This window comes from Lampris incognitus, chromosome 1, assembly GCF_029633865.1.
Source record: "Lampris incognitus isolate fLamInc1 chromosome 1, fLamInc1.hap2, whole genome shotgun sequence".
NCBI lineage: Eukaryota > Metazoa > Chordata > Actinopteri > Lampriformes > Lampridae > Lampris > Lampris incognitus.
This window is the reverse complement of record NC_079211.1, coordinates 60,025,622-60,087,222: the sequence shown is the minus strand read 5'-3', so window position 1 is coordinate 60,087,222 and position 61,601 is coordinate 60,025,622. Positions and strand designations below refer to the sequence as shown.

Here is a 61,601-nt window from a genome sequence, read left to right as displayed (position 1 = left end):
CGTGGTGGAGAGGTTTGAGTGACCCCATGAATCCCGTGAGCTAGGATGACTAAATGAATGCTGGGGTTCATGTGGTTAAGACCATTCTTCTAATATTACATGTTTCCAAACATTTTGGACAAAATAGAACATTTTACATCAAGGTGCCCAGAGATTTCCTGGTGCCCAGCTGACCTGTATCCAACGTGGCCTATAACGTTAATAAGAAACAGATCGTAGCACACATGGTAGCCCTAAAATGGCTGTGATCTTACATGTAAGTCTATATTTCATTAATTCCTAATACGTATTTTAAATTCATTAAACCTTTACAGCGTTACAGTATGTACGATCATAGCCATTCTGGAGCTAGACACATGAAAAGCTAGCCTTGGATCCAAGAGCGTCAGTTATTTTAACAAGTCAAACGTCGGAAAACAATTATCTACCGACAAAATAAAGCACTGGCAGTCTTTATCCAAGGCTTATGAATCGCCAGTAAACGTGGGATATAACATCAGAAGCCAGAATACCCAACATTACCAAGCTAACGCTAGCTAACCCTGTTAGCTCACTCACCTCAACCTGATAAACTTTCTGTTTCATGGAAGCCTGTACCTTGCCTTTTATAATGACCCCTGAAACATTTACGTTCACAACTCTATCTGAATTGAAAGCATTGAGACCCTTTTTCACCCTGAGAGGTTCGTCTTTAAAAAAAGACGTTAATGTAAATATATTTACGGGTTCAGACATATTGTTTTGAGTGGAAAATAATGCAGTGAGATTCCCCAAGGCACCGGAAGTATAACTCCGCCCACACGTGATGTCGCGTCGTGACGTCGTGCTTAAGAGCCGAATAATCATAGTCCGTGAAACAGAGTCCATGGTCAAAACCATTTAAAAAAGGCATGGGAAAAGAGGTGGCCTGGTTAGGAAAAAACTTTGGTGAACAGATGGGTTTTGAGGTGTTGTTTGAAGGTTTCCATAGACTGTGGTGCGTTGAGGTGGTCTGGGAGGGCATTCCACAGCCTGGGGGCAGCTGAGGAGAAAGCCCGCTTCCCCATGGTTATCAGCTTCCACTTTGCTTCTTGGAGGAAGTTGGCATCAGAAGAGCGAAGGGTACGTGTGCAGGTCTTTGGTGCAAGGAGCTCCTTGAGGTAGGAGGGGGCATTTCCATATATGCATTGGTGGGTGAGGAGGGAGATCTTGTACTCAACTCTGAAAGATATGGGGAGCCAGTGAAGTGATTTGAGGGTGGGAGTGATGTGATCATACTTGCGCACCCTCATCAGGATCCTAGCAGCGCAGTTCTGGATGTACTGGAGCCTCTAAAGACAGAAGCTGGGGATCCCGATGAGAAGTGCGTTGCAGTAGTCCAGCCTGGAGGAGACAAAGGCATGGACGAGCTTTTCTGCATCTGCGTGGGAGAGCATGGGACGGAGTTTAGAGATTTTCCTGAGATGATAGGACTTTTGGCAGAGGTGGTTGATGTGCGTCTCAAAGGTGAGGTGGGGGTCCATTTTAACCCCCAGGTTTGTGACTGATGCGGAGAGGGGGGTGTTTTGGCCGGAGAAAGTAATGCTGGTGATGGATGATGACTGGATCTGATGAGGTGTACCAATTTGGATAGCTTCTGTCTTAGAGCTGTGTAACTGTAGAAAGTTCAGCTTCATCCATGCCTCTATCTCCTCCAGGCAGGACTTCAGTGTGGGCAGTGGCAGAGGTGTGGAGGGAGTGGGTTTGGTTCTGAGATATAATTGTGTATCATCAGCATAGCAATGGAAAGCTATTTCATGCTTACTGATGATGTGGCCTAGGGGGATCATGTACAGGGTGAAAAGGGTGGGACCCAACACCGAACTTTGTGGAACACCGCACATGACATTGTGGGTCTGAGATTTTGCCTTGCCCAGGGCAACATACTCAGTTCTGTCGGATAAGTAGGAGGTGAACCAGTTGTGGACAGTGCTAGAGAGACCGATGTTGGAGTGCAGACGTCGGAGGAGAATTGGTGTCGAAGGCCGCTGTGAGATCCAGGAGGATGAGGAGGGATGGGGAACCAGTGTCAGCTGTCATTAAGAGGTAATTTGTGACCCTGACCAGAGCCGTTTCTGTGCTGTGGCCAGGGCGGAAACCGGACTGGAACTTTTCGAACAGATTGTTATGTATTAGGTGGGTCTGGAGTTGAGCGGCGACTGCTTTTTCTAAGACTTTGGAAATGAATGGGAGGTTGGAGATGGGTCGATAGTTTGCAAGGATTTCTGGGTCAAGAGAGGGTTTTTTGAGTAGGGGTCCGATTACAGCAGTTTTGAGGGAGGTTGGGACATGACCGGATTGGAGGGAGTGATTGATGACCTTGGTGATGAGGGGACTGAGGGCGGAAAGGTCAGATTTTAGCAAAACTGTGGGGAAGGGATCAAGGGCACTGATGGTGGGTTTCATGTTCTTTACAATGCTCTCGACCTCTTGCTGCGTGGCGTTTGAAAAACAGCACAGAAGCTGGATGCATCCAGGCTCTGGGTCTTCGGAGAGGGCCAGTGAGGCGGGAAAGCTAGAGAGGTGAGAGCGAATGTTGTTCACTTTCCCCTTGCGCCAGTCACGAGAGATGACATCAATGAATCACACAACGCAGATGGTAACGTGCGGCAGCAGCCATTTCGTTAAAACAGGAAGAACAACAGAGACTGCAACACAGGCAGACCGGAAGGGAGGCTTGATAACTATAGCAACCACAACCAATACTGGTGTCACCCCTTTTTTCCCAAAAGAAAGACCCCCCCCCTACACACAGTACAACAATAACACCACAGAACACCAGGCAACATCACAGCTCAGGCTATATAACTAGACCTGTAAGGTAAGACAAAACATTATCACCAGTACACACAACCAACTGGCCTAAAGTTCAAAGCGTCGAGCGTCGAGGTGCAAGAGCAGGCACAAACTCACCAGGGGAGCTCCCCCCAGGCTCGACCTCGACGGGAGGCACAGTCTCCTCCCCCAGTCTCATATCGTTATCACAAGGCAGGCAAGGGGGGCTCGGCAATGGCTGGCGGTATGTCAGGGCAGTGCGGGGCAGGGTTGTCCAAGTCCTTATCAGACGCGAAATCGTCTGCAAGGGGTTCAGAGGCCGTAGAGGGACCTTCCACTTTGTAGCAGTCACCCAGCCTGACCCTGTAGGAGGTACGACGGAGTTGAGACCCCGTGAACTTCTGGATATTGCACCATGAACCATCCACGCTCGTGACGAGGTACCTGTCACGGGCCTTTGACTTATTCCGGTCACCATACAGGTACACCAGTTCACCAGGTCGAATGGTGGGAGGCACGGCCACACGACCAGAGGGCACCTTTGACTTCATGCTGTACGGATGGTTGGTGACACGCTCCGAGTGTTGTTTCAAGATGAGGTCCTGGTCGACCACAGGCAACTGCCTATGGGAGAACTGGTCACGCTGAAGCAGCATTTCACGGGCAGACAATCCCCGTGACCTAACACGACTGTTCAGGTTGGCCGTAGCGACAGAGAGTAACAGGGGAGTAACAGCCCTACAGTTAGGCTCGAGATGAAGAATCTCCCCCTGAATCTCTTGAACAGCCTTCTCTGCCACTGGGTTCTTATTGACATTCTTGGCGTTGCCCACCTCAACAACAGTCTGTGCATAGCGAGGGCCCCATCCCCTGCCAATGCAGCAAAACCAGGGGCAGGGTCAGTCCTGATCACAGCAAAGGGGCCGTCGAGAGGGGACAGACCCATACATAAGCGGGTTAAAGCGTCCCTGAGAGTGTCTCTGCGCTCGTCGTCGATGAGGCAAGACAGCGTGAAAGACGTGACACACTCCCGGACAATCAGAATGAACTGGCGGTCCCGCCTGAACACATCAGACTGGTCAGATACAAACGCAGGGGCTTTCTTCAGAGCTGCACACTGGTGGCAGCCGCTGGAGACACGTTGCACAGCAGAGTCCATATCGAACGCGTAGAAGTAGCGTTGCACAATTTTCTTTAACTGGGTGCCGGTGGGGTGATCGAGCTTGATATGGAGAGAGGTCAGTAGGCCATCAAGGATAGACCAAGGCACAACGATGCAGTCCGTCGAGGCTGCGAGGGGTGTGTGCCGACGAACAACTAGGAGGCAGTCCTTAGCCACTGTGGTGACGTTCAGGTAATGTTTCACATCACAAATGTCATCAGCTTCTTGGATGGACGCGTACCCTGACGGAGGTGAGCCCGGGTCCGTCTGAGGTCAGAGCACTCTGCCTGTATGGCAAGCCAGGCCGACCTGTTGGTGAAGGGCAGAGGTAGGACAGGTCCCATGTTGACCCTGGCCTGGAACGGACCTACAGCGCCGTTATAGCCTTCAAAGTGGGGATCAAACACTACATCAAACTCTCTATGCAGGGCGCGAAACTCATCTCTGACGTCAGCATGCATGATGTTATCTGGATCCAGAGCGACGAGGTCAGAGGACAAGGCTGACATGGTCGTCGGGGCCGGTTTGGGGGGATCAGCTGACACGGTGGCGTCACTGAGTGACGGGACATATGTGGCGCAGACACAGCATAGGTGGTGGCTTTTCTGGACCAGCCACGGCTCGCCAGTGAGATTTGGGACATGGATCTTCCCGGACACACCCCGTAGCAAAGTTGGGGCAGGCCACTGCTGTGTGTCAGACTGGTCACATGAGACATCGACGTGTGGTTCAACAGCCAGCTCACTGTCCACATTGCACAGCTCAGGAGGCAGTTCGAGCTCGATGTACTCCCCTGGCCACACAGTAGATTTATCCGGAGCGCGGAGCACGTGCGCGCGCCGTACGGCATGCCTGTCCATCGGTGTTTGGAGGGTGCCATAGCGGTATATATCCTCGCCCAAGCGGATGTGGTGTTTGGCTGGTCTGATGGAGATGTCGTTCTTTTCCATAAAGGGAATTCCAGCCAGGATGTCAGATTCGAGATTCTCAACAATGAGGCCCTCAAAATAGAGGTCATGGCCATCACTCTGGAAGTGTGTCCGTGTCTCTCCCAATACTTTCAAAAGGGGCGAGCCATCTGCTTGGAATGCGGACTGCGTACTTCCTGTGACGGTGACGCCCAGCCTGATCGCGCATGAGGCCCTCATCATGTTGCCTGTTGCCCCACTATCAACGGTGAGACACACAGGGCAGTGTCCATGGAAGGCATCGAGGTAAGGGGATTGTTTGATAAGTACACGTTTCACACCACTAGATGGCGCTGGCTCCCCACTAACGCACTCCTCTACCTCATCATCAGTCTCGACCTGCTCTCCCAAAACCTGGTGCGACTTTGCTATGTACATTTTATCTTGGGGGGGCAGAAAGGAACATTTGCTGGGAAGTGATTATCAGGCCTGTCGGCACATTTACAAAGAGGACATGACCTCCTTGTCCAGACAGGGATGGATTGCTTTGACTCAGAGAGTTCAGACACAGCCGCGCACATAGCCCTAGCATCCTCTGAGGCCTGCAGTTCCTCTACTAACGAATCAAGGGCTTGTGAGATTTCTGGTTTAATTGATGCCAATGTGCGAGACCGCAACTCAGTGCTGTACCGTTGTTTGACGAGCTTCGGTAGATCACCATGTATGAGGCGGAGCCATGTGAGTACAACAAAGTTCTCCAGTGAGGGCGTTAACTCCTCGTCCTCGATCACAGTCTGTCCCATGTGACTGATGCCAGAATCTTTACACTGTAGATTGTCTTCCGTGAAGGCCATCAAGCGTTGATATAAATCCTCTGGTCTCTCATCAGGCTCCCGTTTAATAGCAGCAAAGTCAATGAAATGAGCCCCGGTGCACTGAAAGCCGTAATGTAGATGAATAGCTTGCCATATGCTGTCAACAGATGTGGAGTTCCTGGCTATGCTGTGACGAGAGATTACAGGACAATAATTGGCTATCTGTCCCAACATTAGCTCTAACATGGCTACCTTCTGTTCTTTATTGCGACGTCGGGGCGCGGAAATATCTTCACCATCATCTGTGAATCCCCGGACAGGGGACGTTTTAGACTTCTTCTCCCACTCCACGCCATCGAGCAGGAAGGGGGCAAACCCGGCGTCGAGCGACAGTATATAAAGCAGGTTCTGACGCCAGTTCTCAAAAGAGTTCGCCGTCTCGATCTTTGTTAAACACCACTGCTTCGGTGCTCTGTGTGTTGCCATGCTGCCCACTTAGCTAGCACAACTGTGTCTGAGCTAGCCCAGCTGCGTCTGGTGGTAGACGTAACTACCCTGTGATTCCCTGGAAGGGCTACCGCGATTAATTCGGTAAATATCAGTGCTCGGGCCGTAAGTCTGGTAAGCGCTGCCACCACGCCAGGAATGAGAGACGATATCAATGAATCACACAACGCAGATGGAAACGTGCGGCAGCAGCCGTTTCGTTAAAACAGGAAGAACAACAGAGACTGCAACGCAGGCAGACCGGAAGGGAGGTTTGGTAACTATAGTAACCACAACCAATACTGGAGTTGACAAAGGTGATGTGCTCGTTGCACCTCTCCTCAGTAGCTTCTGGGTGTGAGTGGGATTGAGGTTTGAATAGATGGTTTACAGTGGAGAAGAGCTGCTTGGAGTTTCCAGGATTGCTACTTATAATGTTTGAGTAGAACTGTGAACGTGCAGTGTTGAGGGATTTGGTGTACGCTTGCTTAGCAGGTCAGTCCAGAGGTCAGGAAACGCCGCTCGAGGACACGTCCGAATTTCTTCATCCTCCTCAGCTCATATGTGTACCAGGGCGCTGAGCGCTGGAAGGAGACCATCCGGGACTTGAGAGGGGCGTGCTGGTTTAAAAGATCACTCAGGGACTTGTAGTAATCAACAGAGTCTGTGGCTGAGTGGAGGTATACAGGACGAGATGAGATGTGTTGGAGGTCAAGGGAAAGGGCAGCCGAGTTTATGTTTTTTAGACTTCTAAATTGAATGTTCTGTTTGGGCCTGGAGAGGGGGGTCAGTAATGGCAGCTCCATGGAAATCATGTTGTGGTCGGATACACCTAGACTAGATGGTGTTGGAGATGACCAAATCGAGTGTATGACCTTTGTTATGTGTTGGCTCATTGACATGTTGTGTGAAGTGGAGGTGGTCCAGTAGTTGGAGAAGCTCGACTGCTTAGTGATCTGAGGCGTTGTCCACGTGAATATTAAAATCTCCAAGAATCAAAATATTGTCAGTGGTTGAGCAGAGGGAGGTGAGGAGGTCCTGGAATTCTGAGAAAAAGATTGACTTGGGTCTGGGAGGAGGGCGGTAAACAAGAAGCATGGTCAAAGGGGCAGGGGACTTGCATTTCAATGCTAAGCATTCAAATGAGGACTGCGTGGCAAGTGGGATGGGGGATGGCTCCAGTTCCTGCCGGTGGAAAATGGCTAGGCCACCACAGTTCTTGCCAAAGCGGGCCTTCTCCAACTAACCAAAACCGGGTGAGCAGAGCTCATTTAACCCAAAGAAAAACATCAGGCTGGTGCCAGCTCTCTGTAATACAGAGGAGATCTAACTTATTTTCAATGATATGGCGGTGGAGAAGGGAGGCTTTTGATCCAATTGACTGTGCATTAAATAGGGCCATTTTGATCATTTGCAGGGGAAAGGTGGGGGTGGTTTTCTGTAGGGGTCGTAGTACTTTGAAATCCACACGTTGTCGTCTGACCTGCAGGAGTTGCGGAAATCTCGCGGTGTTTCCTCTTGTAAGGTGTGGAGATCTCGCAATGTTTCCCCCATTACGTCTGTAGCAGGTGACAGTGCTCTGATGACGTCTCAGCTCAACAGTGGACCAGATGGATGGGATGAAGTAAACAGAGTTGTCTGGCTGGTTGTTGATGAAATGTCCAGGAATCCAGGAAACATTGTCCATCTTCAGCAAATTTCCTCCGTCGATGGCCTCTGGTGTGTCCTCGTGTTGGTAGCCGGGTGATGGGCATCTCCTTTCCACCAGAGCTGAGGACTGTATACTGCCGGGGGGTTGTTGCTCCTTCTGGCCCAGCGACGTCCATGGCAGACTGGTGGTGGACTCATTCCAGTCGGATCTCCGGGTCGGGAGGACAGCACTCGGACAGGGAGAAGTGGAGTCAGGCAGGCAGTGACCATCGAGATCAAAGGTATCTGTAAAACGTGCACATACCTGCACAACAGCCAGGATGGCCAGGGTGGATGTCGTTGTCCACCCTGGCCAGGTTACCTGCATCAAATGTAAGGTGCCTGCTGGTTTCACCTCACCAGTAGTGCTGTTTGAGGTCAACCACCTAGACCTGAGACTGGAGCAGCTAGATCTTGGCGATGGCATTGTTGAGGTTCACCACACCAGGGGGCCTTATATTGAAATCCCAGTGGGCAACCTCATCCAACACAACATTACCTTGTGCAACTTTACAGTGTTAGGCAGCATCCAGACAATGGAAACGGTCCAGACAGACAGTATTGAGGTCAACAATGTCGACTCACCTGTTTCTGTGCATGGGGATGACAAATATCAAACAGGGCAGCTGTCCCAGCTGTGGCATCCTGTTGTCGATGTAAGCCATTTAAATGACGAACAACAAGCAGTAGTAAAACAAACGCCCTATGAGGAGCCAAATGCATTTGCTCGGGATGATAATGACAAAGGATGTGTTCCAAGCCTCCAAATGAGCATAACTCTTAAGGATGATATTCCAGTGCAGCGACCCTTAGCAGAAATCCCCAAGCCCCTCTACAAATAAGTCAAGGAGTATATCCAGGACTTACTGGCAAAGAAGTGGATAGTAAAACTGAAGTCTCCATACTCTGCTCCAGTGGTTTGTGTTCGCAAGAAGGACGGGAGCTCGATGCTTTCTATTGATTACAGGCCCCTGAACCAAAAGAAAGCCCCAGACAGACATCCCCTGCCACATATTCAAGATATTGATGTACTCGGCGGATACAGCTGGTTCTCAATTTTTGATCAGAGAACAGGCTAGCATCACGGTTTCATTGCGGAAGGGTCACAACACATGATGACATTTATCACCCCCTGGGGCTTGTATAAGTGGGTGCGCATCCCCTTCAGACTTTCAAATGCTCCAGCTGCATTTCAGAGGAGCATGGAGGAAATGCTCACCTCCTAGCGGGATGAATGCTGCATCCCATTCTTAGACGATATCCTCTGCTATGCTAAGACATTTGAAGACCATATCGAGGTACTGAGGCGCATTCTGAAGGCCCTCCAACAACACGGTGTAAAGCTTAGACCAACCAAGTGCGAGTTCTTCAAGAGAGAGGTCCGTTATGTAGGAAGGCTGGTCTCTGTTGATGGAGTTTGGATCGACCCCAAGGATCTGGAAGCCATCCAGGCATTGAGAGGTAAAACACCCATCACTGTTGGAGAAGTTCGTAAGTTACTAGATTCCTCGGCTATTATCAGATGAACATACAAACTTCTGTAGAATTGCCAGGCCAATGTATGAGCTCTTGCAAGCAAAAAGCCCAGCCCTGTGGTGCCTCAACCATGACAACAGAAGAGAAAGGGGGCACAGCTGTCATCCAGGACCCCAATACGATGGACTGGAGAACACTAAAGAGCTCTAGACCAGCCAATACATAGCCTGTCCTACCCACCAGTGCTTGGTTATCCTGACTTTGACCTTCCTTTCGTGTTCCACACAGACACATCAGAACAAGAGCTCGGTGCCATGCTATACCAACGGCGGTGAGGGGGGGGGGGGCTCAGGGTAATCGCCTATGGGTCTAGAACACTGATGCCTGCAGAACGAAATTACAACCTTCACTCAGGTCAACTCGAATTTCTGGCATTAAGGTGGGACATAAGTGAGAAATTTCGAGACTATCTCTTCTATGCCCCCCACTTCATTGTGTATACAGATAGCAACCTATTAACTTTTGTAATGAGCACCACCAAGCTCAATGCTGTTGGGCACCGATGGATTGGCGAACTTGTTGACTTTCAGTTTGAAGTAAAATATCGATCCGGAAAAGTAAATGTGGATGCTGACATGCTGTCCAGGTTGCCATTAGACACTGACAGCTATGTTGAGTCATGCACAGAGGAGCTCCCCAGAGACACAATTCTGGCAATGTGGGAAGGCAGCAGAGCTGCTAAAACAATGAGACCTTGCTTATGTTGCTGCCCTGAACTTGTCACAAAATACTAGTTCAACCTTACAGTTACCACAGCTGCTCCCAACCATAAGCCGTGACGGGCCCGTGAAATCTCAGCGAAATGATCCTGCCATCATTCAAGTCATCAGACTGAAGGAGACTAGCAACACTCTGACTGGGGACATGAGAAGGGGAGTTAGTGGTCTTACAAGGAATCTTCTGCAAGAGTGGGAGAAACTTCATCTCAAAGATGGCTTGCTATACAGGAACACCAGCCACAGAAGTCAACTTGTCCTGCCTGACCAGTACCGACATATGGTCTTGAAACACCTCCATGATGATATGAGTCATATGGGGACCAAGAGAGTCCTGGGCCTAGTCTGAGACAGATTTTATTGGCAATACATGAAACGGGATGTTGAGGCTTATGTGACAATAAAGTGTCCTTGCATCAAGCAGAAAAAGCCTGTCTTACACATCAGAGCGCCCATGGGGAGCATTACCACCAGCTCACCCTTAGAGCTTATGTCTATTGACTACCTTCACTTGGAATCCAGCAAAGGAGGCTTTGAGTACATTCTGGTTGTTGTAGACAATTTCACCAGTTTTGCACAAGCCTATGCTACCAAAAGTAAGTCCAGAAAGACAGCTGCAGAGAAACTATTTGATGATTTCATTTCAGTTCGGCTACCCGTGGAACCTACATTATCACCAAGGTAGAGAATTTGAGAAGGAGCTTTTCAAAGCCCTGCAACAGCTGAGTGGAGTGGGTCACTCAAGAACCACCCCCTAACATCCTCAGGGAAGTCCTGCAGCGAGGTTTAACCATACCTTGCTTCAGATATTCAGGACCCTGGAGGAAAAAGAAAAGGAAAGGTGGAGCACCTACCACAAGTCATCCATGCCTATAACTGTACCAGGCATGAAACGACTGAATTTTCACCGTTCTATCTCATGGTCTTCACCCACATCTGCCTGAGGACATGATATTTTGCTTGGCTACTGATGAAGAAGTCACTTCTCCGAGAGGCTATGCAGAGAAGGGGGCCTCTAGAATGAAGGAAGCTTACAGGCTCGCCTCTTAGAATAGTCAATGGTCAAGTTCTCGGGGAAAGAGCTACTATGACCACCACATGAAGGGTGTTGTCCTCGAACCAGGTGACCCTGTCTTGGTGCGTAACCTGCGTGAGAGAGGGGGCCCAGGTAAATTAAGACCATACTGGGAAAACATGGTTCATGTTGTGAAGCAAAGGATTGCTGATGGGCCTGTTTACAAAGTGACCCCAGAAACAGGTGAAAACCAGGTACGAACACTACACCGCAACCTGGTTTACCTAGTCAATGACTTACCTGTTGATTAACCCCAGCAGTCACAGAAGTCACCAACTAGAAGAGAGACTCGCCAAAACACCGACTTTCTCCATCAATAGAACCACAACTCCGACAGGGAACAAGGAGCTGTCAGTAAAACACAAAGAAACAGTGAATGGAACCCAACCAGTGACTCTTCCAATGAGGATGAACCACAATAATACTGGCTGAGAGTACCAGTAAGGAGAGAACTTGAGAGTACACAAGTATAGCCTGTATGTAAGCCTCAGAGAAACTCAAGTCATGTAACCACTACAGAGAGAGGTGAGCAAAAACCCATGAAAACATACCTGAAAGAGTAACCAGAAGAAGTGTACATGTCAGTGAGAGAAGAGAAGGTCCTGCCCATTATGAAGAGCAGAGAAACGAGACACAGAACACATGGAAAGGACTAGAGAAAAGAGGAACACTTACCAGTTGAACCAATACCTGTAGATTGTGAGCAGGAAGAAGTGATGCAGCAAGAGAATAGACCAGCAGCCCCTCAAACCATCAGTGAGCAGCCCTGTGAAGATCAAGCTTGTCAGCCACTAACTCGGAGGTCCACTCGAGTGAGAAAGCCTGCTCAGATTCCTGGTATGAATCCTTAGGTCAACCCTCTTACCAACCCCACACGATTTGCAACAAAGGGAGGGCCTCTCACTGTGGGCACCATCAGTGCCAATCTGGGAAACACAGACAGGTTTCACTAGAGGCATTTTTTGTTTAGCCATTTAGAACAGTTAAACAGTTCTCAAAAAAACTCCACAGGACAGCAAGTATCATTTCATGAATTTTAGTCAGGAAAATATGTGAAACTTTACAAAGAATACATTTCAGGTATTTGGTAAATATTTTTAGATGTACATTCAACAATACATTCAATAGAAGACACAGCTGTATCAAATACAAAAATAATGACTGTCAGCATATTACAGTACAGTATGAATGTCCATATATGTAAACTATGAAGAGCAAGTATTAACTAGGTGATAGGTGGTAGTTGTATAATAATCGAAACCGCCCTGACCATGCTGTTTAGCTAGCAGATATCACAAACATTAAAACAAAGTTGCATTTTGCATTTACTCAGAAATATCATGCTCACAATATTGCTACACCCCCTGGACCCACCACCCACGAGGATGAGCATTGGGGTAGGGTGCAATGCAAGCCGGGCAGCAGGCAAAGGCGGGGATCGGAGCATGCCGACCTCCGGCATCACAGGCTGGTCCTCGAGACATGGAATGTCACCTCTCTGTCAGGGAAGGAGCCTGAGCTGGTGCTTGGGCGGTACCAACTAGATATAGTTGGGCTCACCTCCACACCTAGCATGGGCTCTGGTACCAAATTCCTAGAGAGGGGCTGGACTGTACTTTTCCGGAGTTGGCCAAGGTGACAGGCACTGGGCGGGTGTGGGGATACTCACAAGTCCCCGGTTGGAGTTCTCCCCGGGGAGTGACAGGGTCGCCTCTCTACGACTGCAAGTCGCTGGGGGGAAGGCTCCCTAATGTGTGCTTATGCACCGAATAGCAGTTTGGAGTCTCTGGGTGGTACACAAAATAGATTGTTTCATAGGAGTTTATATTCTAGAGGCAAACAAATGATCATTTGCAACACAAATGTAATTTCTCGTGTGGAACTCCTCTTTTTTGCTTGTTCAGTTTGACATATTCGTCATTCTCCCATCATTTGACAAGTGGCAGCCAAACGTGAAGATGCAATTGAAAGTAGTTTCTAGAATATTTTTTTTAATGTTGTCAATCAATAACCACCTGTCAAAGAGCTACAATGACCCCAAGTTTCATCTCTGACACATTGCATAAAAAGTAACTTAATTTGTAATAAGATACGTTTTATCTGCTTCACAAAACTATCGACACACATGTCCGCTCAGCTACTTCATCCATCCATTATCCAAATCACTTATCCTTCTCTCAGGGTCATGGGAATGCTGCAGCCTATCCCAGCAGCCATTGGGCGGCAGGCGGGGGAGACACCCTGGACAGGCAACCAGACCATCACAGCCCCCCTCCCCCCACACACACACATTCAAACCTAGGGACAATTGAGAGTCACCTGACCTACATGTCTTTGGACTGTGGGAGGAAACCGGAGCACCCGGAGGAAGGCTCTGACTGCTGTGTGTGCTTATGCACCGAGTAGCAGTTTGGAGTATCCAGCATTCTTGGAGTCTCTGGGTGGTGTCCTAGATAAGATTCTGCCTGGGGACTCTACAGTTCTTCTGGTGGACTTCAACGCTCACGTAGGCAATGATGGAGAAACCTGAAGGGGCGTGATCGGGAGGAACGGCCTCCCCAATCTGAACCTGAGCGGTGCCTTGTTATTGGACTTCTGTGCAAGTCATGGATTGGCCATAACAAACACCATCTTCGAACATAAGGTAGTTCATAAGTGTACTTAGTACCAGAACGCCTTAGGCCGAAGATCAATGATATACTTTGTGGTCGTATCACCAGATCTGCGGCCGTATGTTTTGGACACTCGGGTGAAGAGAGGAGCAGAGCTGTCAACTGATCACCACCTGGTGGTGAGTTGGATCAAATGGCGGGGAAGGCTGCCGGACAGACCTGACAAACCCAAATGTGTAGTGAGGGGGAAATGGGAACATCTGGCGGAGGCCACTGTCCACGAGGTCTTCAACTCTCACCTCCAAAAGAAGTTCTCGTGTATCCAGAGGGAGGCTTCGGACATGGAGTCTGAGTGGGCCATGTTCAAAGCCTCTAATGTAGATTCGGCAGGTAGGAGCTGTGGGCATAAGGCCATCTATGTCTGTCGAGGTGGCAATCTAAGAACCCACTGGTGGACACCGGCAGTGAGGGAAGCCGTCTGGCTGAAGAAGGAGGCCTTTTGGGCTTGGCTGGCCCAGGGGTGTCCTGAAGCAGCAGACAGGTACTGGGAAGTGAGAAGGGCTGCGGTTTCGGCGGTTACGGAAGCAAAAACTCGGGTGTGGGAGGAGCTCGGCGAGGTTATGGAGGAGGACTTTCTGTTGGCTTCAAGGACGTTCTGGCAAATCATCCGGCGACTCAGGATGGCGAAGCAGGGCTTGACTCAGGCTGTGTTCAGCCGGGGACAGGACCTGCTGACCCTGACTGGAGATGTCGGGCAGTAGAAAGAACGCTTTGAGGAGCTCCTGAACCAGGGCTAACACGTCCTCAGTGGAGGAGGTAGAGTCTGAAGACTCGGGTAAAGCCCCACCCATATCCCTGGCAGAGGTCTCTGAGGTAGTTAAGAAGCTCCTCGGTGGCAAGGCGCCGGGGGTGGATGAGATTCGCCCTGAGGTGCTAAAGGCTCTGGACATTGTTGGGCTGTCATGGCTGATACACCTCTTCAGTGTCGCGTGGAGGTCGAGGACAGTACCTGTGGAGTGGTAGACTTGGGTGGTGGTTCCCATATTTAGAAAAGGCAACCGGAGGGTGTGCTCCAATTACCGGGGCATCACACTGCTCTACCGCCCCGGTAAAGTCTACTCTAGGGTTGTAGCGGTCTCGGGACTGTTTTTTATTTTATTTTATTGATCAATACGTTTTTGCATAAAACTAAATAAAATATTTAAAAATAATACGTTGTTTAACATAACATATGAACTTTTAATTTATTTTTGATTGGTTCCAATTTGTGTGAATTTAATTTGTTGAGATGGGGTCATGTGACCGGGAATGGCAGCTGAGCTTAGAAACGTAGACGGCAGAGGGCAGAGTAACTGGCGCTGTGCAGAGGAAAGGTTGTAAAGAAAATAACTGCAATATTTTGATGAAAAGAAGGTCTTGGCTGCTGCCAGGTTCTTGGACAGGGGACGAAACGGTATGGGAAAGTTTTGATTATTGTGTATTTACGTAGTAAATAAATGTACCGTAGCTAGCATGGTCAGTTCATGGCTTATACAGGAAACATGACTGCCGAGAGAGTTGTTTCATGTTTTTTCTTTTTTTTTTTCTAAATTTATTTCTAGTTTTTCCCCTTATCCCACCCGATTAACCCAATGGCATATGGCCGGAACTCTTGTCGAAAAACTCCCCTGACTCACGTTTCCACAGGAGGGAGATAGTCGTTACACCAGCTTCCTTCAAACTCGTGTCGGCTGCTCTCGCTAGTTTACACGCTGAAGCCTCCTCGCATGGATTGCATCGCCTTCAGGCCGCGAAGGAGGTGTAGGGAGAATGCTTTCAGTTGCTTGGCTGCAGGCGCCCGGGTGGGCCAGAGGGGTCGCTGGAGAACGACGAGTCCCCGAACAGTACAATGATCTACACCCACTATCACTCGGGTAAGGGTGGCCTAATGAATGCCTTACCCCGTGGACGCTCTGGCCGTGACCGGTTACGGCGAGTCTGGGATACGAACCTCCCAGCCACATGACGAACGGATTGCAAGAACGGCGGTTTATTCCGCTCGGCCACCAGAGCGGTCTAGTTGTTTTATGTTTGATTGGGATTTTGTATGTGGAGTTGAAAATAAGATCAATATCATTTCTATTGCAGTTTTTCACGGTGTCAATAAGGGTTTGGAGTAAGAAGAAGTGAATGAATGAATTGCTAAACATCAGTTGAAGCGTCAAGACTATCTGTCCTGAAGAAACAGCAGGGAGCAGTTACAAGGGTACTGGAATGGAGCCTCCGACCAATTGCCGAACCTCGAATCCAGGACGAACAATGCGGATTCTGTCCTGGTCATGGAACAACGGACCAACTCTTTACACTTGCAGAAGTACTGAGGGAGGCATGAGAGTTTGACCAGCCAGTCTACATGTGTTTTGTGGACTTGGAGAAGGGTTACAACTGTGTACTGCGGGGTACTCTCTGGGGGGAACTGCGGGAGTATGGGGTACCGGGGCAGTTGCTACAAGCCATTCGGTCCTTGTATAACCAAAGTGACAGCATTGTCCGCATTCTCGGCACAAAGTCAAACACGTTTTCGGTGGGTGTTGGACTCCGCCAAAGTTGTCCTTTGTCTCCGATTCTGTTTGTGATATTCATGGACAGGATCTCAAGGTGCAGCCAAGGTGAGGAGAGTGTCCGTTTTGGGAACCTTAGAATTGCATCTCTGCTCTTCGCAGATGATGTGGTTTTGTTGGCTTCATCAGAACGCGACCTCCAGCGCGCACTGGGGCGGTTTGCAGCTGAGTGTGAAATGGCCGGGATGAGAGTCAGCACCTCCAAGTCCGAGGCCATGGTTCCCCACTGGAAAATGATGGCTTGCTTGTTGGGGATGAGTTGCTGCCTCAAGTGAAGGAGTTCAGGTATCTCGCGGTCTTGTTCACGAGTGAGGGTAGGATGGAGCGGGAGATTAAAAGGCGGATTGGTGCAGCATCAGCAGTAATGCGAACGTTGTACCGGACCATTGTGGTGAAGAGGGAGCTGAGCCGGAAGGTAACGCCCCCACTTTACCAGTCAATTTTCATTCCAACCCTCACCTATGGTCATGAGCTTAGTGACCAAAAGGGTGAGGTTGCGGATACAAGCGGCTGAAATGAGTTTCCTCTGTAGGGTGTCTGAACTCATCAGCCTTAGAGATAGGGCGAGGAGCTCAGACATCCGGAGGGAACTCAGAGTAGAGCCGCTGCTCCTTTGCGTCGAAAGGAGTCAGTTTAGGTGGTTCGGGCATGTGATTAGGATGCCTCCTGGGCGCCTTCCTTTGGAGGTTTTCCGGGCACGTCCAACTGGGAGGAGACCCCGGGGTAGACTCAGAACTTGCTGGAGGGTCTACATGTCCAATCTGGCCTGGGAGCGTCTTTGGATCCCCCAGGAGGAGCTGGAGGGCGTTGCTGGGGAGAGGGACGTCTGGAGTGCCCTACTTAGCCTACTGCCTCCGCGACCCGATCCCGGGAAAACGGCTGATGATGGGATGAGACAATGTTACTAGATAGATTGCCAAACAAAACACGCACAGACTTTGCTTCAAACAAGGAGATGGAGATAAGATAGAGAGCGATTGTTGAGAGCTGTCACACTATCTCTGTTCACATTGCAATGTCAGTACTTCCTGCTCCCGTCATACTTCCTGAGCCTAAGAGAGGTCAATTACAACAAACACGGTGCTGCCACCAAGTGGCACTAAATTGCAATTACAGTAAATTAACTATTTACATTCATACTGTTCAGAACCTTTGTACCCGGGGCATTCTGGTGACACAAGAAGGACCACATCTCTGACTGGACGAGAGAGGATCTTGGGGGCTCCATCCTGGATGATTCTAATTTCCACCTCCCTCACCAGTCCATCCTGGCTTGGAAAAGTATTCACAATGATAGCGATGGGCCACTCATTTCTCTTTGACTGTACGTCTTTCATCAGCAAAACGTCACCCTCTTTCAGACTTTGCTTCTTCAATTCAATTAAATTTATTGTCATTAAAAACAATTTGCAGGCACATGTGTAAAAAAGGAAATGAGGGCTGCGGCTTCGTCAGACAGTGCAAGACATAGACAAACATAGCAAACATAGTATACAGATGAAGACTAAAAACTAAAGATAAAGTAAACATATTTACAGACATTCAGTGGGTAGCCAGGTTCAGGTGGGTAACAGCTTGGGGAAATCCCGTTTTTCCTTTGCTGAGATTTTTGAGTCAAACGTTGATGACTTGACACATGAGCTGTATCAGATCAAGAGAGTTTTGGAGAGGAAAGAGAAAAGTGGAATGCAGAGGCTCACTACTCTTCTTGAAAACTGTAGTATTTCTATAACATTTCAAGCAGGTATTTCAAGAGGTGTTACGGCTAGGCAGGATTGCCATTGTAATATCTATCAGCAGTGCTTCATGTGAACGAAGCTTTTCAGTCCTAAGCCTTATTAAAAGCCACATGAGAACAACATTGGGAGATGTCCGATTGAGTCACCTTGGTGTCTCGAGCGTTGGGTACAGACGGGCAAAGTCATTGGATATGAATGAATTTGTGAGGCGATTCAGCTCCAGTCACAAAACCGCAGAATTGTTCAGCTCCAGTCACAAAACCGCAGAATTGTTCTATTTTGAGATGAACAAAATGTACATTGTGTCTGGATTTTGCTTCAGGTAGAAGATGTGTATATTAGATCTGCAATGATTGGACGATGAATCGGTTATTTGTCAACTATAAAAGGAATTACAAACTATTATTTTATGCCTGTAAATGCTGGTCTACTATACATCACTTGTTTTTTTTATTTTATGTATGACATATTTGGAAAAAAAGTGATTCATGTATTATGTTTTCTATGCACCCTAGTTTAAAATAAAATAAATGTGAAAATTAAGAATGCTTGTTTATTTTCTAAGCCTTTTTGAAGTACACAACGTGCTTGAACAAGGCACAGTTTGCAAAATATATTCAATGATGTGCCTCTTTGCTCAAAGCTATAGAGCCAACAGCAAACATGGTGAAAGTACATAGACCTTACTGAATGAGGAATTGTGCATGGATGTTGGACATATTCTTGGCGCCTCTTTGTAAAATGTGGCCCCTTTATGGCCCCTGCTTTAGGAAAATTCTAGATCCGCCCCTGCATTATTTGAAGATATACAGAGGAGCAGCATCACTGCGGACACGTAGCTCATTTGGAGCAGTTGAAAGGAATACTGGAGCGTTTTGCTTGGGCAAATGAGAACACAGCAATCACACTCGGATGCGGACCAAAACAAGGGAACCGCGGCCGCCTAGAGGAGGTGGTCTCAGCGCAGTTCCAATTCGTTTGTCAATCGAGCCAACGAAGCGGGTCAACCCGTTGTATGCGGCCTGGCCCAGCAGTGCTTGCCATCTGTCTTGATGCAGCAACACGTGGTCTTATCACTTGAAATGCATCCTCGATACGTTGCCGAGCTTCTCTGTCAAACCGAATATCCTGTTACACACTGAACTCTGGCGAACAAACCGCAGAATAGCATCCATGCAACAAGCATCCATACGGGCTCATGTGCTCCGGTTTCCATAATGTTACTTGTGTTTCTGTTCCAGGTTCTTCAAAAATGTCGTTGGACAGCCAAACTTCTGACCAATGAGAGAATAGTTTGCTTGCGCACGGCGTTTGTTTACAAGCTCTAAAAATGCTGCCATGGGAACACAAACGAACCCGGGGACGTTGGGGACATTTCAGAATAAACTACAGGTATGAAGGCGGGCTACAACTAACCGCTGGGTTAGTGAAGAGACGTCTGTGTACATGTTCTTTTCCCAGCCTGATATTTAAAACCCGAACAGACACCAGCAGATCCCAGTCAGCAGCTCACAGAGGCCACACTGGGTAGGACCAGTTCGTCAAGTCAGCTGGCGTGTCGACTTTGGATCATGGAATTAACCTTTCATCCAGGAAACCAAGCAGGGCCATGGGTCATACTGGGTGTAATTACTCAGTCATCCACAAGATGTCCCCATATGACAGACCAACAGACCTACTACGTTTCTGCTCTTCTTTTCTGGCTCAAGATAGATTTGGACCTTAAATAGTTCTCATGTGTTCTGAAAAGCAAGTTATGCCACAATTAAAAAAACAAAAACAAAAACATGTGATCCATTTCAGCTCAGATAGAAGTGTGACCTTTTTGTTTTGAACAGTCAAAACTCCCGGTTTCCCTCGTTTTAAACAACCCATCAGTGTTTTCAGCTACTTAGGAGAACTGACAACACATCAGAACGGAGAACACAACTAAATGAGATACACACAGTCAACACACCTACATCTGATTATAATGAACCCATGTGGGATTCTAACCAGCACACCGTTTATAAACATGCATGCTTTAAAGTGTTGTGACCTGGTTTAACTTCAGCCTGCACACACAGTGTACACGTTACACAATAATGTACTCCCCGACTGTACTCAGAGGTTGTCCGAAATTAGAGAGAGCCAGTATGAACTGAGGGGAGTATATATATATATATATATATATATATATATATATATATATATATATATATATATATATATATATATATATATATATATGTATATATATATATATATGTATGTACATATGTATGTACATATATATGTGTGTGTGTATATAGTGTTTTTTTTCTGAAACCGTCAATGGTGTTATAAGTGCTCAACTAATGAGGAGCGGAATATCAACACAGATACAGGAAAAAAGTTTAATACATTGCAGTGTACTAAACTTTATTTTTTCCCTGTATCTGTGTTGATATATATACACTCACTGGCCACTTTATTAGGTACACCTTGCTAATACCGGGTTGGACCCCCTTTTGCCTTCAGAACTGCCTTAATCCTTCGTGGCATAGATTCAACAAGGTACTGGAAACATTCCTCAGAGAGTTTGGTCCATATTGACATGATAGCATCACGCAGTTGCTGCAGATTTGTCGGCTGCACATCCATGATGCGAATCTCCCGGTCCACCACATCCCAAAGGTGCTCTATTGGATTGAGATCTGGTGACTGTGGAGGCCATTTGAGTACAGTGAACTCATTGTCATGTTCAAGAAACCAGTCTGAGATGATTCGAGCTTTATGACATGGCGCGCTATCCTGCTGGAAGTAGCCATCAGAAGATGGGAACACTGTGGTCATAAAGGGATGGACATGGTCAGCAACAATACTCAGGTAGGTTGTGGTGTTGACACGATGCTCAATTGGTACTAAGGGGCCCAAAGTGTGCCAAGAAAATATCCCCCACACCATTACACCACCACCACCAGCCTGAACCGTTGATACAAGGAAGGATGGATCCATGCTTTCATGTTGTTGATGCCAAATTCTGACCCTACCATCCGAATGTCGCAGCAGAAATCGAGACTCATCAGCAACGTTTTTCCAATCTTCTATTGTCCAATTTTGGTGAGCCTGTGCGAATTGTAGCCTCAGTTTCCTGTTCTTAGCTGACAGGAGTGGCACCCGGTGTGGTCTTCTGCTGCTGTAGCCCATCTGCCTCAAGGTTCGACGTGTTGTGCGTTCAGAGATGCTCTTCTGCATACCTCGGTTGTAATGAGTGGTTATTTGATTTACTGTTGCCTTTCTGTCAGCTCGAACCAGTCTGGCCATTCTCCTCTGACCTCTGGCATCAACAAGGCATTTTAGCCCACAGAACTGCCGCTCACTGGATATTTTCTCTTTTTCGGACCATTCTCTGTAAACCCTAGAGATGGTTGTGCGTGAAAATCCCAGTAGATCAGCAGTTTCTGAAATACTCAGACCAGCCTGTCTGGCACCAACAACCATGCCACGTTCAAAGTCACTTAAATCACCTTTCTTCCCCATTCTGATGCTCGGTTTGAACTGCAGCAGATCGTCTTGACCATGTCTACATGCCTAAATGCATTGAGTTGCTGCCATGTGATTGGCTGATTAGAAATTTGCGTTAACGAGCAGTTGGACAGGTGTGCCTAATAAAGTCGCCGGTGAGTGTATATATATATATATAAAACGAAACAAATATAAGAAATAGATGATCTGTTAAAGGGGTCAAATTGTTGAATAGTTGTGAAAAAGAACATAAGAATGTGTTGAAAATTTAAAAACTTCAACAATTTAAAAATAAGGCGGTGAACAAATATAAACCTAAAGTATGATCAGGATTTTGTATGACATATTTGTTTTTGTCTGTTTTATTTTTGTATAGCCTAAACCCAGTAGTGAAATGTTGGCCTATTAGAATATGACATGTCAAATAGGTAGGTCTAACAAGCTAGCGCTTCAGCCTACACCTTCTTGGGGGATATGTGTAGTTTTCCTTTCGAGTTAATATCTTATTGTTATTTATTTCTATGTGCATTCATTCTGGAAAATTGTTGACATTTTTGTTCTTAATTAGGTCCAGAATAAACCAGTACTACTGCTACATCTGTAAAATAAACCATTACTATTACTGCTACATCTGTAAAATAAACCATTACTACTACTACCACATCTGTAAAATAAACCATTACTACTACTGCTACATCTGTCAAATAAAGCAGTACTATTACTGCTACATCTGTAAAATGAACCAGTACTACTACTACTACATCTGTAAAATAAACCATTACTACTACTACATCTGTAAAATAAACCATCACTACTGCTACATCTGTAAAATATACCAGTACTACTACTACATTTGCAAAATAAACAATTACTACTACTGCTACATCTGTCAAATAAACCATTACTACTGCTACATCTGTAAAATAAACCATTACCACTACTGCTACATCTGTAAAATAAACTACTACTACTGCTACATCTGTCAAATAAACCAGTACTACTACTACATCTGTAAAATAAACCATTATTACTGCTACATCTGTAAAATAAACCAGTACTACTACTACATCTGTAAAATAAACCAGTACTACTACTAAATCTGTAAAATAAACCAATATTACTACTACATCTGCAAAGTATACCAGTACTACTACTACTAAATCTGTAAAATAAACCATTACTACTACTACATCTGTAAAATAAACAATTACTACTATTACATCTGTAAAATAAACCATTACTACTACTACTACATCTGTAAAATAAAGTATTACTACTGCTACATCTGTAAAATAAATCATTACTACTACTACTACTACTACTACTACTACATCTGTAAAATAAACCATTACTATTACTGCTACATCTGTAAAATAAACAATTACTACTGCTACATCTGTAAAATAAACCATTACTACTACTACAACTGTAAAATAAACAATTACTACTGCTACATCTGTAAAATAAACCATTACTACTACTACACCTGTAAAATAAACCATTACTACTGCTACATCTGTAAAATAAACCATTACTACTACTACATCTGTAAAATAAACCATTACTACTACTACATCTGTAAAATAAACTATTACTACTACTACATCTGTAAAATAAACCAGTACTATTACTACATCTGCAAAATAAACCAATACTACTACTACATCTGTAAAATAAACCATTACTACTACTACATCTGTAAAATAAACCATTACTACTGCTACATCTGTAAAATAAACCATTACTACTACTACATCTGTATAATAAACCAGTACTATTACTACATCTGCAAAATAAACCAATACTACTACTACATCTGTAAAATAAACCATTACTACTACTACATCTGTAAAATAAACCAGTACTATTACTACATCTGCAAAATAAACCATTACTACTACTACACCTGTAAAATAAACTATTACTACTACTACATCTGTAAAATAAACCAGTACTATTACTACTTCTGCAAAATAAACCAATACTACTACTACTACTACTACTACTACTACTACTACTACTACTACATCTGTAAAATAAACCATTACTACTAGTACACCTGTAAAAGGTAGGGAAGATTTTAAGAAGAAGAATTAAATGATAAATTGTTGTATAACTGTGAAGATGAACACACTATAGTTTATTTATTGATGTCTTGAGTAATTTATTACATGTATCTTAGTTATTGTGGGGAAAATCATTCCTCCTGTCAAAGAAAGGTCAAAGTGCAGCATCAGCCACTTAACAATGCCTCTGAAACTTGCCACAGAGGTTGAACCCACTTTTCTTACTGAAAGACCCGAACCGAGCCTGCGTATGTCACCCCGTTGCCTTAAAAATGGAGACGGAGGAACAACGGTGGTTATGAAATGTGCTCATGGTAACCTAATGTCACCAATCTAACATGGCACAAGGGGAAAAAACCGTTTATAACGCAAATGCAAAGCAATGAAAGTCGTATAAAAAACCCACACCTTAGTAACAACAAAATAAACCTCACAGGTTACTTTTGATTGAATTTTGAATTCAATCAGCACCTAAATCTGCTGTAGTAAAATGACTGACCGAGAAACATCATGTCTCCTAGTTTAATTTAGTCTCCCAGTTTAGGTCAGTCAGTTATTTTCGGCCGTCATTGCCTTCCATAGCTTGAATCAGTCAGCCAATTGCCTCAACCATTGTCTGTTGTCTTTCCTGTTTTATTTCGAAGTTCACCTGCCCCGCCGTGTCAGTTCCTGCCCCTGGTTTTGTCCTCAGTCAACCCCGTGCATCCCACAGCTCTTCCCCATTCCCTCATTAGCTCCCCAGCTCATGTACTCCCCTGGTCTCCCTGTTCCCCTGCCAGACTGTCTTGTGGCTTCAGCAAAACGATCCAGCGTTTCATTATCTCTTGCTCTGCCAGTCTAACCATATGTGTGGTTGTCTTCCTGTTTCATGGGCCTTGCTTCTCTTGCCTGCAACGCGTTGGATCTGTTCACTTGTTTGGACTGAAAAGCCCCGTAACTAGAACTTGAGAACATTGAACTTGTTTTGCCCGTCTGCCTGCCCCTTGTCTATCTGGTCGCCTGTCGTACTGGTTTTCTGTGTACTGAACCCTGCTTGCCCTCGACCATTAAACTCAGTGTTACTGTAATCTCCCTGTCTGTGTTTTGTGTTTGGGTTTTTACCTGTTTGTTCTCTGGGAAATGTAACTGTACAATCTGGCCAGACATTAACCTAGCCGAGTTGGATTCCTATCTACACTTCCTGCTGGCACATACCAGAGCCCTTTCACGCCGTTACCAGCCATTTGCCTCCATAGCGGCAGTCTGCAGTGACTGCAGTCCAGCCCCAAACCCGATCCTGGGAACACGCCTGGCTCTGGGAGGAATGTGGAGCATTAGCCAAGCTCTGTGGCAGGATGCAGCCTGCCAGTCTTGAGCTGTTTACAGCCCCAAACCCATTCCTGAGCCTGGTCCTGGGAGTTCCTCTTAGTGTCAGCCAGCCATCATGGTACGAAACCCAGGGGTTCAATGAGCCATGAAGAAATTGGACCAATCCATTCCAGAGCCCGTCCTGCAAGTCCAGAACCACTCAGCCCTTCCCCCTGACGCCCTTGTAGCCCAGGACCAAAGAGTTGCTCAGCTACCCAGAAAATGCAGAGTTTGGTAGTGCAGTGGCTCTGCTCATTGCTTCCAACCCACTGCAGCGCAGCACCAGGTGAAGGTTTTCACTTTGTTGCAGTGGTTCTGAGAGGACATGGGTGAGCCACTTTGTTCCAGAGTATGATGTCGACCAAGACATAATTGACAGTTACTTAAAGTCTTGCTCAGTCTCACCTCTGGATTCTTCTACAACAGAACCAGTACTACCAGACCTGCCTCCTTTCTCCCAGACACCACTAGCTCAGCGTATGACCGCCTTGCTGACGTCCTCAGTCTGGCCTCCAGAGTCTCCGCTGCCCAGCACCACTACTGAGGGCCAACCTGTCCCCAGAAGAAAGTGTGGTCGCCAAGGCCCTCGACAGTCTTCACTGCCCAGCACCTCTGCCAATTCTCAGGCTGCTCCTGAGCCGTTGGTCACCACTGCTGACACCCGACCTGTGCCTGCACCTTAGTCATTGGCTACCTTTGCCGACGCCCAGCCTGTTCCTGTTCCCGAGTGCTCGGCCATCTCCGCAGATGCTCTGCGTGTTCCTGAGCCGTCGGCTGTCCTTGCCAATGTCCAGGCTGTCTGTTTCAGAGCCGTCGGCTGCCCTTGCTGATGTCCAGCCTGCCTCCAGGCGTCGGCCGTACTTGCTGATGCCCTTCGAGAGTCTGCAGTATCTCTAGTGGCCCAGTTGCCCATGTCTCCTGGGGCCCAGCTCCTCATGTCTCCAGAGGCACAGTTATCTGCATCCCCAGTGGTCCAACTTCCTGTGTCCTCTGCGGCTCCTCCTCAGGATCTACAGCGGCCCCACTTTCCGTGACTCCAGAAGTCCAACCCCCTGCTTCCTGTTTGGCCAGTACCTGTCCTCTCGGTCCCAGGGCCTCTGACCAGATTTCCCGGCGCTTTGGCCGGCCATCCAAGCGTTGCCTTCTTCAGTCAACTCCATATAGCCCACACCTGTTCCCCATTCCCTCATTAGCTCCCCAGCTCATATACTCCCCTGGTTTCCCTGTTCCCTTGCCACGTTGTCTTGTCTTCAGCCAAGCTATCCAGCATTTCATTAACTCTTGTTCTACCAGCCTAGCCATGTTTGGAAGTTTTCTGCTTGTTTCCTGGACCTTGTTCTCTTGCCTGCCCTGCTTCCGATCTGTTTGCCTGTTTGGCCTGAAAACCTCAGTAACTTGAGCTTTGAACCCTTTTGCCCGTCTGCCTGACCCTTGACTATCTGGTCACCTGTTGGACTGAATTTCTGTGTACTAACTCCTGTCTGTCCTTAACCATCAAACTGAGTGTTACTGTAGCCTCCCTATACATTAATACTTCTTTGTTAGACTTAGACGCCTTTGATTCCATTTCAAGAAAAATATCCTGAATCAAGCAATTCTATTTCAACTATGAGAAAGTTGCAGAATTATGTAATCTTTGCTAATAATACATCTTTACAATCCAAACAACCAACTAAAGAACTTTCTAATGATCAAGCTGCTAGAAGTTTACACACTTTCTTTTACTCTCGCATTTTGTCTCTCATTATACATAGAGTAATACACTTTATCTCGCTACACATTTCTAATTTCATTTCCAAGGTTTTTATGATACCAATGTTCTACATGTTCCATCTTGTCTCTGTTGTTATTTTGGCATTTAGATTAATTTATCCAATCCAGTTTTGTCAGTTCGTGATTTTGGCTTGATTTTGAGAAGATTTTCATAAACTACCCAGATTTTTTTATATCTTGCCTGCATGAATTGATTTAATCTGTTTTTATCTTACTCTATACACTGAGGGGAAAATTAGATGCAACTAAACTAAATGGAGAAGAAACCCCAACTGCCCCAATCCAGCTGGCTGTACTAGGTGTCTTAAGAATACACTGTAATTGTATCAATGTGAAATAAGGGTATTGCTTATCATGAATACGCGGCAAAACTCCAACCCTGGTTAAACAAAGGTTAAAAGTAGAGATGTCTCGATACCACTTTTTCCACTTCCAATATCGATACCACAGCCTTGGCTATCTGCCGATACCGATATCAGTCCGATATTTTGTTTTACCCTTGTACTACTACTTTCAGCTGCTCCCGTTAGGGGTCGCCACAGCAGATCATCCGTTTCCATCTCTTCCTGTCCTCTGCATATTCCTCTGTCACACCAGCGACCTGCATGTCCTCCCTCACCACATCCATAAACCTCCTCTTTTGCCTTCCTCTTCCCCGGCAGTTCCATATTCAGTATCCTTCTCCCAGTATACCCAGCATCTCTCCTCCACATATGTCCAAACTATCTCAATCTTGCCTCTCTTGCTTTGTCTCCAAACCGTCCAACCTGAGCTGTCCCTCTAATACACTTGTTCCTAATCCTGTCGTCCTTCGTCACTCCCAATGAAAATTTTAGCATCTTCAACTCTGCCACCTCCAGCTCCACCTCCTGTCTTCATCAGCGCCACTGTCTCCAAACCATACAACATAGCTGGTCTCACAACCATCTTGTAAACCTTCCCTTTAACTCTTGCTGGTGTTACGGCTCGCCCATCCCGCGCCTGCAGCCAATCAGCTCATCAGGGCTGGGCTTAGTCGTCAGGGCTGGGTTTAAGTTTGCTGGTCTCCCGGAGCCCGTTGCCAGTTCGTGCCGTAACATCCTCGTTGAAGTGGTTCCCTCCCTGTGTATTCTCTCCGAGTTTATCTCAACCCGTGGATTTGCTGTTTTCTCTGCGGAGTGTTTTTCCCTGCGGAATCATCCTGCCTCGCCCGCAACTTGGATTACCCGTGAGTTTTCCCATATTTTCTCTGTTTCTTGGTGACTACCCGCAAAGCGACTCGCCGGACTCTTTTCGTTGCCGTGCATGTTGTCCCGTTGGACCTTTGTGTAGCCGGGTGGTAAATCTGTTAAATATGTTAAATGATTTTCCACTTAAATTTAGTATAGTTTAACTGTTAATATATGTAATTGTTACACTGTCAAGCCATGTAAAATGTCATTTGATGTATTTAAATTGTGAGGCAGATTGTGAGTGTATTTTTATAGTTTTGGTTGTCATTGCATGTTTTGACCAGTAAGTGGCAGTGGCGGACTTTTATTGTAACTCCGTGCAAGTTATCCAAGTGCATCTTGGGTATTCTTTCTTTTTTTTCTTGTGTGGAGCGCCTGAAGATTGCGGTGTGACAGTGCTCTGACTCCGTAGTAAGTAAGGGTAAATATCTTGTGAAATATACCTGTAACATTATTCCAAACAATATTGTATGTCGGTAATTTGACAAGATGGTTTGATTTAGACGCTACTGGAGTTGATGTTCGGTGATTTTGGGCGCGAGCCGTCGACCGCTGTTCGCCATTGCAGGCATGACAAGGTAATGTTGGCGTGAATAAAGCCACACCATGCCATTGTATTTTGGATGTAAAGGTTTTATATGCATTTTAATTCTGTTTAAAGGTAACTGACAGAGTGAGAAGTTGCGCGATCTTCAGGAAGTTCCACATGTCTTTGTTAAACCCTGTTTAACGTACATAGTCCACTGCCGTATTTTGCACCGTATTTTGTATTTATTATTTCCCTTTTTAAAATCTTTTCTGTTAAACTTGCCACATCTGTGAACATTTATGAGCTGTTTGCTCGAAAGACACAGGAATGTATGCACTCAGTAAAACGATCTGCATTCGAAGGTTCAAACAATAAAATTAAAGCTACAAGAACCCCGGAAGTAATTGTGTCCTGTGTGGTATCTAATTCCACGGGCTACATTTGTATGAACTGTTAATAAAGTACGCCAGTTTCGGCGAACTCTATCTCTGCTTGGTGTCGTGCGTTTGGGGTCTTCTACAAACCTTAGCAGCTGGTACCCTTCTATTATTATTATTATATCTATTATTATTATTGATAATAACAAACCCCACCAACAGAAAATGAGGCAACTACCATCTATGCCAAACGAGTGAAGCAGAAGGCAAAACACCATGGCCAGCGGCAACTGAAAAAACCTGGGAGGACAAAGCAATGCACGGGAAGTACCCAAAAAGAATGAAAGACGCAGACGTAGACCAACAAAAGACACACCAGTGGCTGAGGAGCACCGGGCTGAAAGCAGAGACGGAGGACCTGATAATTGCTGCGCAAGACCAGAGCCTTGCAACCAGATCCTATCAGCATCGCATCATCAAAGATGGAACAGACGCAAAAATGCAGAATCTGTGGAATGTACGAAGAAACCATTGACGACATTGTCTCAGGCTGCCCGGAACTGGCAAAGACCGAGTACATGTACTGGCACAACCAGGCAGCAGCATACTTGCACTGGAAGATCTACAGGAGTTACAAGATCAAGACGACTGAGAAGTGGTACGAACATCAGCCAAAACGGTCACTGAGAACAATGACGTCACCATCCTCTGGGACATGCCCAATCACACTGACAGAGAGATAAAAGCCAACAAGCCCGACATCGTTATCAGAGACAGGAAACAAAAGAGGCGCATGTGTTAGGATTCACGAATGAAGACCAGAGGCCAGTGTAGCGAAATCCAAAAGGACAGACAGACAACAGAGCACCAGGATAACCCGAAGGGCGATTTAATGCAGGGAAGAAAAACAAACACTGCCACAGGGGATATTGACAGGTGAGTCTCAGGTGGGCGTTGTTGAGACGATGTGCGCCTGGCTACCAAAGTCCGAATCCATAGAGCGAGGGGTTGTCCGAGGAAGTTCGGGTCCGAGATCCAGGAAGTCAAGTCCGAATAGGAGGGGTCCAGGTAGAGAGACACAGAGGGAGATCGCTGGAGAGGTCAGGGGGGAAAACATGAAGGTCGCTGGGGGCGAGGGGGACGCGGGGAGCCGTGGAAGTCGCGGAGGGAGAGTCCTGGGTGGGAAAAAAGAGAGACACGAATATAGGCACGGAGAATAAAGGGAATAGCAAGAGGGCTTGTCAGAGCTTTACCGCAGGGTTCAGTACGTCGAAGCACGGAGTGGTGTTCTGGGAGACTTCTTGTAGAGGGCTGCCTGATTGCCGCAGGTGTGCCTGATGGATGATGGCAAGCACCTGGTGCAGTGCAGCGCTCTTCTCCTCAGAGCGTGAGCCGAGCGCTCGGATGTTTCCGGCACGTCCGAGCTGGGGGAGTGGCTTGAACGTGCCGGGGAGGCAGCTCGGGGCGCTGTAACCACAACAGGACCCCCCCTCCTACGGGAGACACCAGGCGACCGTCCGATGGCGTTGGGGTGGGCCCGACAGAACTCCTCCAGGAGTGCAGGGTCGGCCAGGTAGGACCGGGGAACCCAGCTGCGGTCCTCGGGCCCATAGCCAACCCAGTCCACCAGGTATTGGTACCCACGCCCCCGGCGGCGTACGGCGAGCAGCCGGTCGACATCCCAGACCATGTCACCACCGTTGAGGACCCTGGGGGGAGGAGGAGCTTGGACAGGGTGCTGGAGGCTACCAGTTTGAGGTGAGAGACATGGAACACGGGATGGATTTTGAGTGAGGTAGGGAGATGGAGACGTACCGCCGAAGGGTTGACGATGCGGTCGATGGTGTAGGGGCCGACGTAGCGGGGAGCCAGCTTCTGGTTGAGGGTAGGGAGGGGCAGGTCCCGGCCTCAGGAGCCGTACCCTCTGGCTTGGTCAATAGGCTGGGGCCGGCACTCTCCGCCGGTTGGCGCTGCGCCGGGCCCGCTCTGTAGCTCGCAACATAGCGGCCCGGGTGGTCTTCCAAACGCGCTGACATCGGCGGAGATGGGCCCTCGTGGACGGGACCGCCACCTCCAACTCCTGACGGGGGAACAGAGGGGGTTGATCACCAAGGGAACACTCAAAGGGGGACAAACCGGTAGCCGAACTCTCCATGGAGTTGAGCGAGTACTCCACCCAGGGCAGGTACTTGCTCCAGGAGGCGGGGTTGCTGGTGGTAACGCAACGTAAAGCCGCCTCCAGGGCTTGATTGGCCCGCTCTGCCTGCCCATTGGTCTGGGGGTGATACCCGGAGGAGAGGCTGACCGTGGCCCCAATCCCCTTACAGAAGGCCTGCCATACCTTAGAAGTGAACTGGGGACCATGGTCAGAGACAATGTCCAGGGGGATCCCATGGAGGCGCACGACATGGGAGATGAGAAGGTCCGCCGTCTCGACTGCAGAGGGGAGTTTGGTGAGGGCGACAAAGTGGACGGCCTTCGAAAACCGGTCGACAATGGTATCATTGCCTTGGGACATGGGGAGGCCAGTTACAAAGTCCAAGGCAATGTGGGACCAAGGTCGGCCGGGGACAGGAAGGGGGCGCAGGAGACCTGCTGGAGGGCGATGGAGAGCCTTACTGCGGGCGCAGGTGGTGCAGGCAGCCACAAACTACCTGGTGTCTGCCTCCATGGTGGGCCACTACAAGCGTCTGCGGATGAAGGCCGCCGTCCGGTGGACACCAGGGTGGCAGGCAAAACGGCTGGAGTGGCCCCACTTCAGCACCTGGGGCCGGACAGAGGGAGGCACAAATAGCCGGTTCCGGGGTCCATTGCCTGGGTTGGGCTGGGCGCGCTGGGCCCTTCTCACCACCGATTCGATGGCCCAGATGACGACACCCACCATCCGGGCCGGGGGAAGGATGGTGTCTGGGGCGTCAGGGGACCCCTCAGGAAACAGACGGGAGAGGGCGTCTGCCCTGAGGTTCTTGGTGCCCGGGCGGTAGGTGAAGGTGAAGTCGATCCGGCTGAAGAAGAGAGCCCAGCGCGCCTGCCTGGGGTTGAGCCTCTTAGCCGTCCGCACGTAGGTCAGGTTCTTGTGATCGGACCATATGAAAGGCTGCCCTGCTCCCTCCAGCCAGTGTCTCCACTCCTCTAGGGCGGCGTGGACAGCGAGCAACTCCCTGTCACCGATGTCATAGTTCCTCTCTGCAGGATTGAAGTGCCAGGAGAAGAAGGCGCATGGGTGGATCTCTGGTCCTCCTCCGACCGCTGAGAGAGGACGGCTCCGATGCCCGTGTCCGACGCGTCCACCTCCATGATGAACTGCCTGGACGGGTCCGGGTGGGCGAGCACCGGAGCCGTTGTAAACAGCCTCTTCAGGGCCGAGAAGGCGGCCTCTGCCTCCGGGGTCCAGGAGAAAGGGCGGAGAGTGGAAGTGAGTGCAACTCCAGCTGGAAGCGCTGGAGTTGCGTCCTGTTGGTGGGCCGTGCCCACTCCTCCACCGCTCGGGTCTTCCTGGGGTCGGTGCGGACGAGCCCTTTCTCCACGATGTGGCCAAGGAACTCCACGGAGGGGGAGTTTAACAAACACTTCTCGGCCTTCACGAACAGCCTGTTCTCCAGCAGCCATTGGAGGACCAGGCGGACATGCTGGTGGTGTTCCTCCTCAGTCCTGGAGAACACGAGGATGTCATCCAGGTACACCACCGCGAACGTGTTCAGCATGTCCCGGAGCACGTCGCTGACCAACGCCTGGAAGACGGTCGGGGCGTTGGTGAGGCCGAACTTCATAACGAGGTACTCGAAATGCCCTGGTGTTGAAGGCCGTTTTCCATTCATCCCCTTCCCGGACGCGCACCAGGTGGTACGCGCTGCGCAGGTCTAGCTTGGTGAACACCGTGGCGTGAGTGAGTGGCTCGAACGTGGAACTCATAAGGGGGAGTGGATATTTATTTTTAACCGTGATGTCATTTAACAGTCGATAATCTATGCAAGGCCTCAGGCTGCCCTCCTTCTTGGCCACAAAAAAGAAGCCCGCTGCCACCGGGGAAGACGAGGGCCGAGGGAGATCGCTGGAGAGGTCAGGGGGGAAAACGTGAAGGTCGCTGGGGGCGAGGAGCGAGGGAGACGCGGGGAGCCGTGGAAGTCGCGGAGGGAGAGTCCTGGGATGGAAAAAAGAGAGACACGAATATAGACACTGGGAATAAACGGAATAGCAAGAGGGTAAGGAACGCTGGAGGGCTTGTCAGAGCTTTACCGCAGGGTTCAGTACGTCGACGCACGGAGTGGTGTTCTGGGAGGCTTCTTGTAGAGGGCTGCCTGATTGCCGCAGGTGTGCCTGATGGATGATGGCAAACACCTGGTGCAGCGCAGCGCTCGTCTCCTCAGAGCGCGAGCCGAGCGCTCGGATGTTTCCGGCACGTCCGAGCTGGGGGAGTGGCTTGAACGTGCCGGGGAGGCAGCTCGGGGCAGTGTAACCACAACAGCATGCTCATCAACATGGCAACACCATCCAAAACAAACACCCAAGTGAAAGTCACAGAGAAGCTGATCAAGTACAAAGACCTGGAGACTGAAATCAACAGGATGTGGGGAATGACGACCGAAACAACACCAGTGGTTATCGGAGCTCTAGGACTCATGAAGAAGGGAATGGAAAAGTTCACCAACCGTATTCCAGGAAACATCAACATCTGTGCAGTCCAGGAGATCGCCCTACTCGGAACAGCCCACATATTACGACGAGCACTGTCAATCAAGTGACATCTGCCCTATAGTGCCTCAGGTCCATAGTTTGGACCCGGCTCAACAGGATGTAACACAGAAAATGTGAAAGAAATAATAATAATAACAATAATAATAATAATAATAATACGAATAAAAGGGTTAAACTCCAGACAGTATTTGGAATTTGATGTAAATGGAAGACAGTTGTATTGAATTGTGTTTTTAGATAGCGTAGGCCAGGGGAGATTCTAAGATCAGACATGCATACAGTGCTTTGCAAAACTGTTCAACCCCCCACCCCACTAAATTACTCATTACATTGTATGACAATACATTGATATTTTCTACGTATATATTAAACAACAGTTAATGAATAATTATTAAGTAAAATTAGCTTTATACCACAAAATATTAAAGAAATGGAATGTGCTGCTTGTGAAAGTACGTAAACCTCAACTCAATGTTACCTTTCAAACAACCTAATGAGTTGGGTGGTCTAATATTGTGGTGTATAATGGTAGTCCAACCTTGGGGGTCGTCCCGGGTCGTCCTCTGTGTGGAGTTGGCATGTTCTCCCCGTGTCTGCGTGGGTTTCCTCCGGGTGCTCCGGTTTCCTCCCACGGTCCAAAGACATGTAGGTCTGGTGAATCAGCCGTACTACATTGTCCCTGGTGGTCTGTCCAGGGTGTCTCCCCGCCTGCCGCCCAATGACTGCTGGGATAGGCTCCAGCATCCCCGCGACCCTGAGAGCAGGATAGGCGGTTCGGATGATGGATGGATGATGGATGGGTTTCAGAGTGATCACAGATGTCAGTATAATACAGCTGTTTCAGAGAGGACCCACAGTCTGTTGATGAAAGCTGAGGTAAAGACTCAGTCATAATGATCAGAATTCTCCAAAGTAAATGAAAGATCGAAAGATCTGCAAAGCAGATGGGAGAAATGTACAAACCATTGTTTCAGTGTCTAAACCACATGGGGACAGTCCACCGTGTCATCAAGAAATGAAAGAGCATCATGCCATATAGATGTTGAGATACAGCTCGCTAAAATTACATTAATTCATAGCCAAACCCATTGGATCAGCTGCACAGTAATACTGATTTGACCCAACGTTCTCTGTCAGAACTCGCAGCCATGTTCTTTGCTAACGTTTCAACGTGTTATTTCCGCACCGTCACATCCTAAATTCTCCACCTTACTACATCTTGCGAGCTCAGTTTGAAACTAGGGGTGGGCAGGAAGTGTAGAACGGTGCTGATCTATTTACAAACATGTGTAAGCCCTCAGACCAGTTCGCTGCCAACTTGCTGAAATAAGGAACACCGGCGGGATGGACTTGATGACTTGAGGAGCTCTGACTACTAGGGACCTGTAACACATAGTATTCCATAACGCTCATTTTGTCCAAAACGACGGGTCTTATCTTACACCTGCAACACCCTTCAGCAGCAGACTTATCTGAAGATACAACAACATAAAAAGCCCGCATACCTGGCTGTGAGGACGCTCTGTGTCCTTCGCAGCCTTCTATGAGTCCCTCCCATGCATGTCTGACGTCACAAATGTCTCCATGACTAACAGAGAAGACCCGCTGGCAGACGATGCAGTTAGCATTGTACACATTCTCACTCACGCATCCCAGTCGTTGGTCATCATTTCCCATTCCCTTCTGTATTTCTGTAACCGATTTTTTTTCTTGTTCTCTTTCCGGCGGACTACGCTTGTGGGTTGCAATTTCTGAACCCGTGCCAGACGAACTTGGCTGCCACTAGTCATTGAGACGGCTTTCTTGCCAGGGTGGGAGAGGCCATGGACAGGGTCGAATACACGCCGCCTCCAGCCAGTGGGAATGACGGGCCGGGGCCGACCCGTGGAGACGTCGCACAGGAGCGCGGTGTCAGCGTCGTCGAAAGCCACGTCCTCTGACTGCAGCCCTGTGACGTCCGGGTCGGCGGCCTGATCAGCTGCCATGCGGGCATAGTCAAGACCCAAGTGGACGGCCCCCGCAATGGCAGTCGACGACCAGGTTGGTTTTGGCTTTATGTTGCTGGCCGTGGTGAACTCCGAGATCTAGCGGAGCTGTCGTTGTTGGCGGGTGGACCGCGGCTCAGCCACCTTGGCCATGTCAGTGGTTTGTGGTCCACAAACGCCGTGAACTGGCGGTCCTCGAGCAGGGAACGGAAGTGTCGAACGGCGAGGTAGAGAGCGAGGAGCTCCCGATCGAACACTCTCAGAAGTTGAGGTACAGAAGAGGTACACTTCTGTGCTCATAGGCACATTACAGCAACAGAGGTACAATATTGTACATTGAAGGATCAGATATGTATCTTTCCATAAGCTGAAAGGTAACAAAGGTACTTAAAAGACAATTAAGTGTCTTTACATGGGTACATTATTGTACTTCAGAAAGGTACTGCCCCAGCGACGAGCATTTGTACCCACGTAGGTACACACTGGTACTGTTTTTCTTAGTGTGAAGGTGCTGTACTTCCGTTCGCTGGGGCGTAACTGTCGGCTGAAGGAAGCGAGTGGCTGCCAAGCGCCGTTCACCCACTGCTCCTGCACCGCCCGACTGCGTAGTCCGGAGCATTTGCAGTAATGGCGATCGGAGCCTGGGGTGACGGGTGCGCCAGCATTGTTGCGTCAGCCAGAGCAGCCTTAGTGTCCACAAACGCCTCGTCGCTCTCCACAGACCAGTCCACAGTGTGTTTGGTGGCCTTGCCTTTCAGGGCCTCCTACAGGGGTCGCATGTTGAGCCGCTCGGGGGATAAAGCGGCGGTAAAAGTTCATCATGCCGAGGAACTCCTGTATGGAGTTGACTGTGAGCTCACGACGGCGTCCACTATTTTTTAAAAATTTATTTCAGATTTTTCCCTTTTTCTCCCAATTTCTCCCTATTTTTTAGTTCAAACACCCACCCTCGTACTGCATGCGTTCGCCAACTGCAACTCTCCGGCCGGCAGTCTCGAAGGAGACGCCTCCCCACTTCCGTGACAAGGTGAATCCAGGCCGAACCACTGCGTTTTCCCCCACACACAGAGACGCAGTCATGTGACAAACACAAGCCGACTCCGCCCCCCTCCCGAAGACAGCGTTGCCAATTATTGCCGCTTCATCGAGTCCGGCCATAGTCGGATCTGACGAGACCGAGGCGCGAACCCCGGTCCCCAGTGGGCAACTGCATCGACACAAAGCCGATGCTTAGACCGCTACACCACCCCGGACACGACGGCGTCCACCTTTGACTGGAGGGGTATCCCCCCATCTTTGGTGACTCGGTGTCCGAGGAAGTCGATGGTGGTCATCCCGAACTGGCTCTTTGCTGGATTGACGATCAGCCCGTGCTGGCTGAGCCGCTCGAAAAGAGTCTGAAGTTTTGACAGGTGTTCCGCTTTGCAGGTGGTGGCGACGAGGATGTCGTCTAGATAGATGAAAACGAAAGGCAGGTCTCGTAGTACCGAGTCCATGCGGCACTGGAATGTCTGCGCGGCGTTCTTGAGGCCGGACGGCATGCGCAGGAACTCGAACAGTTCAAATGGGGTGATCACCGCCGATTTGGGGACATTCAGTGGGTGGACGAGCACCAGATGGTATCCACGGACGAGGTCCACTTTGGAAAAGATGACTTTCCAATCAGGCGGTTGGAAAAATCCTGGATGTGTGGGACTGGCTAGCGGTCCGGCGTCGGTGTCGTTGTATTGTTGAGTCGACGGTAATCACCGCACGGGTGCCACCCGCCGCCGAACTTCGGGACGATGTGGAGGGGTGAAGCCCACGGGCTGTTGGATGCCGAGACGCTCCATTGTAGTGTATGGAGATACACACGAAAGTAAATGTTATTTGCAGTAATGTGTATTTCATGTTTGACCTCTGACCCTCGATGTCTATTGGTTGTGTATGTTGTATAAATGTACGCGCGCCACTCTGGTGCGCGCCCTTGGAAGAAGACAGAGCACGAGGGTCACTGCTTAACGCAGTCGTGTTGTAATGTTACTACGGTCTAGCAAATAAAAGAGGAAGACCAAGATACACCTTGATCGTTGTATAATTCAGTTATCCTGCAGATACACGACAGTCCATATTCTCGAACTCCTCCCTGGCGGCGGTGAGCTTGGCCGGGTCGAGGCGCCGAGCTCGAGCATAGACTGGCAGTGGTAGCGATGTGGCGCTCCACTCCATGCTTGGCGGTGGAAGACGAGAAGGTGGGCTGCATGAAGTCAGCGAGAAGCCGGAGAAAATCGTCTCTGGCGGAGAGCATGCTAGACAGTCTGATGGAGTCCGCTCCGCTGAGTACACACAGAGGAACTGAAAGTGACAGCATCGATCAAGCTTTTGACATCCACCAGCAAGCCCTCGGTGCTTCCTCTTCGGGTGCAGCTCCAATCAGGGCTGTGGTCCCTGGGCCCACCGGACACAGCAGACCAGGTTCCCTCTGCCCATCCAATGCCAGCTCTCCCAGCCAGACACCTCCCTGCGCACGACGACTCTAAAACACAGTCAACGCCAGGCGAGGCCGCCGCCAGACTGTCCTCGGTGTTATCGGAATTGCCAGTCTGCGTGGGCTAGCAGTTAGATTAGCCTGCCCTGCTTCCGCGTCCCGTCAGACAGCCCTTGGTGCTTCCTTTTCGGGCGCAGCTCCAGGCAAGGCCGTGATCCTTGGGCCCACCGGACGCGGCAGTCCAAGCTCTTCCAGCCATTAAACTACTGCTACTACCATCGGCTGCTCCCGTTAGGGGTCACCACAGCGGATCATCCGTTTCCATTTCTCCCTGCCACACAAACTTAGATGTAGTCATGGACAAAGACACTGCATAGTCGGTACTGGGTGAAGCCACTGCAAACGTGAGTTCGTGCCGCCATCTTCCATCATTCAGAAGAAGCACCGAGGGCGGTCTGACAAGACGCGGAAGCGGGGCAGGCTAAGCTAACTGCTAGCCCATGCAGACTGGCAGTTCCGATAACACCAAGGGCGGTCTGGCAGTGGCCTCGCCTGGCATTGACTGTGATGTTTTTGGTGTCTTCGTGTGTAGTGCGGGGAGGTGTGTCGAAGGTGTCTGGCTGGGAGAGCTGGCTTTGGATCGGCTGGGGAAGCCTGGTCGGCTGCGTCCGGTGGGCCCAAGGACCACGGTGGTGTGACGAGAGGCGGAAGCGGGGCAGGCTAAGCTAACTGCTAGCCCATGCAGACTGGCAGTTCCGACAGTCATCCTGGCTGGCGTTCGCTCTCTTGGACAGTGAAATTTTCCTTGGGATATGTTGGATATGTGTCTTTGTAGTTTTGGTAGTTTTTTATAGTTTGGATTTGTGTGTTCTTGTAGTTTGGATATGTGTTTTTATCTTTGTGTTGTACTGCTGTGGGCTGTGGCAAATGAGATTTCCTTTCATTTCATGTACGCAAGTGCATGAAGTGAAACAACAAATAAATGTTCCTGATTCTGCTATTCCTATCAATACAGGCCTGGCTTTGTCTTCCGTTCTAGCAATGGACGTGCTATTCACCCTTCACTTTGACCCAGGCCACCACCGTATTTCGTAGTAATGCAATTGTAAAATTTAAAAAATACCCAATTTAGCCTATCCTATCTTCACCCCTTTCATTAATAATAATTTATTTGTTGACCTGAACAGAACACTGAGTGGAGATAATGCTTGGATTCAAATCAAGAACCTCAGTGTTGGGACAGATTCTGCTGTGCCACCCAAGCACTGAAAGCTTCTTATTTTTAATTCAGATTTTTTTTTTGGCGGGGGGGGGGGGTTCTAAATTTTGATATTCATGAAGGCTTAGCGTCAGTGTCGGCTGGCCAGTAGAGGGCGCTGGGGCGCTGTCCCAGACTTAAACATGTTAAATATAATGTAGTTATATAATGCAAATAATTATGAAATAAAAGTGTATTTCAGTCTGTGAGCGCCGGTCAGCAGCAAGAAATATTGGTTCAAATGGTATTTGGTTGATTTCTGTCTGAATACATATACTTCCTGTCTGAATATATATACTTCCTGTCTGAATACATATACTTCCTGGGCGAGCGGTGCCGGTCAAACCATACCTTCTGTGCACCCCAGACACGCCCACTTTTATTGGCAGTGAATTGGTACTGTTTTATTGGTTTTTGATCTAATGTGATTGGACAATTCTCGTGGCTGTCAATCATGTTCACACCCACCACGACGCATCATCTTGACTGTCAATCATCCACCGACTACGAACCCTGATAACACCTATAGGCTACATTGTCCTTCTTAATAACTCTGTGACTGTGCGGAAATGAAACCAGCTGTCAGGTGTGCTGCGCCAAGGTAAATTGCGCCCCCCCCCAAAAAAAATTGTTAGCACCAGCTGCCACTGCTTAACATGTCAGATTACAACCAGAATTCTGTAGATTGTCAAGTTTTTTTAGGGGTCCAAGCAGCGATAGCTGCGGAACCCTATTGATTTTTTCCCTAAGGATTATTATTATTACTATTATTATTATTATTATATTATTATTATTGTTGTTGTTGTTGTAATTGTTATTATTATTGTTGAACATGATGTGCAGTCTCACATATACAGCCAGTCAGCCACTGTATTATTTACTGCGCTATAAGCAGCTATTTTGGTCCTTGCGGGTATCCATGTGTGTGTATGACTTCTGCGCATGTGCAATAAAAGTTCTCTTCCTGCCCCACCAAGTACGACTGGACGTCTAATGTTTGCTCCTGCAGTCTAACTCTACAAAAGTATATTAACATACCAAACAAGTATGTAGCTAGACATCCGTGACATAAATATGAACACTGCAACAGGTTATGGGCCCAGTGCCATGTCTAGTCAGCGATTTAATAGACTTTTGTTCGACGGCGACGAGAGAGGATACGAGTTATGGGAAACTCGCTTCCTAGCCCACATGGAGTTGAGAGGACTCAGCGAGACTCTACTGAACGTGCCAGTTATCGCTGCGGGCGAAAATGCTGTCCAGTTGAGAGAAGCAGACGTCAAGAAAAACAGAGAAGCGTACGCGGAGCTGGTGCAAGTTTTAGACAACAAGAGCTTGTCACTAATTATGCGGGATGCAGCAGCCGACGGTAGGGCGGCATTGAAGATACTTTGGCAACATTACGCGGGCAAAGGGAAACCGCGCGTGGTGAGTTTATATTGTGAACTCTCAGCTCTTCGCATGGAAAGCAACGAGACCGTCACGGAGTATATTGTTCGTGCAGAGACAATATTCTCGTCGTTGAAAGGAGCCGACGAGAACATAAGTGACGGGTTGCAAGTGGGAATGGTAGTGAAAGGACTGCCGGACTCTTTCAAACCGTTCGTGGTTCATATTACTCAGAGTAGTGACAGCCTGACATTCAGTGAATTTAAGGCAAAACTAAGGAGCTTTGAAGACACAGAAAGGTACAAGCCGAGTAATGGTGATGACGGGGACAGTGTGATAAGAGCTGCCACAGCAGCCACCACCTCTCGTGGAAGAGGTAGAGAGAGAAAGAGCATGGCCGAAATTGAGTGCTTCAGATGCCACAAAAAAGGGCATATGTCTCGAACATGTACGAGCATGCCTGAACCAAGAAGAGCGGAAAGCAGGAGAGACGCGCGAGGCCGGGGGAAGCAGCGAGACGCCATCGCGGGAGTGACCGGAGCAGAGCAGAGTGCAGCGGGGGACCAGGACGGACGCTGGGGAGCGCACCGAGAGACAGACGGCAGGTCATATTGCTTCAAGATGAAAGAGGACACCAGGCCGGTGAGGCGGACTTTCAACAACAGAGGTTTGATGGTCGACTGTGGCGCGACGTCACACATGATAAATGACTTTACAAAGTTCAAAACAGTCGATAAGGCTTTAAGCCCAAGAGTCACGTGATTGAACTTGCAGACGGGACAAAGGCTACCGGAGTTGCCAAGGCCAGAGGAGAAGCTGAAGTCACCTTAATTGACAGCGAAGGAAGAAAGGTGACAGCACGACTGAAGAGGGCCCTATATATCCCGACGTTTCCTCAGGACATTTTTTCCGTTAAAGCAGCATCAAGTAACGGAGCAGAAATTCATTTCAAGGAAGGTGAAAATTGGATGGGGTATAAAAACGAGGGTACCAAGTTTAACATTGAAGTATTTGGGAAACTGTATTATTTGTCTACAGCTAATAATACTGATGATAATGTTGACGGATACAAAGGATGTCATGATATTGAAACGTGGCACAGAATCCTTGGTCATTGTAACTTAGATGGTGTTTCAAGACTAGAAGGTGTAGTTGAAGGAATGATGATTAAGGGGAAAAATGACAAATCTAACTTCAACAGTGAAACATGTACACAAGGAAAATTTGTGGAGTCTAGAAATAGACAGGCTGATAGCAAAGCTAAAGGAATACTTGAACTAGTCCATACAGATCTGTGCGGCCCGATCGAGCCTACTGATAAAGATGGGTATAAATACACCATAGCTTTCACAGATGACTATAGCAGTATGACATGGACATATTTCATGAGGTCAAAGAGTGATACAGCTAAGGCTACCGAAAAATTCTTAGCTGACACTGCCTCCTTTGGGCAGGTGAAAACCATTAGGTCTGACAATGGTACCGAGTTCACTGGAGGATGTTTCCAAGATCTGCTGAGAGAAAATAAAATTGGTCACCAAACTAGTGCCCCCTACTCGCCGCATCAGAACGGCACGGCAGAACGAAACTGGAGAACATTATTTGACATGGCACGATGTATGCTGCTAGAAAGTAAGATGCCAAAACAGCTATGGAGGTTTGCGGTGCAGACAGCTGCACAGATACGCAACAGGTGCTATTGTAAGCGATTAAAGCAAACCCCATACAGTGCTTTCACAGGGAAAACTCCAAATATTTCCCATATGATGGTTTTTGGCACTGAGTGCTATGCCTATAGACAAGACAAAAAGAAACTGGATCCAAGGTGCGAGAAGGGCATTTTCATAGGATATGATAAATACAGCCCTGCATACAATGTATATTATCCAAAAACAGGAAAAGTGTCAAAGCATAGATTAGTTAAGTTCATACAGAAGAGCAACAGAGACTACCAGACACAAACAGGTCCACACAACGATGGAGACAGCTATGAGGATATAGACTCATACGAGCCTGATGTAGTACCAGTTAGGACTGATGAGCAGCCCCAGATTACAGGTACAGTAGGTGAAAGTGGTACACTTTCTAATAACCAGGGGGATAGTGAGGGCAGAAACCGCTACCCAACTAGAGAGAGGAAGACCCCAAAATATCTTGAAGAATACCAGTGTAAAGCAGAATGTACTGACGAGCAAGATGTGGATTATTTTTATAGAGCTGTATTTGGGGTACCAAACACATTCAAGGAAGACCTGTTTTTCTTTTCATGTAAGTCTGTAAAGGTGAGCCTGAGTGAGGGTGTTGAACATGATGTGCAGTCTCACATATACAGCCAGTCAGCCACTGTATTATTTACTGCGCTATAAGCAGCTATTTTGGTCCTTGCGGGTATCCATATGTGTGTGTATGACTTCTGCGCATGTGCAATAAAAGTTCTCTTCCTGCCCCACCAATTACGACTGGACGTCTAATGTTTGCTCCTGCAGTCTAACTCTACAAAAGTATATTAACATACCAAACAAGTATGTAGCTAGACATCCGTGACATAAATATGAACAATGCAACAATTATTATTATTATTATTATTGTTGTTGTTTTTGTTATTATTATTATTATTATTAGTAGTAGAAGTAAAAGTATTGTTGTTTCCGCAAAATTCTTCCCTAAAAGTGTCTGGGCAGCAAAAACTATACGTTGCACAGACACCAAACTTAGTAGGTATGTTCCAGACCTGTTAACGATCTTACAGAAGAGATATTACCTCGACACACCTCTAGGGGGCGCTACAATAAGCACATTTACCTTTTGGGTCATATCTCGGGCTATTTGGGTCATATCTCGGCATCTGTGTGGAATTTCTGAGAACGTTTTTTCTCTCTAATTCTTTGGAAGCTCTCGAATGTAACGCATCCCTTTCCGCCTGCCAAATTTTCCCGCCATTTTCAAAACACCGAAAGTGAAATTAAAATGATCTAGTTTGAGGCTGTTCATCCAATTCGCATGACATTTGGTGTGCGTCATCTCCAGACGACGCTGATGAAAAGTTGTGGAAAGAATTTTGATATGTTATTCCATTTCGAAGTTACATGTTGTGGTGACCCACATCTATATAACGAGAGACATACACCTAAGAGGACGGTGTACCTTTAAGGGGAGAGGCGAGGGGTCAGATAATGCACTTCCGCTTCCGGTTCACAGTTCAGTTCAGTGTCGTTGTCGAATGTATAACATGCTAAGTTGGAGCTAGTAAACTACCTCGACTACGTCTACTCTCACGTCTCCTTTCTCGTTGTTTTCTAACTCCACATTGGTGACCCCGACGTGATCGAACTACTAATACGAGTATGTCTGACAACGAAGACGCCGGGAATAATGCTGCCGCGGTACCCGCTCCCGACGCCGGTGCTAACAACATGGCTATTGCTAACGCTAGCATTTACGCCGCTACTGTGAAGCTACCCGACTTTTGGCAGCATAATCCACGGCCGTGGTTTCAACATGTGGAAGCCCAGTTCCAGCTGAGAGGGATAACGCAGGATGCAACGCAGTACTTCCACGTAGTGGCGGCGTTAGACGCATCGACAACGGCGCGAGCAATGACACTGTTGGAAGCTCCGCCAGCTGCTGGCAAGTACGATGCTATAAAGACATTCCTCCTGAAACTATTTGAACTGTCGGAGCTGGAGAAGGCAGACCGTTTACTGTCCCCGAATGGCCTCGGCGACGGCAAACCGTCTGAGTTAATGGAAAAAATGCTGTCTGTGCTGGGATCGGCTGATGCGGCCTTTCTTTTCACACACATTTTTCTGAGGCAGCTCCCCGCACCTTTACGCACAGCACTGGCCAGTTCTCCTCTCGCCGCCTCCAAGGACTACCGTTCTCTGGCTGCTGAAGCAGACAGGGTTTTCCTGGCCAACCGGCAACAGTTTGTGCATGCCCTGCTACCCCACCAGACCGCCCCACCACCACCTGTGTACGACTATATGGACACCGCGGCTGCGGTGACAGCCCGCCGCCAACCTGACGACGGGCTCGTTTATTACCATGCCAGGTTTGGGGCAAAAGCAAAACAGTGTGGCAAACCCTGCAGTTACAGGGTTCAGGGAAACGCCAAGGCCGGCGCTCGTTAACGGCTATGGGCGCCGGCCGTGACTGCAAGCTGTTGTTCATCAGAGACTCCTTGTCGGGCCGACGGCTGCTGGTTGACTCTGGCGCTCAACGCAGTATACTACCAGCACAAGCTGTGGACACGATGACCGACAGTCACGGCCCCCAGATGGACGCCGCCAACGGCACGTCCATTCGGACGTACGGTATCAGACATGTGGACGTGTGTTTTGGCGGCCGACGTTTCGGCTGGGACTTTGTGATGGCTGCCGTATCCACCCCGCTCCTAGGTGTGGATTTCCTCTGTGCTTTCAACCTGCTGGTGGATGTTAAAAACTGTCGCGTGATTGATGCCGTCTCTTTTGCGTCATACCCCTGCATGCTTGGGGGGGCTGGAGCGCTGTGCCTCGCTAACACACTCTCCACCGGGGATCCATACCAATGCCTGCTCGCAAATTTCCCCGAGCTCACCACACCCACCTTCTCCTCCGGTGTGGCCAAGCACGGCGTGGAACATCATATCACCACAGTGGGCCCCCCAGTTTACGCCCGGGCCCGACGCCTCGACTCGGCCAAGCTCGCAACAGCCAGGGAGGAGTTTTCGACTATTGTTGAACATAATGTGAAGTCTCACATATACAGCCAGTCAGCCACTGTATTATTTACTGCGCTATAAGCAGCTATTTTGGTCCTTGCGGGTATCCATATGTGTGTGTGTGTGTATGACTTCTGCGCATGTGCAATAAAGTTCTCTTCCTGCCCCACCAAGTACGACTGGACGTCTAATGTTTGCTCCTGCAGTCTAACTCTACAAAAGTATATTAACATACCAAACAAGTATGTAGCTAGACATCCGTGACATAAATATATGTTGCAGTGTTCATATTTATGTCACGGATGTCTAGCTACATACTTGTTTGGTATGTTAATATACTTTTGTAGAGTTAGACTGCAGGAGCAAACATTAGACGTCCAGTCGTACTTGGTGGGGCAGGAAGAGAACTTTATTGCACATGCGCAGAAGTCATACACACACATATGGATACCCACAAGGACCAAAATAGCTGCTTATAGCGCAGTAAATAATACAGTGGCGGACTGGCTGTATATGTGTGACTGCACATTATGTTTAACACCCTCACTCAGGCTCACCTTTACAGACTTACATGAAAAGAAAAACAGGTCTTCCTTAAATGTGTTTGGTACCCCAAATACAGCTCTATAAAAATAATCCACATCTTGCTCGTCAGTACATTCTGCTTTACACTGGTATTCTTCAAGATATTTTGGGGTCTTCCTCTCTCTAGTTGGGTAGCGGTTTCTGCCCTCACTATCCCCCTGGTTATTAGAAAGTGTACCACTTTCACCTCCTGTACCTGTAATCTGGGGCTGCTCATCAGTCCTAACTGGTACTACATCAGGCTCGTATGAGTCTATATCCTCATAGCTGTCTCCATCGTTGTGTGGACCTGTTTGTGTCTGGCAGTCTCTGTTGCTCTTCTGTATGAACTTAACTAATCTATGCTTTGGCACTTTTCCTGTTTTTGGATAATATACATTGTACGCAGGGCTGTATTTATCATATCCTATGAAAATGCCCTTCTCGCACCTTGGATCCAGTTTCTTTTTGTCTTGTCTATAGGCATAGCACTCAGTGCCAAAAACCATCATATGGGAAATATTTGGTGTTTTCCCTGTGAAAGCACTGTATGGGGTTTGCTTTAATCGCTTACAATAGCACCTGTTGCGTATCTGTGCAGCTGTCTGCACCGCAAACCTCCATAGCTGTTTTGGCATCTTACTTTCTAGCAGCATACATCGTGCCATGTCAAATAATGTTCTCCAGTTTCGTTCTGCCGTGCCGTTCTGATGCGGCGAGTAGGGGGCACTAGTTTGGTGACTAATTTTATTTTCTCTCAGCAGATCTTGGAAACATCCTCCAGTGAACTCGGTACCATTGTCAGACCTAATGGTTTTCACCTGCCCAAAGGAGGCAGTGTCAGCTAAGAATTTTTCGGTAGCCTTAGCTGTATCACTCTTTGACCTCATGAAATATGTCCATGTCATACTGCTATAGTCATCTGTGAAAGCTATGGTGTATTTATACCCATCTTTATCAGTAGGCTCGATCGGGCCGCACAGATCTGTATGGACTAGTTCAAGTATTCCTTTAGCTTTGCTATCAGCCTGTCTATTTCTAGACTCCACAAATTTTCCTTGTGTACATGTTTCACTGTTGAAGTTAGATTTGTCATTTTTCCCCTTAATCATCATTCCTTCAACTACACCTTCTAGTCTTGAAACACCATCTAAGTTACAATGACCAAGGATTCTGTGCCACGTTTCAATATCATGACATCCTTTGTATCCGTCAACGTTATCATCAGTATTATCAGCTGTAGACAAATAATACAGTTTCCCAAATACTTCAATGTTAAACTTGGTACCCTCGTTTTTATACCCCATCCAATTTTCACCTTCCTTGAAATGGATTTCTGCTCCGTTACTTGAGGCTGCTTTAATGGAAAAAATGTCTTGAAGAAACGTCGGGATATACAGGGCCCTCTTCAGTCGTGCTGTCACCTTTCTTCCTTCGCTGTCAATTAAGGTGACTTCAGCTTCTCCTCTGGCCTTGGCAACTCCGGTAGCCTTTGTCCCGTCTGCAAGTTCAATCACGTGACTCTTGGGCTTAAAGCCTTTATCGACTGTTTTGAACTTTGTAAAGTCATTTATCATGTGTGACGTCGCGCCACAGTCGACCATCAAACCTCTGTTGTTGACAGTCCGCCTCACCGGCCTGGTGTCCTCTTTCATCTTGAAGCAATATGACCTGCCTTCCCGGTCATCGGCGTCCGCCTCTATTTCTCGGTGGGTGCCGTCTGTCTCTCGGTGCGCTCCCCAGCGTCCGTCCTGGTCCCCCGCTGCACCCTGCTCTGTTCCGGTCACTCCCGCGATGGCATCTCGCTGCTTCCCCTGGCCTCGCGCGTCTCTCCTGCGTTCCGCTCTTCTTGGTTCAGGCATGCTCGTACATGTTCGAGACATATGCCCTTTTTTGTGGCATCTGAAGCACTCAATTTCGGCCATGCTCTTTCTCTCTCTACCTCTTCCACGAGAGGTGGTGGCTGCTGTGGCAGCTCTTATCACACTGTCCCCGTCATCACCATTACTCGGCTTGTACCTTTCTGTGTCTTCAAAGCTCCTTAGTTTTGCCTTAAATTCACTGAATGTCAGGCTGTCACTACTCTGAGTAATATGAACCACGAACGGTTTGAAAGAGTCCGGCAGTCCTTTCACTACCATTCCCACTTGCAACCCGTCACTTATGTTCTCGTCGGCTCCTTTCAACGACGAGAATATTGTCTCTGCACGAACAATATACTCCGTGACGGTCTCGTTGCTTTCCATGCGAAGAGCTGAGAGTTCACAATATAAACTCACCACGCGCGGTTTCCCTTTGCCCGCGTAATGTTGCCAAAGTATCTTCAATGCCGCCCTACCTTCGGCTGCTGCATCCCGCATAATTAGTGACAAGCTCTTGTTGTCTAAAACTTGCACCAGCTCCGCGTAGGCTTCTCTGTTCTTCTTGACGTCTGCTTCTCTCAACTGGACAGCATTTTCGCCCGCAGCGATAACTGGCACGTTCAGTAGAGTCTCGCTGAGTCGTCTCAACTCCATGTGGGCTAGCAAGCGAGTTTCCCATAACTTGTATCCTCTCTCGTCGCCGTCAAACAAAAGTCTATTAAATCGCTGACTAGACATGGCACTGGGCCCATAACCTGTTGCAGTGTTCATATTGTTGAACATAATGTGCAGTCACACATATACAGCCAGTCTGCCACTGTATTATTTACTGCGCTATAAGCAGCTATTTTGGTCCTTGCGGGTATCCATATGTGTGTGTATGACTTCTGCGCATGTGCAATAAAGTTCTCTTCCTGCCCCACCAAGTACGACTGGACGTCTAATGTTTGCTCCTGCAGTCTAACGCTACAAAAGTATATTAACATACCAAACAAGTATGTAGCTAGACATCCGTGACATAAATATCTTGAAGAATACCAGTGTAAAGCAGAATGTACTGACGAGCAAGATGTGGATTATTTTTATAGAGCTGTATTTGGGGTACCAAACACATTTAAGGAAGACCTGTTTTTCTTTTCATGTAAGTCTGTAAAGGTGAGCCTGAGTGAGGGTGTTGAACATAATGTGCAGTCTCACATATACAGCCAGTCAGCCACTGTATTATTTACTGCGCTATAAGCAGCTATTTTGGTCCTTGCGGGTATCCATGTGTGTGTGTATGACTTCTGCGCATGTGCAATAAAGTTCTCTTCCTGCCCCACCAAGTACGACTGGACGTCTAATGTTTGCTCCTGCAGTCTAACTCTACAAAAGTATATTAACATACCAAACAAGTATGTAGCTAGACATCCGTGACATAAATATGAACAATGCAACAACTATGGAGCACCTTGGCATTGTCCGCCGTTCTGACAGCCCGTGGGCTTCCCCTATTCACATGGTTACTAAGGCCGACAGGGGCTGGCGCCCGTGCGGGGACTACCGTCGCCTGAACAATGCCACGACCCCCGACCGGTACCCCATACCGCACATACAAGATTTCTCTACCCACCTGGCGGGCGCTGACATCTATTCCAAAATCGACTTAGTGCGGGGGTATCACCAAGTGCCGGTCCACCCACTGGATGTCCCAAAAACGGCTGTCATCACACCCTTTGGGCTCTTTGAGTTCTTACGTATGCCTTTCGGCCTTAAAGGGGCGGCGCAGACGTTTCAGCGCCTTATGGATTCTGTGCTCCGCGACATGCCATTTTTGTTTGTGTACTTAGACGACATCCTCGTGGCCAGCGCGTCGGCGGAGGAACACATGACGCACCTCAGACAGCTGTTCGACAGGCTCAGCGAACACGGCCTCATCATCAACCCAGCTAAGTGTCAGTTCGGGGAGTCGTCCATCACCTTCCTCGGGCACCACATCACTCCACAGGGGGCCGTTCCCCTCCCTGCCAGGGTTGAGGCTGTCACCATGTTCCCCCGCCCCCGCACTGTACAGTCGCTGCAGGAATTCCTGGGCATGGTGAACTTTTATAACCGTTTCCTGCCCCGTGCCGCCCACATCATGCGTCCCCTGTATCAGGCCCTGCGGGGTAAGAAGTCTAAGGACGAGCTGGACTGGTCTTCGGGGATGGACGAAGCCTTTGTGGCCGCCAAGACCGCGCTGGCCAACGCTGCGCTGCTAGCTCACCCGTCACCTGCCGCCCCCATAGCCCTTACAACGGATGCCTCCGACTACGCCGTGGGGGCCGTGTGTGAGCAGTGGGTGGGGGGGGGGGGCTGGCAGCCGTTGGCGTTCTTCAGTAAACAACTCCGTGAGAGCGAGCGCAAATACAGCACCTTTGATAGGGAACTACTGGGTCTCTTCCTCGCAACCAGACACTTTAGGTTCCTATTGGAGGGCCGACAGTTCACCGCTTTCGTGGACCACAAACCGCTGACGTTCTGTATGGCCAAAACCTCAGAACCGTGGTCTGGGCGTCAGCAGCGCCATCTCGCGGCGGTTTCCGAGTTTACCACGGACATACAACACGTGTCGGGCAAGGATAACTCCGTCGCCGACTGCCTTTCACGGGCGGTTGTTAACGCCGTTCACTTGGGACTCGACTACGCCGCTATGGCAGCGGACCAAGCCAAGGACGCGACCGTTCAAGACTACCGGTCAACCCCTACGGCGCTACGGCTGGAGGACGTGACGTTCGATGCGGCCAACACCACCCTCCTCTGTGACATCTCCACCGGTCAACCGCGCCCCCTGGTGCCTACTTCCTGGCGGCGCCGAGTTTTCGACACCGTCCACGGCCTTTCCCACCCGGGAGTGAAGGCCTCGACCAAGCTGGTGAGCGTCAAGTTCGTTTGGTCTGGGCTCCGTAAGGATGTTAGAGCCTGGGCCGGCTCGTGTGTGGCGTGCCAACGCGCCAAGGTGCACCGCCATACCAAGGCCCCTTTGGCGCCGTTTGTGGTTCCAGAGAGGCGGTTTGACCACGTCAATGTTGACCTGGTGGGTCCCCTGCCCCCCTCCCGTGGTTATACGTCCCTCCTCACTATTGTGGACAGGGCCACCAGGTGGCCAGAGGGTATTCCCTTGTCCTCCACGACGGCAGCAGAGGTAGCACGGGCGTTCATCGGCTGCTGGGTGGCCCGTTTCGGCACGCCTGGTGACATCACGAGCGACCGGGGCTCCCAGTTTACCTCGGAGCTCTGGACGGCGGTTGCTGAGCACCTGGGGGTGAAGATCCACCGCACTACGGCGTACAACCCGCAGAGCGACGGACTTTGTGAGCGGTTCCATCGGGACATGAAAGCCGCTCTGCGGGCAAGCCTCACTGGCTGCGACTGGATGGACCGGCTCCCGTGGGTCATGCTCGGCCTGCGTTCGGCCCCGAAGGAAGACCTCCAGACCTCCTCCGCTGAGCTGGTGTATGGCCAGCCCCTGCGGGTTCCGGGGGAGTTTCTTCCGGATGCTACGGCTCCCTCGTCGGCCGCCTCTCACCTCAGTGCGTCCCGGAGCGCTGCCGGTGCCTTCGCTCCCGTTCCGATGTCTCAACACTGCCTCCCCCGGTCCTACGTCCCCAAGGATCTGCCATCGGCGAGGTACGTCTTCATTAGGCACGACAACCATCGGTCCCCGCTGCAGCCCCCATACGACGGGCCCTTCCGCGTCCTGGAGGCGGGGGATAAGAACTTTGTGGTGGACATGGGGGGCAGGCCGGAGCGGGTCGCTATAGACCGTCTCAAGCCCGCTCACTTGGACATTGGGGAGCCAATGCAATTGGCCCTACCCCCGCGGCGGGGGCGCCCTCCTAGGTCGGCCCCGGCACCTGCCTCTGTTCCTGCTTCGGCCCCGCCTATGGCCCGGGTTTCGGCCCCATCTGTTTCCCCTCCTGTGAAGCGCAGCCGTTATGGCCGCAGGGTCCGCCCCCCGACTCGTCACCTGTTTTCCCCGTGACTTTGCACTGTCATTGACTGTTCTGTTGTAGAGTCTATTTTTATGTTCATGACTTGCACTTTTGCTGTTTTGCATTGTTTTGTGTAGGTGAATTCTGGGGGGGCCTGTGTGGTGACCCACAGCTATATAACGAGAGACATTCACCTAAGAGGACGGTGTACCTTTAAGGGAAGAGGCGAGGGGTCAGATAATGCACTTCCGCTTCCGGTTCACAGTTCAGTTCAGTGTCGTTGTCGAATGTATGACATGCTAAGTTGGAGCTAGTAAACTACCTCGACTACGTCTACTCTGACGTCTCCTGTCTCGTTGTTTCCTAACTCCACAATGTCAATCAAAATTTGAGGTTTGGTCCATAGTGATTCTAATGCCTATATCTAGTGATGTGATTGTCCAAACTTAACGAAACGTGTCACGCACAATCACCACAATATTCTCCGGAAGCACGCCAAATTTTGTGAAATTTCGTCCAAATGGGGGCGCTACAACTGACACATGTCTATAGCTCACAAACCGCTTGAGCTATAAATCTGAAATTTGGTATACTTACACTTGGACCCATTTGTCACATTGGTTAAAGTGCCGATTGGCTGGATTACCGAAATGGCCGCCAAACAGCCAATCAAAATTCTTTGCAAGTGTGAATGGCTGATATTCGTGAAACTTGACAGGCTTGTACCAAATATGAAACACATGGAGGCGCCACAATAAGGACATTTACGTTTTGGGTCATATGTCGGGCTCTGTATGACATTTTTGAGCAATTCTTTTCTCCTCGGATTCCTTGAAAGCTCCCGAATCTAACACAGACATCCCCGCCAATTTCCGCCTGCAAAACTGTCCCGTCATTTTCAAAAACTGAAAGTGAAAGTAAAACGAAGTAGTCTGAGGCTGTTCATCCGATTCTCGTGAATTTTGGTCTGCATCATTTCCACACGACGCTGATGGAAAGTTGTTAAAATAATTTTGGTATGCCTTTCCATTTCGAAGTTACATGTCAATCAAAATTTAAAGTGTGATCCATAGCGATTCTATTGCCTATATATTGTGATATGATCGTCCAAACTTAACGAAACTTGTTACGCACAATCAACACATCTTTGGAAACACACCAAGTTTTGTGAAATTTCATCCATAGGGGGCGCTACAACAGACATTGTGACTAGACTGTGAAATTATGTTGGTTGGTAGGCAGCTGCAATACTGCTTGGACCCCGTTAATCGCCGCTTGCGGCTATATTTGTTGTTGTTGTTGTTGTTGTTGTTGTTGTTGTTGTTGTTGTTGTTGTTTTAACTTATGGATACCTGCCGCAGGGCATAATTGCGTTAGTGTTTGTCTGCTCCATACCGCACATGTAACTGAAATGAATCCTCAGTGCTGTTGTCTCAGCACTTTCACCACTGCTAAACACACACACACACACACACACACACACACACACACACACACACACACACACGCACACACGCACACACGCACACACACGCACACACACAAAGCTGAACTAGGTTTTATTTATTGACGCTGCAATATTTATGGGTAAAGGTCCTCCACTAGATTGCGCTACCGAACCTGCGAGGTCACTTCACTGTTTCCTAACTGACTGGGAAGGAAATTGATTTCATTAATTTAGCTCGTCGATCTGAGCTTTACAACCCATGTTCCTTTAAACCAGGAAACAATCCCTGTTGCTCAAAGAAGTACTTACACCTCTAAGAGTGCTTCTTCCATCTTTTCCCTTTTCAGATGAGCTGCTCGGCTCTGTGGGCACCAGACAGGAGGGCGCAGTCAGCAGTTTGAACCATTTCATTTTGTATTTGTTCAACATCAGGGTGTTGGAAAACATGTTTGTGCACTTCAGCTCTCATTTGGAGTCAGCCATTCTTAAGAATTTACTTGTGCACCCGCAGCAACGGATGGCATTTGATATGTTAATATTCTTTACAGCCACTGAATTTGAACACATCCCCTGAAGTAATACTTGGGGTAGTATTGGTCGAGGATCAATGACCACACCGGGTTATAGACCTCAGGTTTAATCGTGGCTCAGTAGGCAGACGTAATAACCATACATGGTAGTGGTGTAACCATAATAACAGTCCGGGTAGTACATAACACTTAGTGTAGTTCCAGTGGATATACATAGCATTATAGCACTACATCCCCCCTGTTTAGTTTTCAATTTTTTCAGCATCAAAATACTCTAGAACATTCGGTTATATAAACCAACATATCACACAATTCCAATGTGATACAATCGTTGATCAGCATTGTACAGTCATTACACAGAGATTGCCTTCTCTTTTTTTAAAATTTTTTTTAGACAACACACTCAGAATTGTCCATCTCACAAAACAATAAACATATTCAGAGCCCTCCTTTTGTGTGTGATTGTCTCTACTCATAGTCCTTGTAGTGAGCTGGTTTGGAAACAGCTCTTCCATATCTTGTGCGTACTGTCTTGTGTGTTTTACAGGTTTGGCTGGAAGAAGTTCCAGCTGCATGAGTGTCCTGTTGAGCTTCTGTGAAGCGGGTTCTTGGTGGTGAATTTCCCGCAGGTGGCTCCTGCCACGTCTGAGTTTCTTCCCATTTGATGTTTGCACAATGTAGCTCCTTGGCTCATCGCACTTTTGTACGACGGTGGCTGGATACCAAGTCCCTTTTTCCTTGTTTAGGACAGATACGTGCTGTCCGGAACCGAGTGGAGGTAGTTCTCTGCCGCTGCTGCGGTCATGATGTTCCTTCATGTTTGCTGTTCTCTGCTCCAGGTGGAGTCGGTTTTCCTCCTTGCCTGGGTCCCCTCGACTCGGCAGCAGGGTGGTGACTGGCCTTCCGAAGATCAGTTCTGCTGGTGATGGTAGTTTACTGTCGATGGGTGTTGCTCTGACCTGTAGTAAGGCCACTTGTATGTTACCTCCTTGTCTCATGGTTTTCTTCACAATGGATTTGATGTGTTGCACATGCCTCTCAATGAATCCATTGCTTTTTGGATAGTGGGGTGAGCTTGTCACGTGCCTGATTCCCCAGTCAGCCGTGAATTTCTGGAACGCGTGCCCTGTGTACTGGGGTCCATTATCTGTAAGTATCTCGTCAGGCCTTCCAAAAAGAGACATGTACATTTCCATTTTTTGTGCAACTGCCCGGCTGGACACAGGCATGGGCATTTCATCCACTAGAGGGAACTTAGAATATCTGTCCACAATCAGTAAATACTGATGTCCATCGATCTCGAATAGATCAGAAGCTAGGGATTGCCATGGTTTTGACGGTGTGTTGTGTGGGTTGAGAGGTTGCTTTGGATTTGCATCCGGATGTTCCACGCATACGCTACATGACCTGCAGACTCTTTCGATGTCATCGTTCATTCTGATCCAGTAGACACTTTCTCTCGCCAGTCGCCGTGTCTTTTCGATGCCCTGGGGCCTACATGCAGCTGTTCGAGTATAGAATCAGTCATGGAGTCTGGGATGAGCACCTGTCTGCCTTTGAATATGACTCCTGCTTCAACTGCGAGCTCATCTCTGAATGACCTGTACTCACGTAGTTGTCTTGGTAGAGCTTTGATGTTGTCTGGCCATCCCTGGTGGATCAGCTCTTTCAGTGCATTGAGTCTGGGGTCGCTGGTGGTTTTCGTGCGGAGTGCGTCCTGTTTCTCAGGAGAGAAGTTTATCATTGCAACAGTGAGCATCTCTGGATCCTCGACTTCTGCCTCTATTCCGTCAATGCGCTCGTCCAGCTCGATGTTGCTGTTGTTCTCAGGGTTGGGTAAGTCGGCTGAGTGTGTCTGCCAGGACCATCTGGTTTCCTGGTCGATACGTGACCTCGTAGTTGTATCCTTGTGTTTTTATCAGCATTCGCTGAAGCCGTGGCAGGGCGGCATGCAGTGGCTTTGTGCATATGGTAACGAGGGGTTTGTGGTCTGTAACTACAATGAATGACTTCCCATACAGGTAGGTATGGTATCGCTGCATTCCATAGACTATGGCCAGCATTTCTCGCTCTATGTTGCTGTACCTGGATTGGCAGTCATCCAGTGTCTTTGAGCCAAGAGCTATGGGTCTGTTGTTCTGCACTAATGCCACGCCCAGTCCTTTCTGTGATGCATCGATCTCAAGTGTCAGAGGTGTGCTTGGATCATAGTACTTCAGGCAGTCATGTTCGTTGATAACTGATTTCAGGTCCTCAAAGCTCTTTTGGTGGTCAGTGTCCCATGTCCAAGGCACGTCACTTTTCAGCAGCACCCTCAGTGTGTGTGCTTTGTCTGCGAACTTTGGGATGTAGGGTGACAGGTAGGTCAGCATCCCCAAGAATCTGCTCAGTTCATGTTTGTTCTGGGGTGTCGGCATTTTCTGGATGTCCCTGATTTTGGCTGGATCAGGTTTGATACCTTTGTCCGTGTACAGGTTGCCAAAGAATGAGATGCTTGTCTGTTTGATTGTGCACTTGTCACTGTTGAACACAATACCTGTCTTGGCTGCTCTCTCCATCAGGTTGGTCAGGTTCCTGTCATGCTCCTCTTCGCTTGCTCCGTAGACTGCGATATCATCGGCTATGCTGACGACACCGTCGAGCCCCTCCAGGATTTGGTCCATCTTTGCCTGGAAGAGATCTTGAGAGACACTGAGACCAAATGGCAAACGTTTCCAGCAGTATCTACCAAATGGAGTTCGGAATGTGGTTAGCAGTTGTGACTCTTCCTCTAGGTGTATTGACCAATATCCAGCTTTTGCGTCAAGTTTGCTGAATATTTTTGCATTTGCAAACTTCGGGTTCAGTTTCTCCACAGTAGGAATCTTGTGTGGGCATCTCCTAAGGCTGGCATTAAGCTTTTGGGGGTCTAAGCATATACGAAGGGAACCGTCTTTCTTTGTGCTGTATGCCAGACTCGAGCACCAGTCTGTGTGCTGTTCTACTTTTCTTAACACATCTTGTTCGACTAGGTTATTCAGTTCATCTTTCAGTTTGTCTTTGATGTGAATGCTGCACGTACGTGGTGGGTCTATGAATGGTTCAGCATCCTTTTTCAAGAAGAGCTTGGCCTTTCCACTGAAGTTGCCAATTTTGTCAAACTGGTCTGGGTATGCTCTCTTTAGGTCTGCACTGTTAGATATGGTCATTTTGGGTTTTGTCTGTCTTGTGTTAACTTTTTTCTGGTTGGCATGTTCTTTCTCGGTCACTGCATCTACATTGACAGTCACTAGGTTTAAGAGTTCACATGTTGGCAGCCCAACTATGGCTGGCCCTGGTATGTCTACAACATAGAACTTTGCATTGATCCATTTGGATTCTTTGTACTGGCATGGAATGTCAATGGTGCCTAGGCAGGGGATGGCGTGACCACTGTATGCAGATAGCCTCCTGTTGGTTTTTTTCAGTCGTTTCTGGGTGCATGCATTTTCACTGTACATCTGCTTGAAGGTACGCAATGGGAGTGTGTTGCCTGATGCACCTGTGTCTATCTTCAGATGTAGTGTGTATCCACGACCAGGTAGGTCAGGTGGTGTCACCTTCAGGACTGTGTACGCCTCCTCTCTGGCCGGCTTGCTGTCTATGCTATGCATGCACTTTTCACTGATAGTTATGGAGTGGAACTGTTTCTGGTAAGTACTTTCGTTCTCACTGTCTGTTTCACTGCTACTCTCTACAGCATGTATGCGAGTCCTGCTCTGTTGCTTTTTGTCTTTATAGGTTTTGCGCTTGTGCTGTTTGTCTTGTGGTGTGTGGGAATTACTTCCCCCGCTCCTGCTCTGGCTGGAGTGTTCCTGGCGCTCTCGTTTGGCCTTCCTGCAGCACCGCTCCCAGTGACCTTTTGCACCACACGCATTGCATTCGTCATCATATGCAGGACATCGATGTGGTTTGTGGCTTCTCCCACAGTTACGACATATGCGGTCCCTGTCCACAGCGTGGATTCTCTCATTGTGTGACAGGCTAAGTTTGTCTAACTGTTCATTGCCTGCTGTCAGGGCTTCATATTTTCGTCCCTTGGCCAGAACCTCTGCTAAGGAATATCCTTTTGGTTTGCTGTATAGATCATTCCTCAGGGCATCATGGGGAGTGCTCGCAATAATAAGCTCAATCATATGCTTGTTAAGCTCTTCATCTGGAAACTGACATTTCTGTGCTAGTGTTCTGGCTCTGGTCACAAAATCATCAATATTCTCATCTGGTTTCTGTCTGTGTTGCATCAGTTGCAGTCTATGGATTCTGAAATTTACGTTCAACTTTCGCTGTTTTTCAAAGAAGTCCTATAGTTTGGCAGGCTTTTTCTTTTCATCATCGGTGAGACCACTGGCGTTCAGTCTTTTTAATCCTTCATCTCCGATTCCACGACATATTTTCCTAGCTTGTTTAGCTGTGCCATTTATTTCTTCATCTTCTAAATACAGAGTAATTTTCTGTTTATACAGTGAAATTGCCTCACCCAGGTCCGGGTCTGACCAATTCATCGTTGGTAGATGCGATGCCATGACGTCTCCTGTTGCTAGCTAGATAGTTAGCTTTGCGGCTAGCTCAGCTCCTGCGCACTCTTGCTTGAATGATGACAGAAATGATCCACGGACAATTTTATCAGTCTATCTTCATTCTTCATAGAGAGTACTTTACTGCCACCATGAAGTAATACTTGGGGTAGTATTGGTCGAGGATCAATGACCACACCGGGTTATAGACCTCAGGTTTAATCGTGGCTCAGTAGGCAGACGTAATAACCATACATGGTAGTGGTGTAACCATAATAAGTCCGGGTAGTACATAACACCTAGTGTAGTTCCAGTGGATATACATAGCATTATATCACTACATCCCCTTACACAAAAAGCAACTCAGACAGTGTCTTTTTAATATTTTTTCTGTTTTGAAATCAATTCTGCTGAATGGCAGTGAGCTGAAGTCAGTCGACAGTGAAAGATATGCTACACGTATCCGCTACACGTATCCGCTACACGTATCCGCTACACTTATCCGTTACACGTATATGCTACACGTATCCGCTACATGTATCCGTTACACGTATCCGCTACATGTATCTGCTACACGTAAAAGGATGGACTGTGAAGAAAGTGGTGAAAGGGACTTGACCAAACAGATTGAATAGTCCTCTTAAGCTGCTCTGACGGCCACAACAGACTGGAAGCCATCCCCAACAGTGCCCCTCAGCCACCTCTACTGGACTCTACAAAATACTGCACCATCACCACAGCATTCTGAATCAGTGCATTTTTTGGGCCTACAGATGGACTGTGGATAAAATAAATAAATAAATAAATAAAAAGTGCAAGCGGGCACTGTCATGAGAGCTGTCTGTTTCTGCTATAAGTACATTCCGAGATCACTGACTATGTCAGTATGCATTCAAATATCTCAGTATTTTACTGTCCTACAGGAATACTTCAATGGAAAAATAATAAAGCTCAAGCAGCGTTACGTATATTAATATCAAAAAGTCATGCATGTGAGGGTTAATACTGCTGTCTGTGCCAGTGAGACGACCTAGAGTTGGTCCCCGGGTGCTGCACGGTGGCTGCCCACTGCTGCTAGCTACACAGCTAGGATGGGGTAAATGCAGAGCGTAATATCCCTACGGGGATCAATAGAGTATCTAAAAAAAAATAAAAACAAAAAATAAAAATCTATGAATGTAGTCATTCTGATGATCTTTTTGCTGAAGAATGAAATGTGGCACATTTTTCATTTCATAAGGGTTTGATAGATCATAATGTAGAATATGAGTATCATCAAGACAGACATTCAAGACCAAAGATCAAATATCTGCTATTGTGGAGTTAGAAAACAACGAGACAGGAGACGTGAGAGTAGACGTAGTCGAGGTAGTTTACTAGCTCCAACTTTACATGTCATATATTCGACAACGACACTGAACTCTCTGGACCGGAAGCGGAAGTGCATTCTCACTTAGGTGAATGTCTCTAGTTATATAGATGTGGGTCACCACACAGGCCCCCCCAGAATTCACCTACACAAAACAATGCAAAACAGCAAAAGCGCAACTCATGAACATAAAAATAGACTCTACAACAGAACAGTCAATGACATAGTGCAAAGTCACGGGGAAAACAAGTGACGAGTCGGGGGGTGGACCCTGCGGCCATAACGGCTGCGCTTCACAGGAGGGGAAACAGATGGGGCCGAAACCCGGGCCATAGGCGGGGCCGAAGCAGGAACAGAGGCAGGTGCCGGGGCCGACCTAGGAGGGCGTCCCCGCCGCGGGGGTAGGGCCAATTGCATTGGCTCCCCAATGTCCAAGTGAGCGGGCTTGAGACGGTCTATAGCGACCCGCTCCGGCCTGCCCCCCATGTCCACCACAAAGTTCTTATCCCCCGCCTCCAGGACGCGGAAGGGCCCGTCGTATGGGGGCTGCAGCGGGGACCGATGGCTGTCGTGCCTAATGAAGACGTACCTCGCCGATGGCAGATCCTTGGGGACGTAGGACCGGGGGAGGCAGTGTTGAGACATCGGAACGGGAGCGAAGGCACCGGCAGCGCTCCGGGACGCACTGAGGTGAGAGGCGGCCGACCAGGGAGTCGCAGCATCCGGAAGAAACTCCCCCGGAACTCGCAGGGGCTGGCCATACACCAGCTCAGCGGAGGAGGTCTGGAGGTCTTCCTTCGGGGCCGAACGCAGGCCGAGCATGACCCATGGGAGCCGGTCCATCCAGTCGCAGCCAGTGAGGCTTGCCCGCAGAGCGGCTTTCATGTCCCGATGGAACCGCTCACAAAGTCCGTTGCTCTGCGGGTTGTACGCCGTAGTGCGGTGGATCTTCATCCCCAGGTGCTCAGCGACCGCCGTCCAGAGCTCCGAGGTAAACTGGGAGCCCCGGTCGCTCGTGATGTCACCCGGTGTGCCGAAACGGGCCACCCAGCAGCCGATGAACGCCCGTGCTACCTCTGCTGCCGTCGTGGAGGACAAGGGAATAGCCTCTGGCCACCTGGTGGCCCTGTCCACAATAGTGAGGAGGAACATATAACCACGGGAGGGGGGCAGGGGACCCACCAGGTCAACATTGACGTGGTCAAACCGCCTCTCTGGAACCACAAACGGCGCCAAAGGGGCCTTGGTATGGCGGTGCACCTTGGCGCGTTGGCACGCCACACAAGAGCCGGCCCAGGCTCTAACATCCTTACGGAGCCCAGGCCAAACAAACTTGACGCTCACCAATTTGGTCGAGGCCTTCACTCCCGGGTGGGAAAGGCCGTGGACGGTGTCGAAAACTCGGCGCCGCCAGGAAGTAGGCACCAGGGGGCGCGGTTGACTGGTGGAGATGTCACAGAGGAGGGTGGTGTTGGCCGCGTCGAACGTCACGTCCTCCAGCCGTAGCGCCGTAGGGGTCGACCGGTAGTCTTGAACGGTCGCGTCCTTGGCTTGGTCCGCTGCCATAGCGGCGTAGTCGAGTCCCAAGTGAACGGCGTTAACAACCGCCCGTGAAAGGCAGTCGGCGACGGAGTTATCCTTGCCCGACACGTGTTGTATGTCCGTGGTAAACTCGGAAACCGCCGCGAGATGACGCTGCTGACGCCCAGACCACGGTTCTGAGGTTTTGGCCATACAGAACGTCAGCGGTTTGTGGTCCACGAAAGCGGTGAACTGTCGGCCCTCCAATAGGAACCTAAAGTGTCTGGTTGCGAGGAAGAGACCCAGTAGTTCCCTATCAAAGGTGCTGTACTTGCGCTCGCTCTCACGGAGTTGTTTACTGAAGAACGCCAACGGCTGCCAGCCCCCCCCCCCACCCACTGCTCACA

General features: G+C 48.6%; 1 pseudogene; it reads right to left on the bottom strand.

The window, feature by feature from the left end:
• Positions 1 to 911: 911 nt before the first annotated feature.
• On the bottom strand, positions 912 to 8,518 carry LOC130110846 (uncharacterized; annotated as a pseudogene).
• Positions 8,519 to 61,601: the final 53,083 nt, after the last annotated feature.